At 38.3% G+C, this 66296-nt stretch overlaps 1 protein-coding gene and 1 long non-coding RNA gene across 3 annotated transcripts; one reads left to right on the top strand and one right to left on the bottom strand.

Annotated features, from left to right (window-relative positions):
- Positions 1-6181: 6181 nt before the first annotated feature.
- On the bottom strand, positions 6182-66093 carry LOC114535180 (von Willebrand factor D and EGF domain-containing protein-like). Of its 2 annotated transcripts, XM_028556560.1 has the most exons (7): positions 65640-66093; positions 65337-65393; positions 45107-45390; positions 43904-43987; positions 38266-38625; positions 7882-7955; positions 6182-6240 (listed from the first exon to the last, which is right to left on the bottom strand). In XM_028556560.1, exons 1-7 carry the CDS (start codon positions 66079-66081, stop codon positions 6210-6212), a joined length of 1332 nt encoding a protein of 443 aa, XP_028412361.1. In that variant the 5' UTR covers positions 66082-66093; the 3' UTR covers positions 6182-6209. The 2 variants fall into 2 exon arrangements, with proteins under 2 accessions (XP_028412361.1, XP_028412362.1); XM_028556561.1 differs by lacking the exons at positions 6182-6240; positions 7882-7955 and adding an exon at positions 38044-38149.
- On the top strand, positions 28531-29824 carry LOC114535181. The gene is made up of 2 exons (XR_003688209.1): positions 28531-28747; positions 28996-29824. It is a non-coding gene; the product is annotated as an uncharacterized LOC114535181 (long non-coding RNA).
- Positions 66094-66296: the final 203 nt, after the last annotated feature.

Here is a 66296-nt window from a genome sequence, read left to right as displayed (position 1 = left end):
AAGATTTTGTGTAATTGTAATTGTAATTGCGGCGTTTGAGGGCATTCTCATAAAATGATGTTGAGGAGTCGAAGGATGCTTGGTCAGATGACAGGGTGGATATTCAATTGTTCACTGATGTTGGGATTTGTTTGATAATTGATGGAGGGTGATTGGATCTGCTGTCGATGTAGAGGGGATCGTTGTTTGGTTTTCGGTACGGCGAGTATTTCTGGTCTTTCAGGTTTAGGGTGATGTCAAGAAAGGATCAAAAGATCACAAAGAAAACTTCAACTCGAACTTAAAATGCCGTCTCATTAATCCTGCAAAAAGCGACCTTGGGAAGGTCAGTAAAGTTATACTTGATAGCATCAACAACAAAATTCGACGCATTATTAACGTGAACCAATGGAAAAACTCACAATCCGTGATCGAGTAGTTTCAATCAATCGAGAATAAGCCCAACCATACCTTTCTCTCATTTGATATTGTCGAGTTTTACCCATCTATCACAGAAGACCTCCTCGACCGAGTCGTTACATGGGCAAGGTCCTCACTACAATCCCAAAAGAGCACATAGACATTATTAAACACGCACGAAAATCTTTACTCTTTAACGGCGAGAAAACCTGGGTGAAGCGGAGAAATGATTCCTTATTCAACGTCACAATGGGAAGTTATGATGGAGCCAAGATTTGCGAGCTCGTCGGGCTATTCATCTTGAGTCAACTAAAACGAAGGTTCGGCAACGGCGTTGGGTTGTATCGGGACGATGGTCTAGCATTATTGAAAGGTGTCAGTGGTCAATCAGCTGATAAAGCTCGAAAAGATCTACACGAAATCTTCCACCAACTCGATCTGGAAATAACCGCCGAAATCAACAACCAAACTTTAAACTTTCTCGACATCACCCTAAACCTGAAAGACCAGAAATACTCGCCGTACCGAAAACCAAACAACGATCCCCTCTACATCGACAGCAGATCCAATCACCCTCCATCAATTATCAAACAAATCCCAACATCAGTGAACAATCGAATATCCACCCTGTCATCTGACCAAGCATCCTTCGACTCTTCAACATCATTTTATGAGAATGCCCTCAAACGCCGCAATTACAACTTCAAAATGCATTACCAAACTGACCGCACCATCAACCCCTCGTCACCAGGAAGGGCGCGTCGAAGGAAAATCATTTGGTTCAATCCGCCATACAGCAAAAATGTCAGTACGAACGTTGCACGCAAGTTCCTACAGTTGTTAGACAAACATTTTCCGCAATCATCCCCATTACACAAAATCTTCAATAGGAACTCAATAAAAGTGAGCTACTCTTGTATGGGAAACATAAAAAGCGCAATCTCAAACCACAACCATCGACTACTAAACAACGCACGAAACACAGGAAGAACCGAAAACAACAACTGTAATTGCAGAATCAAAGACAGCTGCCCTCTTCAAGGAAATTGCTTGACGAAGAACATCGTGTATAAAGCCGAAATAATACTGACTAAGGACGAAAAGGAGACGAAAGAGTACATTGGAATGACGGCTACGACCTTCAAAGAACGCTACAGGAATCACAAGAGATCTATCAACAACGAACGCTACGCTACAGACACAGAACTGTCGAAATATGTCTGGAAACTTAAGACGAGTGGGAAACCATTCAAGATCAACTGGTCAATTTTGAAACGCGCCACCCCCCGCACTGCTGGTAAAAAGTGCTGCAACTTATGCCTTTCAGAAAAACTATGCATAATACAAGCAGACCATAATAAATCTTTGAACAAAAGAAGCGAACTGTTCTCGAAGTGCTGCCACCGGAACAAGTTCAATGCGGGGCGGTTTAAACGCACGCAGAATGGGGCGCGAACATCTAAGCGCGCGCTCGTCAGCAGACCGTTGAAGATGCGTCGCAAGCAAACATTGAACCATGATTGAACTCAATCCTGAATTTGTCGCCTGAAGATCGTCTGACTGTAAAAGGTCAGGCGTGAAACACCGTGTAGCGAGGACAATATATATATATATATATATATATATATATATATATATATATATATATATATATATATATATATATATATATATAGAGCAAAAAGTACAAATATATCAACATTTGCAGAAGTAACTGCATAACGACACGTAAGGACGAAACTCCGTAATGTCAATAACAACTTAAGTAACAGTCGTTCCCAACTTGGCCTTGTAGCTCAGACGTTAGAGCATCGTTCCAGAAATGCGAAGGTCGCGGGTTCGATTCCCACCGTGGTCAAGTAGAATTTTCTGCTTTCCCGGTTGGTTATACTTGTGTAGAAAGAACATATAAAACACAGATCACATATAACCCCACAAGTGAACACATGGCTCAATTAAGAGCAAAAAGTACAAAAAGTACAAATATATATGCATACATATAAGAAGACGAAAGACGAACGAAAGAAGACGATCAACTGTTTCAGAGGAAAATATATTTGACAAAATCACAAAGATATATTCAAATTTCAACGATTTCAACAACAACAGAATACAATTGTAGAGAACATCTTTGTTTTATCGAAAGATAAGTATAATTATCCGTTTAAATAAGAATATCAAGTGATTTTTCACTGATTTTTGAATAAAATTTACTTTGTTAATTGAAATTTTTCACTAGGTTTGCCTTCTTGTATAACGGACTCGGAATGATGTTTGCCGTACGTGAAAAGACGAAGCGTAAAATATCGATCGGCCGTGTATTTAATCATAGCTTCACTCTATGTTGTCATGAATGCCATTTAATCCGGGTTTGTGATCAGCGAAGACAGTTGGTCGACATCATTCATCTGCCATGAAGTGATGGCAGACGGTAATTTTTCGTTCGAACTGATTTGTTTCTCATCCTTGCTGACAATCGCTTTAAAAACATGTTCCGCGTAAAACATGTTCCGCGGCAAAGACCGATTTTGATGGATTGGTCAAACCACCCCGGTTTACAAACTATGTGATGGCTGAGGCAGGTGGATCACAAGGATTTCTTGCTGATTTTGAGCCACAGTAATCATGTTCTAGTGTTGGGATGCTGAAACTGGATGTGAGGCTGCTTATACAAGCTGTGCAGGTAACGGACTTCAAGATTTTCTTAACGACAAACCCACCAATGTAAAACAAAATTTTTTCAATAAACTCAGAATGCCCTCCCTGGTCCAACTGCTTTAACTGCATTTGTTTTGATGGGATGAAATTGTTTCCATCTTTGACTTCAGTCACTTGACGCGTCTTGCTGCCACTTTCTTCTCATCTGCTTTAGGATTTTAAGACGCTAATGAACCAAATTTACTTGTGTTATGGTTTCTTACATACATTCCCTTCTCTTTCTAGAACTCACGCTTTCGTTCTGCCTGCATGTGGGGAAAATACTGGATCCGTAACAAGTTCTGCTTCCTCTTTAATGAACTTCACTAGGTATTCAAACATCACAGGTCTATATTTATCCTTTTTAATGTCAACGACGCCTTATTGTACCGGAATAGATAGGCAATTTTCAAGAGCTTAACTTCAACGTCTCGCTAGCATTTAAATCCTCCATGTATCTCATTTCCTTCATAATTTTCGCACAACTGTCGAATTTCTGAAGGAAAGAACCAAGGAAGAATATGAATTGAGAAAAGCTGAACTTGAAGCAAAGAAGCAAAGAAATGTAGCCAGGAATAAGCAAATTGAGCAGCAACACCAATTGCAGACAACTGCACAACAGCAACAAGATAGTGCATGACAACAATTAGAACAGCAAAGCAGCGAATGATGTTAATGATGCAATAGCAACAGCAAATAAATAGAGAGAAATACATAACAAAGTTACACTTGTATAAAAGGTAAAAACGTAATTGCATCATAACCTCCTGTTGGGTTGTTTCTTAAAATTTCATATTTAATTGACGCTTATTGTTTTATAGACTAACTAACAAAGTCCAGAAATAACAATGAATGATACAGTTAATGACGAGGGAGAGGTAAACATTATTTATTTGCTTACATTATGTCCTTGGCTGATTTACTTTCTTAATGCTAAAATTTACTTTTACCATTCAACTAATAGGGGGTTGCAAATATGAACATTAATGTTAAAAATATTTTCCCATCTATACTGTCACACTATGAAGAAGCAAGTTGCTATGTAGGGACAATCCCCAAAACTCATATGGTTTTTACTGGACATGTTTATAGATTTATAGAAATTGTTGAAGTGTGGGTGGATTAAGCTGAAGAAAGTAGAATGCATGTGTGTGCATTTTGCAGTAGTGCACATGTCACATGCATTTTACCTACACTGCTAAGGCCTATTTTTAAGTTCTTTTTGAAAACCAAAAATTTGAAATAATTTAATTTATCTCCAAATAACCATTCAACAGCGACTCTTGTTGGTATAACTCATCATGGTATTAAAGACTCTCGTTTGTTGGGTTGGTCGTGTAATGCGGTAATGCGCTTGGAGACGAACCCCAAGAGGGTAAGCTGGTTCCGAATAGAGACCCTTTTGTCTGTTACTCGTTGAGTGCGCATTCAATGGACCTTTAGCACAATAGACCAACTTATGATCTAGCTAGGTAACAAGAAGGAAATAAATCACCACAACTAAAAAGAGCATACCACAATTAGTTTCAGTTAATGAGTTCACAGCAACCAGGTATAATTATAATCCATCGTAATTATCGCTACTCTGGTTTTAATAAATGAAAGTAATCACCACACAAAGATTAACTTTCACGACCAAACGTTTCGACACTCCGGTCTAGTGTCTTCATCAGGGGTGATCTGATGTTGAAACTCAGTTCCTTATATATATATATATATGGCAAATAGCTTCCGTCATCCCTATTTAGGGCACAAAGACTCGCATCAATATGCCAGGCTTCCAAGCAACGCCTTTGTCCCATAACGATCATTAGTGATAATCACTTTTGAATCATTCCACGCAATGTTATGGTTAGTTTGACATACGTGTTCCGCCAGGGCTGATTTTGAACTGCGAAATAAGTCGTATTGAGACAAAAGGATAAAAAATCGATTTTATCATCCACAGGTAAAGATGTTCTTTGTGATAAAAAACGGTTTGACCGGACTTGAGGCTAAAGCTCTTTGCTCGACATCCTCCATTACTAAGTTAGCAATTACTGCCGAGACCGGGAATACTATCGCTGACGTCATTTAAGAGTATATAAGGAACTGAGTTTCAACATCAGATCACCCCTGATGAAGACACTAGACCGGCGTGTCGAAACGTTGGGTCGTGAAAGTCAATCTTTGTGTGGTGATTACTTTCATTTATTAAAACCAGAGTAGCGATAATTACCATGGACAATTAGTATAATTGCCAAGTTTGGCTGCAAAATGTCAAGTAGGATGGAAAATATAGCCATGCGAAGTTGGCAATTTTGTATACTTTTACTTCGGTCGGATTTAGTTTACGCTTCTGGCTGTAGTAAAAAAGTATACAAAATAGCCAACTTCGCATGGCTATATTTTCCGTCCTTTACAATATTTGGCAGCGAAACTTGGTGATTTTACTTAATTTAGAGTATGCTCTTTTCGGAAATTCCCATTTTGTTGCCGAAATCAAAAGTCGTCTATTATGCCAAAGGTTTCATTCCAATTGATTCTGCTAACATTCCTGAATCCATTCTTCCTTGCGTATAAATGTGAAAAAATGTGGGTAAATCAGTAATGCAATAGCATTTTAATTCAGACAAATATAATTATACTCTTACTTACTGGCCCATACATACATGCATGTTGGCAATAAGCCCATGTGACCATGCAATTACAACTGACTTGAATTTTAAAGCATGGACACGTTTGTGTCCATTGTAAACGTCACGGTTCCATCTACGAAACCAAAGCAATTTGGTAATGGAGCACCTTTATTATGAATTTCTTGAGCGTGCAGTTCAAGTGCTTGAGGATGGAGCATAGTATGCTTCGACTGTTTGATTCGATGGTCACGAGTTTTTTAAGATAGTTTATGACCTGACTTGTGTTCATACATACTCAATACTGAACTGGGTGAGAAAATCGAGAGATTATGTCCCTGTAACGACATGGGTATGCCACTCTCTTTAACAACATACACAACCCTTCTAAGCCACTCGTCTAAGCCATTCCACTTCTTTGCTGCGTAATGAAATAAGCCGGGATTCTCAACGCTTCAGCTGGAAGTCGAATATGCTCTTTTTCAAATCGAAATTCTGCTAAGCATTCACATTCATCCATATCGTCAAGCTTAAAAGGCACATACTCTTGATATAAAAAATCTGGATTGCAGGATTTATTTAGCATTCATCATGTAAAACACAAAATTCTTCTGCAGAAAAGTTACCTAAGCCAAAACACAAAGTAGCGAGCTCTCGGGTTTCCCTGGACTACATGTTAACTCCGCTGTTTATTATTCAAAATTTGCGCGATATTTTATATCAGCATTTTTCATTGTACGTTGTCCACATTGACTTGTTTATTAACAAATTAGCTAGCAGCGATAACGCGACGATGTATAAGTAGTGCCACTCCCCTTTGTGTGTTATTTAGCGTCGTCGTCATCGCGTATATTTAAATTTCCTAATGAAGTGATTGCGCTATGCTGCATGTCTTTTTCCATACTTAATAATTATGTAATTCGCCAATCTGGATTTAAAATTGGGTGTGGAGCCAACCCCTTGCAAATAACAACAACACAGTGAGCAAGATAAACAACATTCTTCGAAGTACACGTAAAACCTTACAAATATTATACGACTAGTGGCCGTAGAACGAAAAGACACACTTTGGATCAGACAGTTTTTACAACAATCACATCTCTCAGCCGCATATGCGAAAAAACCTTCCACTGCATTTTTACTAGTTGTAGACCGTTTGTACGAAACCTTTTAAGGTGGCTCGATACAGTTTTCAAAAATTCCATCGTTCATCACTTTGACACGTTCAAACAACGCATTTTTATGATTTATTCCAGAGATATTGGGGTTTTTAAATATTTTGATGTCTCTACTTTTGAATCGTGCATTATTTTACTGCATTATTTTTCGTGCATTATTTTACTGGGAAGAAAAACTAACAATTAGCAAAATATCAAAAAATTCTATAATGGCAAAAAAAAATTATCGAAAAAAATGTCATTTTTACATTTTTCAAAAATTTTTTTTATATTTTGCCAATTGTTAGTTTTTCTTCCAAGTGAAATGATGGACGAAAAAAAATTGGGGGTCACCGTGCTTCTTTTCCAACTATCCGAAGCAATTGGCCATTTTGTAGTGCATTTTGTACACGTATGTCGCTATAGCAACGGACGATCTGTTACTAAAACTATTACGATTCAAAAGTAGAGACATCAAAATATATAAAAACCCGAATATCTCTAGAATAAATCACAAAGTTGCTAATGATATACCTCTCCGCTTATGAATTATTAATATCACCAATTACCAATATCAAGTTCTCTGGGATTGAATTTACTAATAAAACAACAAGATCTATACACGGCCTTGCGCTCACTCATACGTGCTTCATTCCGCGTCATATTTCCAACCTCCCTAAATATCTTGTGAACTCTCGCAATCCCTAATATTTGGGATTTAGGATGCGAGGAGAACTTTTGGCACCAATCTCCATAGTAAACTGTAGATGTGAATTAAATGTATTGAGATCTCGAATAAAAGCTCGAAGTTGTTCAACGGAGCCCATCAGTTTCTAGATGTAATCGTAAAAGAATGTTCCACGCCGTTTACGTGGAAATTTTTATCAACGCTCACGCGCTCACCGTCCCTGGTTTCTACCTAAACTAAATAAATTATAGCTACTATTGCAATATGTCACTGCCATCTATTTTAATATAGCTCTTATTTGATAAAAAGGAACAAAAAATAATACCTTCCGTCAAATGTTTCAATATTAGGATCCGTTAAAGATTTACAAAGCTTTGTCTTTCTTGAGGCCATTGTTACCTGAAATGAAAGTAAAAGCTTTCAGTTAGAGCCAGAAACCTTCAAACTTACACTTTCATAAGCCCTTTTGAAGTTAAACTGCAATGTGTGATTTTAGTTGTCAGTTATATCTTTGCAAAACGACATATAAAGCTCATATATACCAGGTACTTATGAGCGTTGTCTTTCGATGTCGAAGTGAACGCATGAGTAAAAGTCAATATAAAATAACATGTATATAACGGGTGTTCTGATTGGTCGAAGGCCGTGTTTGGATCAGGTCATCCAAACACGGAAATTTAAAGTTTTGAAGAATTTAAATTTAAATTCAGGCCTTGTCGTTTTTTCGCGCGCTTTTTTTAACTCTCGCAACATTCCCGCGTGTTTGGATCAGGCCATCCAAACACGGAAACCATTAAGTAATCGCATATTATTTTTTAACTGTGTAAATGAAGCAATCTGATTGGCTGAGAAGCGTTTCACAGCCCGCCGGAATTTTGCATCCTGTCCGCTGTGAAAAATGTATACAAAACGACAAAACCAAAGCAACGTACGGCTAAAATGTGTGAAAACCTTTCTAGTTAGTTTGGATTACGTCTTTGTTTGGATTCTTTACGCCTTTCTTCGCCTGTAGATACGTTGGTTTTTTTAATCGATTTGCCGTGATTTAGCTGCTATAATGCTATTTGGTGGTTCACGAGTAGTTTATCCTTAAAAGGAGTTGTAGACGTTTTAAAATTCTAAAATGGCTTACAGAATTTATAGTTTTCAAAATTTATTAATTAAATTCTTTTATTTTTGGTGTTTGATAAAGTCAATAAAGTGAAGGTTAAGAGCTCGTCGGGCACAGTTTTTTGCATCCGGTAGTATATCTATCGGAGAATCCACACTAAATATAGAAATCTACTTCATTATCCTAAATGTTTGTTATATTTAACAACTTAGTAGCAAAAAGTATTTGCCTATACTAGTATAGCTCATTTAATTTAGCCTCTTTAGTACTAATAGATTAATGCATAGTCGCAAAAAGCTCGGTTTCGTGTCTGAGTTTATTAGCATTAAAAGTGTTATGATATTATTGTAATTTTGCATATTCGTCGTATCAGAAACGCACCTAGATAAAAGCAAACGAACGCGAAAGAACGTTGTCAAAACCGAACAAAAACTCGATCAGTGCTGCATTATATTTTGCAAATCACAAGGCAATGCATATTAAAGGTTTTAAATATAAAAAACAAAAACTGTAACCGCAAATTATATGTGGTATGTGTTTTCTTAACATTACTGAAACAGCTATCGAAATACAAATACTAGAAATAAAGATGAAATAACGCTTTGAAAATCTTGAAATGTGAATTCATAAAACTATAACAGATTCAGAGGGCAAAGTACAAATTGTCAAAAAATCACTATACACGTGAACAAAAAAATCATGTGCACAAAAAAATCGCTTAAAAACCCACGACACGCGAAATATACCCGCGACAAAAACCCGCCACCCGCGAAAAAAACCCGCGACTCGCAACCCGCGACAAATCTCCCCACATAACTTGGTTTATTTGGTGGAGACATAATTACTAAACGTTAATCAGCTATCTGCAATGACCAGCATGCTGCCTCTGGTCGACTTTCCAACCAGAGGAAATGCAATTCTTAATAACTCTTTAACAAATAGCCCTGAACTTTTCAAGAAAGCATATTCATTGCATATTATACAAATTGGTATTAGTTAACACGCTTGTACTTGTGGTGGATATCATTCTCCTAACCAAGACCATCTTCTCCTGGAAACGAAATTTTTGCCAACAACTTTGAGGTATAGCGATGGGAAAGCGGTTAACACCACCTACCCTTTTCTGTCTTCCTCTACTACCGATATAATATTGACAACTGCACTACACCCGCAAACAATCCTGAAGAAGCAGCGTTTATCGAAGTAAGTTAATTTCCAAAGACCAAAACATGCTGCTTCACCGACAACATCGGCACGCTTCCTCGAGCTCTTTAGAGTCAGAGATGCCTCAGATAATCCTCCTCAACGCTTTCAATGATGCGCATTTAGCGCAAACTCAGGCCATCCTCGACAAATCGGCTGATCGGATCGCGACAACAGCCGCTAAAGCTGCTGTGGCATCCATGCAGAAGTCCGGTCCACAACAGCGTAGATGAGGTTATCGTTGATGATGCTCCTGAGCAATCCGTATCCGCGTATTTTGTAACTAACTCGGCTGTTCTTACCGCGACGTCACGTCAATTAAGTGGCATACAGCCATGGATTCTACAATGTTCCCGCAGAATACGTGAGACAAATTCAATCGGGTGAGTGTTTTGAAAACTCGGTAATTAAGGTTAAAAGTTTTTTTAAATTATTTTAGGCGACAAAAGTCGAACATTGTCTTCCTTTTGACAGCATACATTGCATATTTGGCCAGAACTATCAAGTGTACATCGATTATAACATATTTAACCGTCGTCTGCCACTTCCATGTTCGCCACTGTCTTACACTGAGTTTACAAAAAATGGTGCGGTTAAGACTAGTACTATTGGGTACAAAGCGATCGCAAGGGGATAAAATTCGAGTTCGCTTACCGATCACCATTCATTTAGCATCTGGGCAGCTATGACTCTGGCATTTTTTGGCTTTCTCAGTTTGGGGGAGCCAACCACAAATTCGAAATTTAGCTCCAGTATAGACCAATTGCGAAACTTAGTAACCGCGCCTTCGCGCAACATGGAAACGAGGCTTATTATGCAAATTAATATGCATATAATGTTTTTTTGCAGTACGGAGCTATTCGCTATTTTATATCCCGGTTTTCGCCTTTGGTTTACATATTTTTCGATACCTTTAAGCTTAGTTTTATCGTTGTTATACGTTGTTATCGTGGTGTTTTCATTAATCTTTTCGGCTGCTCTCGTCTGGGAAATATGGAAAAGGCCGACTCAGGTAAAAATTCATTTTTTCTAAACTATTTCGTCTCAAGTTTTGAAAATTTCTTTCATTTTTCTTCTTCTTATTTGTGCAAAATTTGGCGATATATTTTTGGCGTAAAATCTTTGATAAAAGTATTGAAAAGTCATAGTCGAACAACCACCATGTTCACATTTTTCATTTAAAATTTTTTATACCAATTTTATCGATCGATAAGCTGTAATTTAGCACCAAATTTACAGCTCAGGAAAAAAATTAGCAGAAAACTGTTGACAGAAACTATAAGAGATAAAATATGCAACAGAGTTTTTTTATTTATTTTCCCTGTTTATATAGACTACAGTACATGTGATGTTATGCCGACTCAAAAGCAAAACAACTCTTCAACTTGGCACACATTCATGACATGGATAGTAAAATGTTCATAACGAAGACATGATATCATTCTCTATTTTGAATTTCCATTTAATATTCTTTTCCCACAATATTATACTATAAAGGTAGCCACAATGCGAGCAGCGGCGTTTTCTTTTGCATGGCAATAGATAGAAAAAACAGTGTTTTGTATTGACACAAAATATAGAGAACGTCAGACGCATTCGAATTCGATTTTTAAATAAAATTCGGCCTTCAGGTCGGCATGCATAAAGTCTGTACTTTATTAAAACGAAATAAACAAAAACATTTCAGTCAGTTACTTTTAACAATTTTTACAGTATTACTGTGGTATAAAGATAAAAAATACATTGATATTTGTGAATAAATCTAAATTAACGAAACCATTTCAGTCATCAGGTGCATGTGAATATTATATATAATCTGACTGTAACTTTTCCATAATTTTTGTCACATAAACATAAATTTTGCAGCAAATATATATCGCCAAATTTTGCACAAATAAGAGGAAGAAAAATGAAATACATTTTAAAAACTTAGACGAACTAGTTTGGAAAAAACTAAATTTTTACCTTGAGTTTGTGTCGGCCTTTTCCATATTTCACGGAAGAAAGCTGCTGAAAAGATTAATGAAAACACCACAAAAACGTCTCAATCCACCTTTCCAGTCAAACAGTTGTCAAAAAAAGTGATCAAATTACCAAAATTCGGACAAAACACATTGTCGGACATGCTATAGTTTATATGGAGTGTCAGGATCACATTGCGTTTTAAAGCTCTTTATATGTCTCAAAATGTAGAGGAAATACGATTTCGGCCGTTTCTTACCTTACAATAGTGTTGTCTAACGCTCGCGATTCGAAAATGGTCAGCAAAATGACATTGAAGGAGCTAAAAACATACCTTCGCGAGCGCGGTGTTTATAGCGTCACCTTAAAACCTAAATATTGCAACTGCTGTTGAAAAGATGATGCTGCAATTCGATCCAAATTTTGTGAAGAAAAAGAGTTCTCAAGATAACCATAAATTAATTACTCATGATATGGAAATAGCTGATCCATTAACTTTCTCGTACAACTTGGTAAATAACTTTGGTGATTCTCCTCCTTTTGGATTGTATGATATTTTTAATTACCTGATAAACCATTTTACAAAACAGGGTCTCGCCGCCTACAAGTCGTTTGACGAGTATCGCGCATGTTATTTTAAATAGTGGGTCATAAATTTGCATAACCTTCTTTTTCCAGCTCAACCGTTTTTCCAATAAAATGCAAACTACATAATATGTAACTATCCTTCTTACAAACCTGCGAAGCCGTCATCGGCTCAGCGCGACAACATGCCCGTATCCAAGCTTCCCTTCGCTCCTTATGCTTTTTCTCCGACGGAAAATGGTGACTGTTACGTGTATACCTTCTGTCTTTCTAAACAAACGTTCTGGTTATCTGGAATCAGATTTGCATGTGCCCCATTCGCATCTTTTTACCATTTTATTGTTGCGTCTCTATATAAACTATAGTATGTCCGACCATGTGTTTGTCCGAATTTTTGTAATTTGATCACGTGTTTTTGACATGTGTTTGACCGTCGGAAAGGTGGATTGAAGGGCAAAACTCCCTCGCCTGAAAACTATGATAACAACGATGAAACGAAGCTTAAAGGTGTCGAAAAACAAAGGCGAAAACCGAGATATAACTCGGCGAATAGCTTTGTACTACAAAAATACAAAAAATATTATTTTTGCATAATAAGCCTCGTGTCCATGTTGCGCGAAGGTGCGGTTACCAACTTTCGCAATCTATACACCTCACAACAGGCAATATCGCATTTCCCCAGGTGCAGCAATAGTCCAGCATAATTATATAACTGTTCACCTTAAAGAATCCAAAACGGACCCCTTTCTCGTAGGTCACACACTAACTGTCGGAGTCACAGGGACCGCGCTTTGCCCTGTTTCGGCCATGAAGCCGTATTTGACATGCACCGGAGGACGTATGCGACGTTATATCCAGTTATGTAAATGTCCAAACATACAAGTTCTTCATTGTGATTGGCTAAATGTATAATGATTGCAAATGAGACGAAATATGCGCTTTGGATGCTCGTTGAAAAAAAATAAGTCGAGCAAAGATTTATTTTCTATATATTTATGGTATTTTTCGTTAGGTTTTCAGGATGGGACTGCGGACAACACACCCCCTATACTTGAACCTAACTGTCGCGTTCCCTACCGACCACGAGAGGGTTGCTGGCGGTAAAGTTGGCTAGCTTAACCGTTAAGTTGTACAACTACTCTAGTCTCCAAATGATATACTTTATCAAATGCACATAAACACAAACGATAAAAACTAAAAATAATACAAAGTAACCATTACCATTTACAAACATGCTATAAAGTACCAGAAGATATTAGAATTACGCAAAAATACACTACTTACTTCTGATTACTACGATAAACGGCCTGCACTTAAAAACGTCAAAAAAATATGACAAATAGCTTCGTGCTTCTACTGATATACTAAACCCAGAAAAACGTATCATTTACGTACGCGTTTTGCAAAAAGGGTCAGCGGTCAAAACTATCAGTATACTTTAACTAAAAATTAATGAGAACGTCACACTCCTCGTCCACGAGTACCCCTTTGCGATTTCTTCAGTGATTACTTCTTTGCATTTTCTCGTATGTGCAATTGCAGCTGTCCACTGCAATTGTCGCAGCTCCCCATTGAACTTCTGCCGTTGCGAATCACGAACTATTATAGCCATCACCCGTGCCAACACTTCTGTACTAGGTTGTTGTAGTGTGTCTTACCCTACTTTGGCTCCAGTGATTTGATTTCTTCGACGCTTGAATTTTCTCACTGTGATGTTGAGAGTTGCAATCGCATGCTGTAGTGATGCGAGACTTAAAAATCGTCCAAACCTTTTCGCTCCCAGTCCCGTCTGCGTTGACATTGGTTGTCATATTGACGATTTCTTTCTCTACTTCGGGATCACTCGCACTGAGAGTATCGGTCTCAATCGGTGCGAACTCTGCTTGCCACGTATACGTAAAAACGCTTGCTCTCGTTCCTAATGTAGCCTAGTACAACTTTAATTCAAATCTGTGTAATAGGTGACTTGAGCGATTTCAGTGTCAATCTTCATCAACACCTTCTGTACTGCTTCGACTATTAAGACTGCTCCAGACAGCTCCAGACAGCTCCAGACAGCTCCAGACAGCTCCAGACAGCTCCAGACAGCTCCAGACAGCTCCAGACAGCTCCAGACAGCTCCAGACAGCTCCAGACGAGGTATACTGACAGAGTGCATCGGGGCCAATCTTTCCTTCCCATAGACGAACGACACAGACACTTTGTCCTTCCATTCAATAATTTTAGGTAGACCGCTGCTCCGATACCGTCCTGGCTTGCGTCTGAGAAACCGTGTAGCTCTGCCCTTGCTGTTGTGTCGAATTCTTTGGGACGGTAGCATCTAGGAACGGAGACGTGTTCCAGGTCTTGAAAAGAATCTTTCCAACATTGCCATCGGTTCTTGATCTTTTTAGGGAGAGGGTTGTCCCATCCGAGAGGAGTTTTTCTGCCCATTCCTTTGTCTGTGGCTATCAGCCGTTGAAGAGGCTTCTTCCTTCCAACATGGCCGGTACTGCCATTCCGAGAGGATCATACACGCTTTTAATCACCGAGAAGACTCCTCTGCGAGTGAACGGTTTATTGGGAAGGGAAACGTGGAATGTGAACGTATCATTGACGAGATCCCAGTAAACTCCAAGCGACCGCTGGGCAGAAAGAGGATCCCGACGGAGATTAAATTTACGTATGCTGGTCACTCTGTCTTCTGTTGAAAAGGATTCCATGAAATTCACGCAATTGAAAATGACTTTGTGTAAGCTTAGATTCGACGTGGCTAGGACGGTTTGGTTTGTGGTGATGAGTTTGACAGCTTCTTCGTTGGTAGAAAGGGATGCAAGGCCATCGTCGACGTAAAAGTTACGGTACACAAAGTCCTTAAACTTCTCGCCATGCTTCTCCTGATTCTCTATAGCGATTTTTCTCAATCCAAATGTGGCCGCTGCTGGGCTCGGTCCGTTGCCAAACAGATGGATGTTCATGCGATATTCGAACAGATGCTTCTTGGGATCGCTATCTCACTACCAAGGAACCCTAGGTAGTCTCAATGCTCCTGACTGACATAGAAAGAATAAAAGATCAGCTCAATGTCGCACATTACTCCCACTCTTTCACTTCGGAATCTAATCAGCACACACAGAAGGCCGTTTATAAGATCTTGAGCAGGCAACAGAACTTTGTCCAATGATACGCCATCAAACTTGGCTGACGCATCAAATACGACACGTGGGTGGTAGACCCCAAAGTGTTGCAGGTACCAGACATGACCAATTTGTCCTGTTTTTCTTCTTTTCGGACGAGCGTCACATGTCCTTTAATCATCATCTTTTCCATGAATTCTAGGTAGTCTCTCCATTTGAGGTTTTCGCCTTAATGCTTTTAGCAGGCCATTTAAACGGTGAATTGCTTGAGAGCGAGTGTTCGGCAGGGCAACTTCTGCTTGGCGATATGACAGGGGCATTTCCCAGTGTTCGGTGCTGTTTTTGTGTGTCTGGTTCTTCATGATGTCAAGAAATTTTCGGTCTTCGATTGAAAGGCTGACTTCATTATCAAGAGGGGTTGAGTTAAACCACAGTTAATAGAATATACATGGTTTGGAGCCCATATAATACTACAATACAACTCATTAACTATGTTGAGGAACATTTATGCAAAAAATTGTTCCTTTCGCATCATATGTCTATTGTATTTTGCACAGATAAACCAATAGCAATTTTATAATTAACATATTTTTCAAGTTAAGGTTGATGAGCTTAGCAAGACGAATGCCATTGGTACGTTTGGCTAAAATGGAACCATTTTTTTTCTAAAAGGAACCATTTTTTCATAAACGTGGACAATAACATAGTTAATGAGTTGTATTGTACTTTTATTTAGTCTCCAAACCATGTACATTCAAATAACTGTGGCTAAACACATTACATCCGGTGACACCATCTATTACCTCCAATCGATTTGGACATGGGACTACGCAATATTCCGTTCCATCTACTCTGCGCCCAAACTTGATTTCCCTATGACTGCTGCAGGTTGACATGTAATATTTTTCTTTAGGACCACTAGCGCTTAGCTTGTCCGCTAGATCACTGCTAATGAGGGAACCTTACTTTGGTCGTCAGCAATCGCATATATACGCGGTAGGGTGAATTCGGTTCGTCAGGCTTAACAATGTCGACAAGCAAGACTTTACCACAAGAAACGCCGCCGTAGCTAACTCCGCATACTGCTGTGCATGCGTTATTTACTTGTTACATTTCAGTCATATGTACTCAATGCCTCAAAACCCATAAGGGAATTAAAAAGAAACATGCAGCCTCTGAAGTGGAGAAACTGTAAGTTTAAATTTTTTTCACTATTGTATTTGTAGTAAATGAAAATACATGAAAGTCAGCATTAACGTTTTGATTGATAATGTATGATGCTAGTATTGATTGTTCTCACAGAGTTGTTGCTCGGGAAGATGACAGCAATCAATTAAATACGCCTATTAGTGACAAAACGGATCCGATGTGGACTCCAGGATGTTGGAGAGGGCAAGACGACAGTAGTGATACGGAGGAAGAAGATACCGATAGTACCCAATCGGACGTCATCACTATGTACAATCAAGCCATGGCGTGTTTGTCCGCTGCTGCAGGTGTAGAAAACCCCACTCCATTAACCCATCAAATTATTAACTGGGAGACGGCATCAGAGTAGGAGAAGAATGTTTGCATTGAGAGAGCTTCTGAAGCTTGTAGGCTTGTAGCTTGTATTATTACTCCAAACAATGGAGAGGACTTGCTAAAATCTCTGCCGACGAAACTTGATCCCAAGCCAGTTCGACCATGAAGCGACCTCATTGCGCTGATGAATGCATTTTCGAAAGCCCGAACGAGGAATTTAAAAATACAGATTTTAAGCATTTATGCGTACGATTATCCTATTAAGACACTCCAAAGAATCCACGAACCCTACGCTACATTGAGTCAATGGCAAATAAAAAGAGCCCGGGCACATTCTCAGAAGTGTGGTCCTGGAGCCTTGTCGTAACTTGATGATTTAAATCGATGTAATTTTCTAGTAAAGTTTTATTTTATGTTTTTCTACTCCTCGCTTACAATACTAATGTTATTTTCCCAAGCCTTATCTTAATCATATGCATGCGCTGTTCACGTGTCCGTCATTTCTAAATATACTATACGACATCCCTCCCTTTTTTTGGAAAGTTTCACTATTCAAAAAAATATCAATTGTTAGATGTTAACGAGTGTAAACGCCACTGACTAAAGTGTTTTTCATTCGTTTACTCATGCTTGAAATAGTTTGGCGGTTTCCTCTGCCTGGTGGATCTTCTTAGAGGTGGGTCTGGTGGGTTTGGTGGTAAGGGTTGCGGTGGGGCTTCTTGCTCATCACCAGTTGAATTGTAGGGTGGTATGAGATCTTCTAAGTCTTCATCGTTGGGTTGTTCTGCGGTTGGCGCATTTGGTTGATTAAACTCTTTCACATGAGATGAATTTCGGCGATAGATTTGTCCGGTTTTGCTTCGCATAACAATCTGAGAGCCGTTGATGCTGATTATTGTGAGAGGGTCCGGGTTGAACGTTGTTGAAAATTTATTGATATGTGGTTGTTTTAATAGGACCAATTCGCCTTTCTTAAATTGATGGGGTTTGGCCCTTCTTTTCTTGTCAGCTAGCACTTTGGACTTCCGTTTCGAAACTGCATCAGTTTTCTTGATCTCACTGGCAAGTGGGTTGCTGGGTGGTTGTTGGATACTAGGTATCTTGGTTCGCAACTCTCGGTTCATTAGAAGTAATGCTGGTGTTTTCCCTGTTGTGCGATGGGGGGTTGTGCGATAGTTTCGAAGCATTATCGGAATGGATTCCTTCCAATTCTTTCCTTCAACCAAGGCGGTTTGGATAAACTTCAGAAGGATCTGGTTTGAATCGTTCCACTAATCCATTCGCCTGGGGCCAGTATTCAGTGACTGTACGTGGTTTGATTCCCCAATCCTTGAGGGTATTTCTGAATTCCACCGAGGTGAAGTAGGTTGCATTATCGGTTTGCAGTGTGATGGGATAACCGTGAGTGGCAAACACAGAATCTAACCATTTGAGGATTCTTGCTGATGTGGTGGTCGTAACAACTTCTACTTCGACCCATCGAGAGTAGTAATCGATCAAGACTAATGCATAGTCTCCGGTTGGAAATGGACCACAGATGTCGAGGGCTAGATATTCCCAGGGGCCACTCGGTAGTGGAGTTGAGTTGAGTGGGGTTGGTTTGGTTGGTTGGCCAGTTACTTGACAAGGGTGACAGCGTTTAACGAGTGTCTCTACGTCTTTATCCATACCAGGCCACCATAACTTTGATCTGAGTCGATGTTTGCAACGGGTATTCCTGCGTGATCCTCGTGAGCTGCTGTGATGGCTTTCGTGCGCAATTCGTTTGGAAGAACTATTCAGTTCCACGGAGAACGATGTCGTTTGCCACGCATAGCTCGCTAGCTACGCCTTTAAAACTACTGGGGAGTTTGTATGGGGTATTTTCAGTGATGCATTTTCGAACAAGCTGCAGTTCTGGGTCATGGATAGAAGCTGAGCGAATTTCTTCTGTGTCGATTGCTCGAGGTGACATGTGTTGGGCGATAAGGTTAACATATCTGTCGGCACTGTTGTCGCGCTTTGATGGTGGTTTTTTGGTGTCAATCTTGATAGGGAATCTGCTAGGTTTTGAGGACCTGGACGGTATACGATTTCGAAATCGTATTCTTGCAATCGAAGTTGCCATCTCTCGATGCGAGCTGGAGGTGGTTTACTTGATTTAGGCTGGAAGATATATTCAAGCGGTTTATGGTCAGTTTCAAGCTCAAATTTTCTGCCAAACAGGTACATGTGAAAATGTTCACATCCGAATACGAGTGCGAGAGCTTCCTTTTCGATGTGACCATACTTGACTTCCGTGGTGGTGAGTGAACGGCTTCCATAAGCGACTGGACGGTAGTTGGTGTCAGGTTGTTGTTGTAGGAGTATGGCGCCAACTGCCCAAGGAGAAGCATCAACTACCAGCTTGGTTGGTGCGTTCAGATCATAATGGGCTAAAACAGGTGCGGTGCTGATGATGGCTTTGAGTTGTTGGAATGCTCTTTCTTGTTCTTTGTTCCATTCAAAGGGAATATTCGATTTGGTGAGCTTTCGCAGCGGTTGGGTGATGGTGCTATAATCTGGAATATAGCGTGAGCAATAGTTCGTTAAGCCAATGAAAGAACGAACTTCAGATGCGCATTTCGGATGTGGAGCTTGTGCAATTGCCTCAATCTTTTTCGGGTCAGGTCGGATCCCTTTAGCAGACACAATGTGTCCAAAAACGTTGATCTCGGGCTGGGCAAAGGAGCACTTTGGAAACTTGAGTGTTAATCCGCTGGACTGTAGGGTGGTGAATAACCTTTCAAGGTGAGCCATGTGGGTTGACAGGTCCTTTGACCAAAGCCAGATGTTATCCGAGATGTTTTCGCAGTTAGGAATTCCTCTTATGAGCTCGTGAATCTTTTCGTGGAAGTACTCGCTAGATGGGCAAGCTCCCATGACGAGCCGGGTGAACTGGTGAGGACCGTCGTCAGGGGTTGGAAACGCTGTGATGAAAAGGGATTCAGGTGCGAGAGATAGTTGAAGGATTCCCTGTGATAGGTCGAGTTCTGTAAAAACTGTGGCTCCTTGCATCTTCTGTAGGATTTCATTTACGGTTGGAATTTGGATACGTCTTCGTTTGAGGGCTGTATTTGCTTTTCTCATGTCGACAACTAAACGAACATCACCACATTTCTTTGGAATGACAACAAGGGGTGATAACCATGGTGTTGCACCTTCGATCTTTTCTATTATGCCTTGTTGGCGCATTTCTTCTAGCTTCTTGTTCACAACTTGTTTCATGCTGTGTGGGATTCGTCGAGCTGACTGTGCAATAGGCGTGATTGTCTCATCGATTTCGAGCTTGATTTCACAGTTCTTTAGATGACCAGTTCCTGTGAATAATGGTTGGTGTTTCTGAATTAGTGCCTCGATTTCTGGTGGAATATCACCGTTTGTTGCCAGGTTGTTCACTTCGATTGTTAATATACCAAGTTCAGTGGATGTTTTGTAGCTGAGCAAATTCTGTGTTTCAGACTTGGTGACTTGAAATGTTGCGTTGGTTGTGTGCTGTTTACAGTGCACGGTGATATCAACTGCCCTTTCATTTCGATTGGTGAGGTGCTTCCATACGGGAAAACTTTGGTCTTTGATGGTGATAGCTTGATGCTTTTATTCTTAGCTTGCAATTGTTTAAAAGTGCTGTTGTTAATTAGATTCACAGATGAACCTGAGTCAACGATTAGTCGTACTGGGATATTTTCAATCTGAACTGTGACTGTGGGTGCTTTTTGTGAGTTTGTCATGTTAAAGATGAATTCTTCATCAGAATCTTCAGAAGATGACCTCGCTTCTGTTTGGAGCTGTCGAATTTTTGCTGGATCTTCTTTCGGGGTTGACAAACAATGCTTGGCGAAATGACCGATTTTCTGGCATTTGTGACAGGTTTTTCCGTGTGCGGGGCAATTTGTTTTGCCTCCTTCGTGTGGAAATTGTCCTCCACAATTCCGGCATTGTTTATTTGATGATTTTCGCGGGTTATATTCATACTGTTGTTTCTTGTGTTGACCTTGAGTGTGAGGATTATAATAACGGGGTCGTTGATGTCGTTGACGTTGTTTTTTTTGAAGGGAATATGCTTGATTCACCGTTGCTCCGGATTCGCTTCCTTGTGTGCGTTCGATCTTCTTGGAGTCAATATCCGTCTTTTCCAATGTGTTTCCGTACGTTAAAAGAGCTTGGAGTGTCATAGTTTCGCGTAGAGCTTTACGACGTAATCTTGAATCAGTTGTTTTATGAATAATGTGCGTCTTGATTTCGCGGTCTTCGTCATGAAACTCGCAGGATTTTGCTTTTTCTCTTAATCGAAGATAAAAGGCATTTAGGGTCTCTCCTTGTTCTTGCTTCATTTCGCGAAATTCAAAGATAGCCATGTCTGTGTTGCTTGTAGGTTCGAAATACTCGGTTAATTTGGACACGGCGGTTTCGTAATCGTCTCCGGTTTCAGGCAGTGTGTCGAAAATATCATTCGTTGTTTCGCCGACATAAGTGAGAAGTAAACCACGTTTTACTTTCGAATCGAATTCGCGTAAACTGATAAGTAAGTTTTCAAATCGTTTGATCCATTTTCTCCAGCGTTGTCCCACTGTAGAGCGGTCTTTATGGGGTCAAACGGTGCAAAAGGTGGTAAGCCGCTTCGAGGGGCTCCCGTGTTCAACGAACCAATTGCTTGCTGAATTGCCTGTAATTCTGGACTGCTTTCGCTTTGCTGAGACGTTGTAGCCTCTGTTGGTGGTTCAGGCGGTGGCATTCTTCTTTTCTCGTCGCCAAATGTCGTAACTTGATGATTTAAATCGATGTAATTTTCTAGTAAAGTTTTATTTTATGTTTTTCTACTCCTCGCTTACAATACTAATGTTATTTTCCCAAGCCTTATCTTAATCATATGCATGCGCTGTTCACGTGTCCGTCATTTCTAAATATACTATACGACAAGCCTCCGTCATAAAAAAGTGCAGCCATCGAATCAATTTATAGACATTACCAAAGTAGACCATTTCGTGGATTTCTTAAATCGACCTTATTTCCATCAAGATGTTGCCTATGGGATGAGAACTTTAAAATTAGACAACGGGGAAACTATTTCTATGCCTAATGTAGTTCGTATAGTAACCAGATCAACTATGGTTATGCAGTATAACCAGCACCGCGAAAACATCGGATACGAGCCTCTAAGTAGAAGGACTCTATACCGTATTTTAGAGGTAAGAGAGGCCAGTCAACGAAAATCACTACAGGGATTAGACAATACTGCTGCCGAAGGATCTACAGCATTTGGAACTTTGAAGACTATTGTTCAGCAACTGGAGCTATTTGGAGTGGACAAAAGTTGGTGCCAAGCAATGAACACAAAATTGGACAAACGTAAACAATATTTAAAGACTGACTATCGGGTTGACTGTCAAGATAAAACTAGCAGATGCGCAGACCATTGTCGGGTCTTTGCTCTAAGCGATCCAGCCGATGACCTTTTCAAATCCTGTTGCGATCATGAACATCTGCTTGTTTGTGAACAGTGCAAAGCTTTAGATTTGCTTCTCGCAGAGCTGAATGAGAAAATAGCTTATTTTAAGAGTAGCAAGTACAATCAAAAACAGCGAGAAGATCACCTTTATGATTTCAAGCAAGCCCAGAGTTGCATATACCAATGGAAGGCCCATATTTTCAGATCAGTCAATCAGGAAGAAGCAAAGCAAGAAGTAATCCACACCCTGGACGAAACATCTATTCTAGTAGTCATGGATTGGGAAATGAAATATGTACAACCCAAACACAAAGAGAAACAATCAGACTGGTTTGGAAAGAGAAGACTCAGTTGGCACATTAGTACTATTGTTTCAAAGGGCGCCAATAAGAAGCACATCAACGTACTATCCTTTGCACATCTTTTCGACTCCTGTACTCAAGATTGCTTCGCCGTGGCTTCCATTGCCGAGGATCTTCTTGGCAACATCAAGTCTATTTATCCTTCTGTGAAAACTGTGTATTTCCGGTCGGACGAGGCGGGCTGCTACCACAATAGCGAGTTAATCGCTGCCTTAAGAGATGTGGGAGACCGTAAAGGGATTGCCGTCACACAATACGACTACTCAGAGCCTCAACAAGGAAAGGACATCTGCGATCGGATACTTTGTCCTCTAAAGTTTTCTATCCATACATATTGCAATAAAGGAAATGACATCATTAGTGCATCTGATATGCATGCTTCACGTACAGCTCATCCTGTGAAAGGCACCTCGTCCTCGGTGAACCAAATCAATCAATGCGTGAGTCAACTTAAAGTTAAGAAATTGACACACTTTAGTGCATTTCATAACTTTAGATATGAGGATGATGGCATAAGAGTATGGCAAGCACATGGTATCGGTAAAGGAAAGAAATTCAAATACACTGAAATTTTTACTACCCACCAGGAACACACAAGTCTTCTTGTTGAAAAGAAGTTTACTGTCAGGCAACCATCAACGCAGCTTGTAAAAACAAGTGAAAATGAAGATCCGGAAAAAGAAAGTGGATTATTTTACTGTCCCGAAGCAAGGTGCAACTACGTCTGCTCCTCGCTTGATGATTTAGACTTACACCAGAGTTTCGGGGAAAACACTGCAGGTTTTTAAAGAACGAGGGCCTTTATGATACCTTAGGAAGAGAGTGGGCGGCCTCTTACTCGACGGTGACCCAGACACAAACAACAGTTGATTTTAGCGACAGTTTGAGAAGATTAACCATCCAAGAAAAATCGGTGCAGCTGCAAATGGGTTGGGCTCTAAGCAAGCAAAGAACAGGCGGGACGCGGTTTCCCCAAAAGATGCGTGATTACCTTATTACTAAGTTTAACTTGGGAGAAGCTACAGGAAATAAAGCAGACCCGCGCCAAGTCTCCCTAGATATGAGATCGGCAAGAGAACACGATGGCGAGAGACGTTTTAAAAAGGACGAATGGCTGACCAAGACATCAGTAAAATCCAAGGGTTTTTTTCGCGACTTGCATAAGCCAGACGCAAAGGAATGGCGCTACCAATGGAAGCAATCGAGGATTTTCCGATGGATGACGACGAAGAAGAAGCCTATATCAACGAGAATATTCTTCAAGATATCCAGAAAGCAATTAATGTTGTCCATCCTATTGCTTATGACGTCTACAATCTGTGTGAACTGTACAGTGAAAGCAAACTAAACGTATTCAAAGTTACCATTCTGAAAGAGTTGTGCGAGCACTTTGATATCAAATTTAAGTCGAGGGACAAGAAAAGGACTTAGTTCAGAAAATCACGAGCATGGTAGAAAGATGCGCTTGTAACCATTGACCTTACTGGTATTGTAAGGGGTATTATACACGAGTCATCGCTACTATCCCACAACGTCATTTGAACGAAGTGTTTTATGAAAACGAATTAAGCGGACAAAATGAATTAGTTGAAATATAAATTTAAATATTTCGGATGTGGCTTCCTTTTAAGTCTATGGTAACCAATTTTACTAAATTTATATATTAATTAATTGAATTTGTTACCTGTTGAATATTTTAACTAAACAATCTTTTTATATTGTTTTAATCTCCATTGGAAACTAAGATCAACGTAAAAGCTTCTAAAAACAACACCGGATGCATATTGCGCACAATCAACAATGTACAATGTTGTCATCTGGCAATCCCTATATTACGCAAATTTGACTTTTTTTGCAAGTAGTGCATTGTAAAGCCGAGCGCACGTGATGTTGTAGAGAGCCAACTGCAACGCTTCCGGTAAAACTCGGGCAAAATAGCGGATCAAAACAATCTGATCTTATCCAACTACTATAAACTAAGAAAAATCACTAAAGATGACTAGAATATATAAGGTATTGTTAGATAATAGTGCCATAGTTTACGTTTACGGACTAAAATCGTCCTTGTGTGCATCCGACTTAACCACCTACTCCAAAAATGCATTGCAGAAAATGTTCTTATTTAACCTCGCCTGTACTCAGTGCTCTATTTAAAAAAAACCACCTAGTTCAAAATGCGCAGATTGCTAATTTCAGTGTATGATAGGATGCTAAAAGTATACCTGTGTTTGAATGTTTGCATGAATTAACTGGTTGTAGAGTATCTCATAATCGAAATATAAAGCTTGTGTTGGGTTCTCCCCGGGCGACATTTTTTGCGAGTGTTTATCATGATTCAATTTTATATGTTTAATATCATCTATTTAAGTATTTTGTAACATAAACAGCGAAATATAATTTAGTACTATGACAATATCGATTAGTTTTGAGAGAAGAGCAATGAGGAAATTTATTTAGCAAGGGACATAAACTCATACGTCTGACGTCGGCAATATTTAATGTAAACAAAGGCAATAAATAGTATCAAATTTCAAATGCTCTCAAAAGTTCAAATCGCGTTTGCAGACGAGTTTTATTACGGAATGTAGTACTTCAAAGTGTCGGTTTTCCAACTATACTAGTCACTGTATGCAATTAGGTCCCACTTTTAAGAAATTCAGCGTCGAACTTAGTAGGATTTGACAGCTATTCAGAGTTCTTGCTGAAGGGCGTTTCGAAGTTGGTTGATGGTCCAAGCTTGAGTTTTGTGGCTCCGTGCTAGGTTTCTTCGTATGTCATCTGGGAGCTTGCAAAGGATTACGTTTGCAATGACGGTTCAGCGTTTGTATGCAGTGGTGTAGCCAGCCTGGCGATTTTGTCACGCTATGTAAATTTCAAATTATTATAATTATTCATGCCTTTAGAAATCTGTTGTTTTCGCAGTCAGTGAACACTAAAATATTAGCATAGCGGGACAAATCGACAAGCTGACTACGCTATTGTTTGTTGTGTGTTCATGTGGGATAGATGGAATAGTTGGTGTATTCGAACGGTTATTTTCTTCGTTTGTAGTAGGTTGTTCGTTGGTATCGATTATAGTATTGATAATTTACCAACTTTAACATTTAACAACTTTATTAAAAACACACCCGGGTTTTATATCTACACAGCTCAATTAGCAATTCCAGCCAGACCTACAACTCCACAGGTACTTTCTCTCGGAGAACAATCCCACTTTGCTGAAATTAACATTTCCGTATTTCCTCCGACTTTCGGCACTGTTTTATCTAGAACCACTCTCCAGCATTTGATTTCTTCCATGTTAACATGCATGGGAACTTCCATATCGCCAATACGTAGAATGCTTCGCGGATAGTCAATTAAACAACCTTGTTTCTTTAGAAATTCCGCACCCAGGATACAGTCCTCTTTAATATCGGCAATCCAGATTTGCTCCTGCAAGCAAGTTTCTCCTAGCAAAAGATCCAACGTAGCCGTCCCAAACACGTCGATTTATTTTCCATCGAGACCTTTCACAGCACTTTTAGCTGTCCGTATTCCAAAGTCATCTCTTTGACTTACTTCTCTGTAAACTCCATGGCTCAAAATAGTTATATCAGCAGCGATATCAACCACAAATTGCACTGGTCGAAAGGCGATAAACCGCGCCACGTTAACAGTTCCGCCACAAGCCTTTACTTCTGCTACCTCGGGACTGGCCCAATTCCGTTTCCGGGCGATACTCGTCCCGATAGGTCGACCGCCTCTCGTTTCCCGAGAAACTGTTATTGGATTCTCGAAGATCATCTTTTTTCTCACAAAACTTGTTTCCTCCTTATCTTTTCCTTCCACTGCAATCTCTACCAAAATGACCGACCTCCCCACCATTCCAACATTTACAATCACCAAAGTGAGTGGGACTGCGTCCACTGAAGGCCAGCGAGAGTGGATAACGAGGGCGTTTAGGTTGTTTCCTTAATTTTTTTATCAATTCGTTGATTACCTCTTCCAACCTCTGTAACATGTCATCTTCACGGTTCTCTTGCTTTTTACTGGTTTTAGTTATTTCGGATATTATCGCGTCTTCTTCGATTAACCTAACGTGTCCGACTGAATCACGTAAAAGACAATTTCTATGGCGACGGGCTAATTGGAAGTATTCCAGCTCCAACGCTGTCTCCAATGCTTCTTGTAAAGACCAGGGTTTGCTTTGTCGAAATCTTAATCGTAAGTCGTCATCAGTTAACGCTTCAAAAAAATGATCTCTTCCCAATACATCCTGTAACGATGGTGACGCATCAGGGTAAGCTGTCCTAGTGAGTGTTATCTTTTCTTTCTCTCATCTTTTCTCTTTAGACGGTTCTTTAACTTTGCCCTCACTAATTCTGACTGATGACGCCAAATCTACTCGTCAATGCCGTAACCAATACTTCATAATTTCTACAATCACATTCCGATAGGTTTCTCAGCACTAAGGTGGCATTACCCACAAGGGATGTAGCCAGAAATCAAAGCGGCTTTGTCTTCGCTAGTCCAGCGATTCTTGCGTGCCGTTATTTCAAATTGTGCCTAAATTAAATGCCTCTTTAGAGGATTTTCCATCAAACTTCGGCGGTGTTTGTATTGGCTTCTTTCCCACATATTGTGCCTCGTCAATGCCGCCGCTGTCTCCCGTCACAGTTTGCGCTCTTCGTCTTCGTGTAACGATTCAGCTTCTCTTCGAAGACTACGATTGCCGATAGCCATATTATTGCAACACCAGAAGACAACTATTCCGTCAATAGTTAAGAGCAATTTACTGCTACCAAATGTCGCATGTCAGACGTCCACAGTCACTTACATCACCCGGGTTTTATATCGACACAGCTCAATTAGCAATTCATTTTATTTTAAGCTATTTACATATGTACATTATTTCAGCCATTGTATGGCACAATAATATGAATGTACTTACGAAAATGGTTGATTTTTTCTCCTAAGTTATAGCTCAGTTCTTCTATTGTGAATATCTCTGCTCTAGTTCTTCTATGCTTGTGATATTCGCTTTAATTTGTTAGTCTGAATCTCGTGTTAAGTCCTTTTTCTCACAAGTTTTTGAACAGATGTTTTCAAGCCACATAACTCGGCATCCTCTGGGGCTTCTTTTTGCCAAATTTCGCTTGGCATGTTTACTACTTTAGTCACATGCGCTTTCTGAGCATGTTGTGACGCTTGTAATCTTGCAAGTTAAAGGCGAACAATCCGAATACATGTTCAATTGATTACGTGATTACTAGAAATACATGCATGCAGCAACCCCTCGCCTCGGTTAAGCGAAATTAGTTAAGCGTATACGTAGGGATGGTAACATAATTGTTAGAAAATTTATGTGAGAAATAGAAATTGAGAAAAGTATGGAAATATTTTTCTGCACGTGGAAGCACTGTAGTCATAGCAACTTGCTACAACGGCCGTATATTTTTAAAGAATCAAAGTTTACCCCACTGAGCTATATAATAATTCCTGGAGGACCGGCTCGTCATTTTTCGGTAACTTCGCCGCCATCTTTTTGTCGAAAAAAACATGGCGGACTTCGCCCTTCTGCGCATGCGTAGAAGCTTTGCTGACGCCATATGGTCCCCTTTGCCCATGGTAATTACCACTGACCAGGCTCAAATATGAGCCCGCTACAAGAGAATGCTCCCCCCTGTTTTTTTTTTAAATTTTATCTGTGAAAAGTGTGCAAAGAATATATGCAATACGAATCTTTTGTACGCCTCCGCCACAAATACGGTGTTTTGAATTTACGAAGGAAAAAGATCTTTTTGAATCTGTCTGATATTTACACTTCTACAAGCCCGAGGAAAGCGAGAAGGAAAGTCAGAAGCCTTGAAGTGAAACAGGTATTAAGACACAACTTTTGTATAGACATCGATTATCGATTGACCATTCCTTTGTTTTTTAAGAATCTCAAGGGCCCGAAATAACGTCAAATATTATCATGAGATTGCTTTTTATCGACAAACAAGCAAGGAATACATTTATTTGCACTCACATATTTGGCATTATTTGCACGCGGTTAAAAACAAATTACAAATGAAAGTATTGATAAACATGGTATTGTGTAAACTATTTGTTCTTATTTCTACAGGCAAAAAAGCCCTGAAAACCAGATGACTAATTTGAATCCTTAGCTAACTGGTATTAACAGCTATAACAGGCCTATCATTTCGAAGCCAATAAACCAATGCATCATCGACTCTGTTGGCCTTATACAGGACTGTGACAAACTAATGAGGTGCATTTAATTTCATAAAATCAAATTGACTAAAATGATCAAAATTTTCAATCAATTTAACGTTTAAGATTCTGAAAGTTTTAATATTCCTCTGATAACTCATACACATGTCAAAGTTTAGTTATCCTTTCTCACAATGATGAATATGCTTTTTATTCTTCAAATGGTGTGTTGATGCTTTTCATGTGGTTATAATTTATTAAACCTATTTGAGAAAATTGAAAGTACCCCAAAAATGTCATTGTGAGAAAGGCTAATATAGAGATTTCATAGAATATATATTCATGATTTATTCAAGTTTCTAGTATAAGGTGGTTGGTTATTTAAAATAGTATTAATACAATTGTCAATAATTGATAAAGTCTCTGCTATAAGTAAACACAAAAGTTATAGTTGATTAATAACTAATTGGTAACATCATCATCATCATTGTCGTTGGACTTGGTAATTTCGGGTCTTTACACTGCAAAACAATGTTAAATAAACCATTCAAATATGTGCAGTACTGCCAACTGGTACTCTGTTCTGCTTATTTGTATTAATTAAACAAAAATGTCCATTAAAGGGATTTTTGCAAGTTTGTCAAATATTATAATTTTATCCTGCTAGTATTTTTTACCTTGTGTTAATAGTATACCTTGAAAGTAATAAAGAGGAATATAATTATATGCTTTAATTAACACATTAGATCTCAATTTTCAATTACCCATGACAGAAAGTGTAAATTAAGCCATGTAGTATAAACAGTAAATCATATATACATCTTTGCAATAATAATAATAAATTAATAATATACTATAATCACAATTTATATATATTGCCCAAAGTTTTTGGGGAAGAGAGAGGCTAGCGAAAACCTAGGTGGGCAGCAGTGTGACTCGAGACAAGATTTGTGCTAAACATTCTAGGAATGATTTTGTGACATTAATATGGACAACTTCAATAGGCCAGATCAGGTGTTTTGCATTATTTGGCATAACAATGATTCACTTCATTTTCCTAGGAGGGTTTTGCATCTCCAGCCCCCTTCCCAGCTACACCTCTGGTATTGCCTCGAAAAATATAAAGTATATAAAACAATTTGCTGTTACAAAAATATATATAAACAGAAAGGAATTTTTGTCCAATATAAACTATCAGTATCACAGTATAGCTATATTTTACAAATTTACACTGTCAATGTTTAACTGCCAAGCATATACACCATTCTCTCTGTGACACCCTGAACTCCATTCTCTCTGTGACACTCAATTCCTCCACAAGTGATGGTAAATTAAATTTTGATTATGTACAACCAGTGTCTTTCATTGGCATCAATCATGATACTTCAACAGCAAGAATATATATTGTTGACTAGCTGATTTTCTTGATTTTCCTTTCTCCATGATTTTGTTGATGTGTTTAACAAGATTTTCACATTATGTTGGTATCACTGGTTCATGTATAAACAGTATAATGAAATGGCATTGATCACAATACTTTGAGAACAACAATAATAGTTGACTGGACTGTTTCTCTTGATTGTGTTTTCTCCATGATTTTGTTCATAGAATGTGATATCACTGGCTGATGTATCATCAAATGGTGATGTGACAATAAATTTTTTGACCAGTCAATTGAGATCTGTATTTCAGCGCAACTCGATTGTCGTGATTGATGAGATTTTTTGTTCTTGTCCAGCATAAAGTCAGTTGTGATCATACCACAACATCTTCTTCAACAATTTTTGGTTACAATATTGAACAAAGAGTAAGACAAGTGAGGATTGAGGAATATCTTCCATCTGCAATGCAATACCTTAATTTTTTTGGACAACTCAGGAAGATGTCAAGAAAGATGGAATATCTACATGGCTAGCCAAACATTAACATATATTGCCCTTGTGTCTGTTTGGTCATATTCCTGTTTAACAAAAGTTTAATTTAGTTCATCTGATATCTATAAATATAATTTGTTCTTCTAATTCTAATAATAATAATAGTAAATTAAATAATTTCTTTTATGGTTGTAGTTAAATCTTTTCAGTTGCTCTTAGTCTAACAAAAAATAAAAAAAAAACAAAATTAATGACAGAACTGCATGAATGCAAACACATTGAAAAGATAAAGAACAAAAACAATATTTACCTATAGTGACATATCAATACATTTTATAATTTGTTCATCTGCCAAATATTAATTGACTGTTGTCAAACACCATACACACATTACTCTGTCAACCCCTAGACACATCTAAAATGTGCATGTTCCGTTGACCATGCATCTCAACAATGCACACTCTTCCTCGAAACACAAATTATTGTGCCAGGATACGCCCAACCTTCGAAAAATACAATGTCTATGACTGAAATATTGAGAAATGAGGTCTTTGGTCATTTCAATTTTCGTAAAGATGTAGAAAATTAATTGATATAAATAGAAAGGGATGAAATTTCAATTTCCATAAGTTCATAGTCAGTTACATTGACATTGCATTCCAAGGCATACAGGCAAACCTCGAAAGCACCACAAGAGTGCGCAGGTCATGTGTCAACTCTACTGGTGTTTGAACAACACAAGCTTTGAAAACTGCTTTCGTATTACCTTCTCATGCATACTTGCATTCCTTAACTTACATAAATGATGCATTCGAATCGTGACATAACTCTGAGAACAGCACTTTATCAGAGTGAACAGGTGGTTGTCCACAGCACTTGAGTCAAACATGTGTTGGTTCAACGTGCTGAAGACCCCGCTCTTCACACATGTTTCCAGCACCGTCTTGGCAATTGCTCCTGATAGTCCAGCGCTACGGGGTAGACCACCTTGGTTTGAATTCAACATTCTCATAATGCACTTCTCCGTTTCTTCACAAATCTTAATCAGTCCGTGTGACGGTAGTTGCAAACCCCCATTCGTCTTCCATGTTACGAACAAGTCCGGTATGTTCTCTTCCGTCGTCGTCAGAACCGTTGTACATTGGGTGCAATGGATCTTTTTCGTCACCATCTTCGAGACGTATCCAGCAATATACGATATTGCAGCCTCCTTGTACTCAGACAGTTCAATGGCATTAGACACATCACAGTAGTCATGATCGACGGGAGTTGGCTCTCTCAACTCCAGGTCGTTGCAATCGCCACGTCTGAGATCCCAGTCGGCGTTTCTTCAATTTCACACTGGTCTTTGACGCAGTCTAATATCTGAGTGTCATCTTGAGCAACGCAGTTTCCATGACCTCCTTTAATATTGTGCCTCATCAGCAGTTGCTTGTACGCCGCTACAAACTGCCGTTTGGTTGGATTGTTATTCCATCCTCCGCATGCTCGCACAGCACCGAAGAACAACTCCAAGTGATCTTGACTTATCTTGTACGTCAAGAGGTACTTTAGCACTGGTTTCTCCGCATAACCAGATCGTCGGCCAATCCCAAAACTGCTTTGATGCAAATAAGAAAACCAAGAAACCCGGTCTTTCTTTTTGTCTTGAGAATCGATCTTCCATCAGGACCCTTTAGATTTCGGATGTACTCACTCGCCTGGTCCAGAAACTTCTTCGTGTACTGATAATTCGATCTCCTGATTGGCGCTTTTTAATTCTTCGCCAGCCGGTTTCTGGAATTCAGAACATCAAATAAGCGATCAAAAACACGAATAAACTTCACAGTCGGACCACATCCCTGAAATTGTGGCAATTTCAGCTTACCTTCGCAGTATTCTAAAGCATCAGCGACACTCGAACTGAGCGCCTGTGCTGCAGGTTTACCTTCATCTTCTGTGGTTTCCATTTGATATGCCCTGCCCGGAGCTTATTAGCAAGATGTAAACCCTCTGATTCTTGCAACTGATGCAATTTCTCGATGAATTGCCACTGAATTGTGTTCCATCTTCATCCTTCAGAACTTGCCAGTCCGACATTGTGTTTCGCACCAACTTTATCATGTGGCAGGCATCCAGAAACACGTAGATCTTGGCCTCTGGGTCACACGGATGCGGAAAATACGCCTGCAGGCTATCAGGTGTAAGAATTGCGCCGAGCTCCTTTAACATCGCCTGGTGGGTCGATGGACCGTCGCATGTGAAAGAAATCACCTTCACCCCGACTTCATTCGTGCAATTTTCGAATGCATTCTTTCGTTAAGTTGCCTTCTCTTCACCAGTGAGTCCATTTACTAGAAAATATCCACAGGGTATTTTCCAACTTGAGTTTGCACATACAGCCATGTACACAAGAGCATCGGTTGCCTCAGGTAGAGAGTCGTCTTCAATGCCCGTTCCGAGGTCGACATACCCACGCATTCTTTGCCCATCCCACTCGACATGTTTCGTATGGACATCTCATCCAAGGTGAGAGCGCAAACAACTTCTTCACCTTTTCTTTTTGCAGCGAGGACCTTAGCTTTCAAAGCTGTCAAGGCATCTTTCGTGAAACCGGGTTCACCATCCATCGAAGTAACCACGATCGGATCACAGATACGTGTGGCAGCCCGAGCTGAAAACTCTTCCGAACATAATTATACGCCTTCGTGAATAAAACTTTAAGGTCAGAGCAAATGACCTTAGCTCGGGCGGATACGCCCCAGGATTTTTGCTTTTTTTTGCGACACTAACCTCTTCATCAGTTCCTTTGGAACTCCGGAAAAGGTTGTTTCCAAAATCGCAGCGCAATCACTATTTATAAGATTACTCTGCCTCAGTTCACTTACCACTGACTCCAAAGTGCTAACCTTTCTCTTTAGCCTTTTGTCTTTTGCTTTGATGCATTAACTTTTCTGCAATTTAGTCATTTTGTTTACAAGATTGTCTACATGTTTCTTCATTCTACGAGGGGATTTACTGATATGGTAGGTGTGATCATGATTCACATGACTCATGTGTATTCTTTTTGGAGTACTTACCCCATTAATAAGCATCTCATCAAAGTCTTCATCTGAAGGCTTTCTTTTTCTTCCATGTGCAATTACATCATCAGTAATAACCTCTTTTGTTATACCCTGTACACTTACATTACAAGAGCTTACCTTATCAGTGACACCCTGAACAACTACTTTACCAACACTCTCAGTTGTTGTATCTCCTGCACTGTCTTTGCTTACTATATGTTCAGCTACCTCTTCCATACTCACACAATCTCTGTCTGACATCCAACTTGCAATATCTTTCGATGCAACCTCTACACATTTCACACTTTGTGTTTCCTTGACAGAAATGTTAAATTTAATATGATAACACAATGAAAATCATCTATGCCACAAGACATACAAGACAAAATGGTACTCATGCACTATCAAGTTATACATTCCATAGTGACAACACTATATGCATTGCAGGTGACCAGAAAAAACTTATGTATGTTTGCAACTAAAAAGTGTGACAATTGTCATTGAGCTAAAATGTGTGACAATTTATTTTTAATGTTAATGAACTTTGCCTCACATAATGATCTTCACTATACAGTTGTTATTAACATGCAGCTCTTGGAGTGGAGTCTAATTAGAAAATTATAATCTTACTTGTTCACTAATTTAAAAGAGGTACAAACCTGAGACTTCTGAAATATTGTTGGGATAGCATATGGCAACAGCATTGTCCTTTGCCCAACTTTTTGCATCATGTCCACACTAAAATGTTCGGAACAGACACGACTTCCCTTATTTGGAGTAAACTCAACAGCAGCATTCTTGTTTATATTCTCCATCCATAAGGCATGTAACTCAGGACTCCTCTCAGCATCAGGAAAACTATATTTCAATGTTAAAGTAGTATGTTAATAAATACCTAGCACCATGCAATTAAAGGTTTTTTAATTCAAATTTTATAGTATGCATGTTATATATATTATTTATGTAGTATATCAAGTATGCATTTTGTACATGTTTTTGTAAATTTGATTTTAGAGCTATTGAATAAAAAATGATATCACACTGCATAATTTATTAAGCTTATATTGATAAATTAAATTCTTGCCGTCACGAAATACATTGAAAACGAAAAACAGTCAAAACACAATGATGTAATGCAAATTATCTCAAAAGTTAAAGAAATTCAACCCATAATTTATTACAGCTATTTCTGAGTGTACAAAAAATGACGCCATTGCCTTTTACGTGTGAAAAAATATCGTGTTTTTTTGCAATAAAAACTACAAAATAAAGAAATTGCATAAATATCTTACCGGTGGGAGGTAATATTCTCCTTTAAAGGAATTATGACAACCAAAAACGCAGCAAAACTTAGGCATTTTTTAAATTTAGTGAAAGGCGGGAAAGATGAATAAAAAAATATTCAAAAACTGATAACAGTCAAAAATCGGGAGGGTGATGGACACGTTTTTTACTTTGTATCGCGGTATGTCAGTGGTAATTACCATGGGCAAAGGGGACCATGTGGCGTCAGCAAAGCTCAAAATCCGCCATCTTTTCTGGTACGCTTTTTGGCAGCGAGCCGGTCCTCCAGGAATTATTATATAGCTCAGTGGTTTACCCTCATATTTTTGTGAAAAGATGGCAAAAATACGACAAGATTCTTACCTTTTTCTGGAAGTTAATATACTCATCTATAGTCAGTGTCATGGTAAATTATTTTAATTATTAAATACCATGAAATATAACATCAGACGTCTCATACAACGCTTCGACTGGTTTTTGTACGGGAATGTTTTGATTTTGTTTTCTTTTTGTCATTATGAAAACGGAGTTTATAAATAAAATTATATTGTCGTTTATCACATAACACATTCAGATTTATAGTGAAATACATTTGAGAATATTAAAGTTGTGTTTGCCACAAAAGAATTACTTTTTAAAGCTGTGCCGGATGAAATATCAAGTGTAAAATCTTCCGACTTCATTAATATACACGGTGAATTCGGTCGAAAATTTGGTCTTGTTATTTGTTAAACCGTGAAAAGTCACTGACCTCATTCGAGTTTCCCTCTAATTTAGTAAAAATACATATATTCCATATTTATAAAGATATAAATTTGTAAATTTCATCAAAATTTTGCTAAATGACCGTTACTCATTGACGTTTGAAAATACAAATTTTTGTCTCGACCAATCAAGAGCTTAGTAGTTCATATTGGCGCATGCGCATAACGTAGAAGACCGTCCATGGCGTGAGGTCCATTGCATAATGGCGGACGACTTTGATTTCGCATTTGCATATCGTGTGTGTAAATATCCGAGCGGAATTAGTATACCCTCGCACGGTGCTCCGCACCGGCTCGGGCACAGAGCATACAGAGGTTTGACTGCCGTTAATTTTGCGTACCCCTTGGCTTAGCCAGTGCGCTCAAGAGAGACCTTCTCCCCCCGGGAAATCATGCATATGGCGGCGGCTTGAATATAAACAGCCGAGACAGAACTATCTGGAGAAATCGTATTTTTGACAAAAACGTTGCTCAATTTTTTTCTCAAAACCAGATTTTGTTAGTTCTTATCCTTTAGAAGAGTATAGAAGTGGGAGCGATTGTTTAAATAAAGTGAAAATGTGGAATATATGGATATTTATAATGTTCGGGGGGGATAGGGTCTCTCTTTAGCGCACTGGCTAACAACATGGCCGCTAGGAACGCATAATTAATGCCAAGTCAAACCTCTGTATGCTCTGTGGCTCGGGGATAACAATCCTTGGTTCTTACACAGACTGATTTTTTCATTCTCCAATTTAGATGAATGCAAAACTGGGTTAAAGTCGTGCCCAAATTACTCGGATTGCATGGACACAGATTTAAATATGAATGGAACTGCAACATGCAGCTGTAAGAAGGGTTTTACAGGAAATGGAACAGTGTGTTACGGTACTACATGGCTATATGGGCATTCTTTCTGTATTTGGTTGATAGTTTAGGATATTAACCATTTTAATGCCGCCGAGTGATGTTCAATTGATTACGTGATTATTATAATGCCAATAGAAATATATATATTTTGGACTACTGCTTCGCGACAATATCTAAGGTTTTAAACAGGCTGTACCTAGGGCTTTATTTTCAAATTTTTCCATGATAACCGAACAAGAATTTTATTTTTACCTACTTAAATTTCTTGCAAATTCATAATAAATTCTCAGTTAGAATCAACTACATGGTGTTCTGTTAGACGAACGACAGGGTTTAAATTTCCGGCAAGATATTTAGCTGAATTAGAAGTCAGTGAACGTGGAGATGTCACTATAGGCTAAGAGGTACACCTGATTCATGTATTTTAGGTAAACCATGAAATGTATAGGACACACACTACAATAAAGTCTCAGTTCAGACAGTTTAGAGCATAATTTGCGTTCAATATAATGGTTGTGGGGTCCCGTGTTAGCTCTTAAATGGAGTCTCAAGAAGAGCACGAATTTCTCTTTCATATTCTGAACGATTTAGTAAAACCGTGGCGTTTTCCTTATCAACTTTAAAATATGTATAGACTTATCTGTCCTTAGCTCCTCACCGCATCCTTCTGCTCTTTGGAAAGATTATAGTTGTTCAAAGTTACACGTCGCAAAACCTCGGTTTACTTCAACGCGAATATTGAACGCGACATTATCTCTGGGACAAAGTACTCTCAATATTAATTGTATATCATTGTTTCGCGCTCTGATATTTTTCTTATTTTCTAATAAGCTGGGGCTTCTACTTTGAGACAGCAGTGATACGCTGTAAAGCAACGCCAACAATTAAATAATACTGATTGCATTTGCTTATATTGTAGATCACTATTTGACCAGTTCCAGGGGCGTACGAGGCACGATAAAGGGGGTAGGTGGGCACATATTCATATATTTATGTTGACAAACCTGTAAAGACAATCCATTTGAAAAGAAATTATTCTTCTCTTCCCCAAATTAATATATGAATATCTTTCATCTATACTTAAGAACGCGTGTGTGCATTAAAATGACCTTTATAAAATATGTGTAATATATATCCTGATTTTAGTTTTAAGCTGAAAGTGTGTAATATATCAGCACAATCTTCGTGAAGAAAGGTGTGCTGTCAATCTTCGAGCAGAAGGTGAACTCATTAACATCGTTAGTGACCTAGGTCAAATCGTTAGATAAATCATAAAAGTTCGCAATGTTTTCTCATTACCTAGCTAAGAGAATTTGTCATGTGTGCATCATACTCTAAGTGCAAAAAAATTGTATAAATTTACCTTTATTGGAAGGAAATCGTAATTGTACCAGAATAGGTTATTTGTCAAGTCTGCTTTCTGGTTATGAAATCTGACTTTCACTTCTTTAAGACTTTCTCCAGTTTCTATTGAAGGGCATACGGCAGTTATTCTGATCCACAGAGGATGATAGAAATTGTGCCTTTCTGTAAGTTCTGATAAGCATCTGTCGCTAGATATTCTTCCCCTTATGCATATTTTCGCTAAAGTGTTTTGGTGTTCTTCTTCGTATCCGATTTCGAATTTGTAGGATGTTTTACGGATAGGAAGAACAGGTCTTAAACTCACAAATATTTCTCTATTTGTCTCACATTCATCGAGATAAATTGTCCTGGGATGCACCTGTCGAAAAAAGGAAAATTAAACGAGGATTAGAGATTTCCAACAATTAATTAAAAAATCAATTTTTGTTTTGCATCGTGAGATATTAATGTTAGTTGAGCCTCAATTTTTTTCCTACAAAGTATATATCGCTCTCCAAGTTTAATTCAAACTCGACTATAAGCTTGACTTGAAGGTAGAGTACATTTTAAAAGTTAATCAGAGTGACTATGGAAAGATTATTGAATCCGAAATATAATAATGCAATCTTAATATAAACATTTTCTTTTCTATGTATACCAACGAAAGTTGTTTGCTAAAAACAATGAGAACATCGTATTGCGAAGACATGAAAAAATTTTTTAGTAGTAGCTACTTAGCGTTTTTGGCCGATATTTGCCTATTCACATTACAGCTGAAGCAAGTGCTATATCATTTTTCAAATGCGTTTAATTTATTAGGGGTAGAAGAAATTACATGATCTGCACCAGGCAATTGAAATAATCAGCGGCGTGACTAGAAGATCACTCGGCTCACAAATAGCAAGAAAATCTCATTATTAATCTGAACTTTTATTTTGAACTTATAAGCTGTAGGATTTTAAGTGAATTAGCTTGGTACAACACATAAGTATTGAATTCGTTCGGTTCGTTAACCTATATCCTCAGTGCAACTACTTGTAAATTTAAGCGTCACTTAAATATTGCCTTGTTCATGATTTGCGATTGTTTGCTCGCGCTATTAAGCGCAAAGTATACTATTATTACTATCATTAGTATATATGAACCCTTGAACTCTCTGTATATTATATATATATAAATATATATATATATATATATATATATATATATATATATATATATATATATCTATTTATCACATACTTGTGCCTTTATCAGGGCGATAACAGGGTGACATAAAAACGATATCGTCACTGATATCGCTTTTTGTCACTGATATCGCTTTTTGTCACTGATATCGCTTTTTGTCCCGCTGCATTTGCCGCTGTCAAAACAAAGATGGCTAACTCGAGCAATTCGAGGTTTGTTTCAGTCAATGTCGATTGCTTTATAGATCAAAAAGAAGTATGTGATAAACAGGTTATCACAATCGAGACGAGGTGATATCAGTTTTATCGCTTGAGGGACGATATCATAAATGTCCCTCGTTCGCTGCGCTCACTCGTGACATTTATGATATCGTCCCTCAAGCGATAAAACTGATATCACCTCGCCCCTCATGTGATAACCTATACATATATATATATATATATATATATATATATATATATATATATATATATATATATATATAATATAATATTATACATAATTATATATTACATATATATATATATATATATATATATATTATATATAATATATATATATATAAACAAATCAACAAAATATAATCATAAAATTGTATTTCATCGCTACACTGTGTTTCACGTACTAGTTTTAGTACGATCCTCAGGCGATAACTATTTACAACGGTTTACGCACACGCGCATTATGCGAGAGTTTTAACGTGCATGTTTGCGTGCGCTTAACATTACAAACCTTAAAACCATATCTATGCCGGCATTTACTAAACAGTTCTGTCCTTTTGTTCAACGACTTGTTTTTGTCTGATAGCATGATTAATCTTTTTTCCTCGGTGCATAAATTGCAAACTTTCATTTCTGGACATGCGGCGGGAACTTGCTTCATCACTGACCATTTTATCCCAAATGGTTTATCTTGCGACTTGAGCCCCCAAACATACTTCGAGAGCTCCGTTTCTCCAGAGTAGCGTTCGTGGTTAAAAGACTTTAAGTGGCTGCTGTATCTGAGTTTGAAGCTACCTGATGTCATACCAATATAATGCTTGACAACTTCTCCATTATCCGAGCTAACTTCCGCTTTGTACACAATACTTTTCACGAGACAATTACCGTTCATTGGGCATTCCTCCTTAACTCTGCAGTTGCATGATTTCAAAGAACATTGGGACTGAGTTGTTTTGATGTTTAAGGACTGTATGATTGTGGTTGGAGATTGAGGTTTTAACATTGTTCATACAAGAGTAACTCACTTTGACCGTGTTCCGGTTGAAAATTTTATGGAGAGGCGATGACTTTGGGAAATGCTTGTCAATTAAGCGAAGGAACCTTTGTGCTACATTCGTTTTCACATTCTTACTATAAGGTGGATTATACCAGATTATGTTTCTTGATCGCGTTCTTCGCTTGGGGTTGTAGTTGTTTTCATCTTGTTGGTAACTTAAGGTGGTGTTGAAATGACTGTGTTTTAGAAACTGGTTTTGTTGGACGAAAATGAGGATATACGTTTGTTGATCGATTTGGGAAGTTGTCTAATTATGGATGGTGGATGGTTAGACCTGCTGTCGATGTAAACTGGGTCATTATTAGGTTTTCGGTAAGGGGAGAACTGATTATCTTTCAGGTTTAAGGTGACATCAAGAAAGTTGACTGATTGATGGCAAATATCGACGGTGATTTTTAACCCGAACTGCTCAAAGATGCGGTGAAGTTCTTTTCTATAGCCGCGTCAGCTGATCTGCCCTTCTTTCCTTTGATCAACATCAAGCCATCATCCCGATATAGACCAACAATATTTTTACCAAATTGTGATGCAAATGTGTTTAATATGAACAATCCAATCAACTCGCAGACTTCGGCACCATCGAAACTACCCATAGCGACATCAAATAAAGAACCATTAACATCGTTAGTTTTGCTCCATGCTTTATCACTGTGAAAAAGAAACAATTTACGTGCGTGATTGATGATGGACTCTTCTTCATCTGTGATATTTATCATTGTCTTCGCCCAAGAAATTGCCCTTTTCAATAGTTCTTCTGAAATCGATGGGTAGAATTCATTGATGTCGAAGGATAGGAATGAATGATCGTGAAAAGTATTGTGTACAAAGCGGAAGTTAGCTCGGATAATGGAGAAGATGTCAAGCATTATATTGGTATGACATCAGGTAGCTTCAAACTCAGATACAGCAGCCACTTAAAGTCTTTTAACCACGAACGCTACTCAGGAGAAACGGAGCTCTCGAAGTATGTTTGGGGGCTCAAGTCGCAAGATAAACCATTTGGGATAAAATGGTCAGTGATGAAGCAAGTTCCCGCCGCATGTCCAGAAATGAAAGTTTGCAATTTATGCACCGAGGAAAAAAGATTAATCATGCTATCAGACAAAAACAAGTCGTTGAACAAAAGGACAGAACTGTTTAGTAAATGCCGGCATAGATATGGTTTTAAAGTTTGTAATGTTAAGCGCACGCAAACATGCACGTTAAAACTCTCGCGTAATGAATCAAAAACGCGTGTGCGTAAACCGTTGTAAATAGTTATCGCCTGAGGATCGTACTAAAACTAGTACGTGAAACACAGTGTAGCGATGAAATACAATTTTATGATTATATGTTGATTGTTTATATATATAAATATATATATATATATATATATATATATATATATATATATAATTATAATATATATAATATATATATTATATATATATATAATATATATATATATGTATATATAACCTCTTTTAAAAACGTAATGATATGTAGGGAAAAAGCAATTCTGCATATAATTCTTGGACGCAGTGTAGGTTATTTTGGTAGATGAGCGGAATGCTTCTATGAAATGCTCAGAAGCCTATATAATTTGACGCCCAGCATAGCAAATGATATTACATAAAAAGATTGTGCATACAGCATAAGACCACCGTCATTATATTTTGTAAACGAAACAAAGAGTGGGATATATGACATATTTGTAAATCTTTTTCTAACCGGAAAATAATGACATAATAGTACATCTTAACCACTATTGCAGTGTATATACATATTAATTAATCCAGCGTGAATTCTTGTAGTCATTGATAAGCTACCTGCAGCGAGGTGTACTGTATCATTGAAGTTTGTTTTTCTTATTAATTAATCGAAAATAAAGTTTCCATTATCTTTTCAATGTTTGTTAGCTAAATTTGTCTAGCAGTGAAACAAAAATTAAGTGAAACCATTAATTAATAGCTCAAACAAACAAATCACGACGAGCGTGATATTTAAGTGACGTCTAAATGTGTTTCAAGTAATTTCAATGATGAAGGTCTGGGTGAACGGACTGAAAGCTTTGCAGTATTAAATACTTACGTGGTGTACCTACAAGCTAATTTGCTTATTTGATGTCACCATGCAAAATGATAATACTATTATGTAAGTTTTTAATTTAGTTAATAGACCTAAAAAAATTCGTTCTAACTTGACCGCTGCAAGTTCTTTTGGAAGACAGAGAAAACCCTCAGAAACTGAAAGCCGCGTTATGGAGTGCAATAAACACAAAAGTTTAGTAATTTTCAAATCTACTTTCCTGAAAAATTTAATCGCATTGCAAGTGGGAGGAAAAATTGCACCTTGTATAACAGGGCCTTGACAAATGTTTGCATTTTTTTCAGTATACAGAGTGTATTGAAAAACAGTTTGCACTTGAAAAATCTAAAGTATAAAAATGTGTTTTATAAGTTGTTATAGTTGGCCTCAGACAATTTGGTACAGGCGTATAAGCGAGCATGCAAAGTTAAAAGGCTGGGTATTTTACGTTTTCATTTTTGAGCTTGTTAATTTCAGTTATAACTAATTTGCAGATATTATATAATTAATGATCTATTAACGTATGCAAATTAGTCGCAAGGAAATCTAATTTTAAAGTTAAGACGCAGAAAACCAAACTTAAACCTCGCGCGCTCGTTAACGGCTTCGCCAAATTGTCTGAAACCTGAATAATAACGTATAAAGCATATTCAATATTTTGAGCCCGTCAGGTTAAACAGTATTTTCATTCATCAATTTTGTGCCCAAACTGTTTAGATATTGATTGCGAAAAACACGATTTTTACTCCGAAAAAACTATTACTTACAAACCTTCTGTACAGAAAGTAACCGAAGGTCCCAAAAGACCTATACACATACGGAAAGATTCCTTTATAACGATACGTGCGCGTAAATTTAGCAAGTTTAAACTTACACGCTGTAGTTATTTTGTACTTAAATTTTAAATTGCCTGCTAGATTATATTATCTCACTATATTGATAAAATTCAAGCACTTTAATTGATGTTTGGGTGTGTAGCATATATACTTATGTTTAATTACCTTATAAGAAATCGGTTACAAAAGTTATCTACAGCAGGAGACGAATATATGTGTATTCGCTCCTGTCATCAGACAATTACCTGCGAGAATGGTATGCCATATTAATTAGGTCTAAAAACTCACCTCAATACCGGTAAAAATTGTTCCACTTGATTTCCATTGTGACCAACCTCCACCATGAAACCTCCCTCGAACTTTACAATATACCTATTGGAAAGTAAAGTATTATTATCTCGAGAAAAAGGTATTTAATTCAACATTTTAATGATTCGCGTATTGTTTCTAAAATTATATTATATCATGCAATAAAGTACTCATAGACTCAACAATAAACAGTGCGCTTTTCAATAATGGCAATGGGTTCTTCAAGAAATTTGCAGGGACGCTGCATGGAACTGTGAGGAGGGAGGGCAGCTGACCCTTGTCTTTTACCAGGACGAGTGAGGAGAGGCAAAGATCTAAAAAAAATTTGCCTCCCCTAGCCTCCTCATCGTTACCGCGGTCCAACAAATTTCTCTAAGAACACGCTAAAACTTCCTGGCAAACTCATCTGATAGTTTTGGTGGAAAACAGCAAGACCACGCAGAAGCCACCGTGTCCCATATTTATTTATTTTCAAAAAGAAACAATCCAATTCGCTGAGGAGCTCTTCGGTCTCATGTGAAATATTTGAATAAAAGGAAAAAATATACGTTTAATAATATATTTTAAAATATATATTTTAAAAAAAGGCTAAAGTAATGTGGAAAAACATGCTTAAAAACATCTCAATTTAGATTGTTTACATTTAAAAGTTGCCCGCCAATATATACGTAAATACCCAAATATCAATCACATTGTCTTTATACTTGCATGGGTTTCGTGGCGTTTTGCTTGGTTTTTGCGTGAAGCCGTCAACCTCTTAAAAATCCTAATAGCATACCTATTTGAAATATGTATTATATATGAGCGAATGATATATCGAAAATTTTATTCCCACTTTTAAATTGAGTTCGTACAATTTTTTTTAATTAACTCATTGTGAGATTTGTCACCATCAGGGGTGCAACTGAAACTGCATGTAATTGCGGGATGTTTATTCATATGTTCAGTTCTGCCGGCGGATTTCTATTGTAAGTTATTGGAATCACATAAAAAATCCGTCAGGCAGAACTGATGAGTATATAGATAAGCACACCTCCCCCCTCCCGAATTATCGTTCTAGTTACGCCACTAGTGACATCAAATATTCACGGAGCCTGGTTGCTCGAAACCAGAACAGCTGCTCAAATCTTTAAAAGTTCCTAAAGCGTTGCCGAGTACAGTCTGCAGAGGCCTAATACAAACCCTTTTGTTCCATTCATAACCACGTTCATCCCTTTCTATTTTCCCAGTCACTCTATTTACAAAAATTTGTTTTTCGTAAAGATTTTCGTGACACGTTTGATTTGCAGTCCCGTTAAACGTATGTTGCATTGCGTATGTGGTTTCGTTAGAGTCTTTGAACCACTTGACATGAAATTCAACATGAGAAGCATCATCAAAGTAGTCCCAGAAACATTGTAATGCCACATAAACTCTATCTTCATCTTTCGGGCGTACTTTTGGCCTCATTATACTAGGAACAACACCTGCATAGATAATTGAATGGTAAAGATAATTGAAAATTTCGTGCTGAAATCCTCAACATGCCCGTTGCACGTTTATTCGTTATCATGTGACCCCTTTGCGGGTAATGAAAATTCGTCTCTATGGAAATTTAAGAAATATCTCCGTGAATTTTCTTTAAATAAACAAATATAACGTATTAAAATCGAATTTGGTATTTCTTCGAACTAATTGAAGTGGTCTCATTTCGATAACTGTACTCAATAAGAAGCTATTTTGAATCCTACCGGAATCTTTTTTTGGGACACCCGGTATATATACAGTAGGGGGCAAAAGTTTGAGTCCAGTCGTTGTAGAATTTCAGTATTAAATCCTGGCAGCGCATTCGAATTAAGACATGCATGCTAGTGTTCCAGTACTGTAAACCTTATTAATTGCACACTGTTTTGGTCCTAATGATTTAAATTATAACAAAATAAAGCTCTCATTCCTTTACACTGCCCAAGATGGTGGGAAAAGGTGCAAAGTGATGGTGCACAAGGACAAATAGTTGCATTAAGTATTGAAGGATTCTTTCCTCGTAAGATCGCAGAAAAAATGAGAATTTGAAAAGGTGGTAAGAAACTACCTTTGCTACATTTAGATAGGTGTTCACTGACGGTTAAATGTCGATATTCTTCGTGTCATGCTGCTTATGCAAACCTTAGAAACAGAGTAACTTTGCATAAGCAGCATATTAGACACGAAGAATATCGACATTTAACCGTCAGTGAACACCTATCTAAATGTAGCAAAGGTAACTTTAACATTATGCCGATCTATAAGTGTATCAACGCTAATAGACTAATAAGAGAGACCAAAGAGAAACAAATAATTAGAACACTAGAACCTAATCTTAATGCATGCTAATTTTATCTTTGTAAATAACACAACTTTAACATAGTCACACTAAATAGGATGTATCATATTACACTATATGTAAGTAAACAAAATAAGGCATGTTGTAAAACATGGACTGAACTGGACTTGTAAACTATGGACTGGACTGGACTTGTAAAACATGGACTTGTAAAACATGGACTTGTAAAACATAGACTTGTAAAACATGGACTTGTAAAACATGGACTTGTAAAACATGGACTTGTAAAACATGGACTTGAACTTGTAAGACATGAACACTCTCTGCCGCCAATATTACGGAGTAAGTAATAGACAGCTCTGTATCTATTGTTTTATTTGTTTACTCTGTGTCATTATCAAGCGGACACGACAATTCAATTGAAAAATAAATTAAATGTAAAATGGCTACGCGCGCGCTAAGCGCATGCCGATTTATTATTGCATAACAAATCATAGGCTGCCCAGACTTTGACTTGCGCGAGTACATCACACGAGTATATTAAATTACTTATTTAATCTCTGTCAGTCTCCAACAATGTAAAGGTCTGTAAACCAAAATGTTCGGTAGTTTCAAGCTTCCCAAACTGACGAAAAAGCCAAACGATAAGCCTGTTTTACCAAAATTTGAATGGGCTAATATAATAAAGCAGAAAAAGCTCGGTTCTGGTAGCTTTAATTCCGTACACCTGGCAAAATATGTTCACGACGCTACCAGGCTACCAGCCAACAGGATGTCGTAGTAAAAAAAACTAAAGAATGTTTCCCTTGATTCCGCGGCTCGATTTGTTAAAGAAGCGACTATTTTGAATAGTATTAAGGGGCACAGAAACATCACAGAATTTCTGGGAAAGGCCAATTACCGCAATCTAACTATATATGATACAAATGTATGCCTGTAAATAGTAGACGTTTTCTATTTCGTTATCGTGGTCCAATTTCGACGGCAAATAAAGGTTGGGGCAGAGAGTGGCAAGATATTTTGTAATGTGTTTTTGTGTGTTTAATGAGCTGAAACCAACAAATTCGAAGATCGGTGTTCATGTTTCCCAAGTCCATGTTTTACAAGTCCATGTTTTACAAGTCCATGTTTTACAAGTCCATGTTTTACAAGTCCATGTTTTACAAGTCCAGTCCAGTCCATAGTTTAAAAGTCCAGTCCAGTCCATGTTTTACAACATGCCACAAAATAACCACTGTCATCATTTATCACCTGAAGAGCTAAAAGAGCAAAAACGTTTGTGAATAAAGTGATATTAAAAAATACAAAGCAGTGGTACTAGAAAGATATGATTCGAACATAACCACTGGTTTGTATTTTTTAATATCACTTTATTCACAAACGTTTTCGCTCTCTTAGCTCTTCAGGTGATAAATGATGACAGTGGTTATTTTGTTTACTTACATAATTATAGTGCATGTAATAATTTATGATACATCCTATTTAGTGTGACTATGTTAAAGTTGTGTTATTTACAAAGATAAAATTAGCATGCATTAAGATTAGGTTCTAGTCTTCTAATGATTTGTTTCTCTTTGGTCTCTTTTATTAGTCTATTAGCGTTGATACACTTATAGATCGGCATAATGTTAAAGTTGCCTTTGCTACATTTAGATAGGTATTCACTGACGGTTAAATGTCGATATTCTTTGTGTCTAATATGCTGCTTATATGCAAAGTTACTCTGTTTCTAAGGTTTTCAGTCGTTCCCACTTAGACTATTGACGTATTGTAATTTAGGCAACTTCATTTGGTACGTAATTGAGAAAATCGTGCTAAAGCCACTCTGCGCAAAAGTCCTTAGTTACATCCGCGATGACCTAGATTTTCTGAATCACGTACCAAATGAAGTAACCGATGAAACATTACTAGTGTCATTTGACGTCGTTAATCTTTACACAAATATCCCACATGAACTAGGTCTAGAAGCTATGGAATACTGGCTGGATAACTACACAGCACATCTTGCCCGCCCATTTTCGAAATAATTTACTCTAAATGCCGTATCCATCGTGCTAAATAAAAATACGTTCAAATTCGATGACCAACATTATCGACAGATTCAAGGAACCGCCATGAGCACAAAATGGTCCCAATATATGCAACATTGGTGATGGGTTTCCTAGAAAGAAAACTATATGAACTATTCGAGATACGTTATGGCACGGAACAACGAGAATAATTCATCGCCATACTTAAAATATACTTGGACGACTGCTTTCTATTTTGGGACAAAACACGGGAGGAACTTAATGAACTACACACACTTTTGAACGACCTTCATCCGAAACTCAGATTTGCAATGGAAGTGCATGAGTCACAACAACCTTTTCTAGATATCTTACTATGTAAAGACGGAAGAACAATCTACACAGACATCTACTACAAGAGAACAGACTCCCACCAGTACCTCAACTTCAACTTCTGCCATCCCAAACACTGTAAGAACAACATCCCCTACACATTAGCTAGACAAATTTGCACGATTATCGCCAACCATGAAATTCGTGAACAACGCTTGGAAGAACTTAGAATATTTCTCGTATACGTCGAAACTATCCAACAACGCTAATTAACTCAAGCTTCGAAAAAGCGAAAGTCAAACTACCGAGGAATTAAGAACACCAAAGGCGAAGGAACCCGAAGGCAGAATATTACCTCAAGTGGTAACACACAATCATGCAAATAACCTTATATAGCATTATTGGGAAAGTAAAGGACACAGTAAAAGTTTTAAATTTGTCAGATGAATTAAGGAGTACAATAGAGAAAAATAATCTTATTGTAACCAGACGACAACCGAAAAACTTAAAAGGAAGTTTAACGAAAGCGGAATTTTCAACGTCCAACGCCACGCCAACTGTGACAAAGTGCAATGAACCTCGTTGCAGCATATGCCCTCATATAATCACCGGAGACAAAATTGAACTGAAGAATGGAAAAAAGTGGACGGTAAAATATGACGTGAATTGTAAATCAAAAGGAGTTATTTACATCATAATATGCGCAAATTGCAATAGTTTCTACGTGGGAACGACTGAAAACCTTAGAAGCAGAGTAACTTTGCATAAGCAGCATATTAGATACGAAGAATATCGACATTTAACCGTCAGTGAACACCTATCTAAATGTAGCAAAGGCAACTTTAACATTATGCCGATCTATAAGTGTATTAACGCTAATAGACTAATAAGAGAGACCAAAGAGAAACAAATCATTAGAAGACTAGAACCTAATCTTAATGCATGCTAATTTTTATCTTTGTAAATAACACTACTTTAACATAGTCACACTAAATAGGATGTATCATATTACACTATATGTAAGTAAACAAAATAACCACTGTCATCATTTATCACCACTTATTCATACAGTCGGCAGTTCTGATGATGTGTTCACAAAGACTGGCTTCAGAAATTTGAAGAATGCTACCGGAGAAAAGGGAAAGCTAAGCAAACATGCTAACTCGCGGGTGCATACGCTTTTAACAGAACGCATTCATTCATTCAAATTAGCAACGCCAATCGATGTGCAATTGAACAGGGAAGCGGAAGCAGTAAGAAAAAGAAAGGAGCAGAAGAGAAAAGAAAACCGAGACATCGTTGAAACGATTTTCGACGTTGTTCGAGATTTGGCTGAACAGAACATGTCCTTTCGTGGTCATGACGAGTCGTGTGATTAAAAAAACAAAGGTAATTTCCTTGAAGAGCTTCAATTTCTTTCCAAATACCACGCCCCCTTGAGGAAATGGATGGATACGCATCCGGAGAATGTCTCTTATTTTTCCCATGTGAGTCAAAATGATATGATCAGTATTCGTAGCAACCTCATTACTGAAGTCGTCTGTAATGAAGTCCGAGCAGCAAAATATTTCTCCATCCAGTGTGACGAGGTTACATCTCACAAGAAGGCCTTCATGTCCATTATATTCCGATATGTAACGGATTTTAAGATAACTGTAAGGGTGTCCAGCTTAAAGGGACGTTCTTTAGCTAAGGTGATCGTAGACATTATGAAAGATCTCAGACTTTCATTAATAGATCTCATTGGTAAAGGCTTTGACGGTGCTGCAAATATGTCCGGCAAGGACGTGGGAGTGCAACGGCATTTGACGGAAGCTGGAGTTGAGTTTTCCATCTATTTTCATTGCTTTGCATGCCCATAAGCTTAATCTTATTCTTGAACAAAGCGTAGAAACGATTCTTTAGTCAAAGAAATATTTACAACAATCGGGGACATTTATCGCTATATGGAAGAGTCGCCTAAGAGTCACAAAAGATATGAAAACCATTTGAAAGCGAACGGCATTACTTCAGGCAAGATTACTCTGCACTCATTTTCCGTGATACCAGATGGACTGCGCGCACTGATAACTTGGAAGTGTGATGAATGTATATCCTGCAATTTTGTCTATGTTCAAGGAAGAGTCAGAGCGGAACAACGACAACAACGTTGCAACCGGATTACTTGTGCGCTTAATCCCCTTTCGATTTGTAGCTGCGTGCCAAATCTTAGTGAAGTGCTTTTCTCTTAGCACACACGGCTCAGAATATTTGCAGAGAGAAGACGTGGAGCCAACATCAGGAGTTACTGCTATTCAGGATCTGAAAGCAATGATTGCATCTTTTCGCACTGATGAACAGTTCGACGTGTTTATAAAAGAGGTCATGCAGTTCATTTGCAGAAAAATGGGGCAACGAAGACCTTGATGTTATATAGTTTTAGTGATGCAAGTCCAACAGCCCTGCAAATCAAACGCCGCCGAAGACTCCCTATCCACCTTGCTGATGGCCAATCTATTTTAGATATGTCTACTCTGCAAAACATCCGAACAGATGGCGAATCAGCGTTAGATTGTTTTAGAAGAGAACTGTATTTTCCTTTCTTGAAGAAGATACAAAGTGAGCTGAACAAACGCTTCTCTGAGACAGCGTGTGAAATGATTAGTCTTTCTGCAACCTTCCATCGACGAAACCTTACTGAAGAAAATGTCCCTAAAGTTGAGAAGATAGCTCAGTTCTATAGACGTAGCAGTCATCGTGTTCGTCAACAATTCCTACTATTTTCAAAATCGAAGCAGTGTGATGATTGGAAAAATGCATACAAAAACACAAGAACCAAGTTAAGGAAAGAAAAGAGAAAGGCCTCAATGAAAATTCTCCAGTTACACCTTGGGTCTGTTTGCCCTCATTGCTCGATTTTTTCATCGATGATGACCTACACCATCTTTATCCCGACTTAATTGTTCGAAGTCATCAAGATTGTGGCTACATTGCCAGTAACAGTGGCATCGTGTGAGCGCACACATAGCATAGTAATGATTATAAAGAATTATTTGCGAGCTGCCATGTGACCTTAGAGACTTGAGGATCTAGTCCAGATCAGCTATGAACGAGATGTGGCAGCAAATATATATATAGAGCTCAGCAATTAGTGGAAATATTTAAGCTCGCAAAGCCTCGAAAGCTTCCACTGTAGACATGGATACGACTATGCACTTATAACCTCTGTTTTTTAAATTGTTTATGTAGATCCTATCTTATTTACTTACATATAATGTGAATTCAATACAGTCTTGTGAAAGTTTTTATTCATTCTTGACTCTTTCTAGAAAGCTGGTCATCTTATTTTTAGGCTTAAGCGGTATAGGTTTTCAGAAAAAAAGACTTCCCAAAACGTAGAAAAATGCATTTAAGAGACTCTAGAATAAAAGTCCCTCTCATACTTAGACGGCTTAAGAGATTAAACAAGAGAGTTACAAACAAGAATAACAAGAATAAAAAGAATAAGAATAAAAATGATGAGAATAATAAGAATAATAATGTTTAGTATATCTTGGATGGTTTTTCGTCTGCAGGCTTTGATTTGTCCTAGGTGGTTCTACGAAGATCTTGCCGAGGGATACTGATTCCGAAGTTGTCAAAATTCTATGTCATGGACGGTCCGCGTTGGGTGATTTTATAAGTTATGTACATGCGCGAGTAACGACTGGTCACCAACAACGTTCTGATGGACTAAGACAGAAAGTTTGTATTTCAATGAAAGCGTCAGCAATTTAACTGTCATTTCGTAAACTTTTTTGCAAAAGCGTCTCATAAACTTTATCCAAAATAAAACGAGAAGAAACAAGATATATGAAGCATGACAGATAGCAAAGAGGAATTCATAATCTGCAAGCTTATAAGTGTTTTTAAAGCGTACTTGTTTATTTTGTTTATTTCCTATTTGTTTCGCGGTAAGGATGAGCTGTATTTTTAAGGTCGACACAGACCGGACGCGATGCGGCAACGCGACGCGAATTTTCAGTTTTCAGAAGGACATAAATTAATTTCTGGAAGCAAAATTTGGAATTTATTGACGCCAGGGCAGTCAAAATATATTATCGCCAAATAATCAATAAAAATATTATGATAGACCAATTGCGAAACTTAGTAACCGCGCCTTCGCTGAACATGGAAACGAGGCTTATTATGCAAAAAACAATATTTGTATTTTTTGCAGTACAAAGCTATTCGCCGAGTTATATGCCGTTTTTCGCCTTTGTTTTACATATTTTTCGATAACTTTCAGCTTGGTTTCATCGTTGTTATCATAGTTTTCAGGTTAGGAAGTTTTGCCTTTCAATTGAGGCGATTTGTGGTGTTTTCATTAATCTTTTCGACTGCTTTCGTCGGGGAAGTATGGAAAAGGCCGACACAAACTCAGGTAAAAATTTAGTTTTTCCAAAATATTTCGTCTCAAGTTTTGAAAATGTATTTCATTTTTCTCCCTCTTATTTGTGCAAAATTTGGCGATATATATTTGGTGCAAAATCTATGTTTTTATGTCAAAAATTATTGAAAAGTCACGATCGAACAAACCGCCATGTTCACATTTCTCATCTAAAATTTTTTTATACCAATTTTATCAATCGATAAGATGTAATTTGACAGCAATTTTACAGCTCAGCAAAAAATAGTAGAAATCTGTTGACAAAAACTATAAAAGATAAAATAAGCAACGGAGTTTTATGTTTATTTTCTTTGTGTATATAAACTACAGTACATGTGATGTGATGCCGACTGAAAAGCAAAACAACTCTTCAACTTGGCACACATGCATGACATGGATAGTAAAATACTTATAACCAAGAATATCATTGTCTATTTTGAATTGCCATTTGAATATTCCTTTTCCCGCAATAACATACTATAAAGGTAGCCACAATGCGAGCTGCAGCGTTTTTTAAGATACACCTTTACATGATGGCAAAGCCGAAAGTGAAAAATATTTAAACCGGAGTTCGGAAATGTTTTTCCGTTTACGATGGTGAACGGAATCGTTTCCTTTCAAGTATTCCTGGTTAACCCTTATTAAACCCTTAACCCTTATTGCATGGTAGTAGATAGAAAGAATAGTGTTTTGTACTTACAAAAATGCAGAATTCAGATGCAAACTCAGATGCATTCGAATTCGACTTTTATAAAATTCGACCTTCCGAGGCCGGCATGCAAGCTATGCATCGTCTGTACTTTATTAAAACGAAAATAAACAAAAACATTTCAGTCAGTTACTTTTGACCATTTTAACAGTATTACTGTGGTATAAAAAAAAATTCAGTGATATTTGTGAATAAATTTGAATAAATGAACCCATTTCAGTCATCAGGTTTGAAAATTATATAATCTGACTGTCACTTTTCAATAATTTTTGACATAAAAAAACATAGATTTTGCACCAAATATATATCGCCAAATTTTGCACAAATAAGAGGAAGAAAAATGAAATACATTTTCAAAACTTGAGACGAAATAGTTGGGAAAAACTAAATTTTTACCTGAGTTTGTGTCGGCCTTTTCCATACTTCCCCGACGAAAGCAGCCGAAAAGATTCATTGAAAACACCACAAAAATGCCTCAATTGAAAGCAAAACTTCCTAACCTGAAAACTATGATAACAACGATGAAACCAAGCTGAAAGTTATCGAAAAATATGTAAAACAAAGGCGAAAAACGGCATATAACTCGGCGAATAGCTTTGTACTGCAAAAAATACAAATATTTTTTTTTGCATAATAAGCCTCGTTTCCATGTTGAGCGAAGGCGCGGTTACTAAGTTTCGCAATTGGTCTATAGGTTAAAATTTATTTGCTTTTGGAAAATTAAAAATTTTGAAAAATCGCGCCGCGTTGCCAAATCACGTCCGGTCTGTGTGGGCCTTTATAGTTTTCAGCTTTATATGCCGTTTGTTAGTTTAATTTTCAGCTTTTTATAATTTTCAGCTTTTTATGCAAACGCATAAATCTGTGAAAGGCTATTTACACCTTTGCTTTAACTTCAAAAAGTGTTTGTGAAAGTTTAATTTGAATTTTATATAAAAAAAAAACGCCGTAAGTACAAAACTTTTTGCCGTCGACTGACATCACAGAATAAAATAATATTTGAGGTTTTTTCTTCGTCTTTCTTTTAATAAATACTATCTTATGTAATCCATATACCGGACATGGCTACTATATCAATTATATATAAATATAAATTTATTGTTTTTAAAGACAGAAGAGTGCTGAATACTATAAGTTGTTAGTAGAGCGAATCAAATGATCAAATAGTTAAAAATTATATTTCAAAATGAATTTATTTTATCGAAGTAACGAAGAAAACGAAGCAACAATTTATTGTTTGATGTAACCATGATCAGTTATGATGGTCCGATGTTGAGATTTGTGAGCTGATTGGTCTATGATTTGTTCTAAACAGACTTGCAGACAAATTTGGCTAAGAATATGTTGGCCTATATAATCGTTTGGAATTTCGATTTTAAACCATTACTTAACTGCTGGCAAGGTATAATGCAGCAAGACTGAATGGGCAATGTTCACACTTTATGATTTACATAGCTATAATGTACAATTAACAAAAGGCGAAATTTGCCCCGGGATGAAGAAAATAAAAAATTGTTTAGACAACTATCAGCAGTAGCTATTGCTTTTTATTATGCTGTTGTTGATTTGAAACTTTTTAGTAAGGAAATAGCCAAATTTCGTTGCCACTTTGAAACGATATTTTTAACGTGTTAATTTTATTCCCTTTTTTGAAACTTGGAAACCATAGCTTTCCTGGCGCGGCACCGCGGGTACATGTGCCAATTTGATCCGAAAGGCCGAGAATGGATAAAAACTGGATATCAAGTACTGATGCCAATTTTATCCTTGCTGTGACAATAAATTATATACTGTAAACGGGGCTACAGGTGCGATACAATAAGATAAAATAGGAGTAACATTTTATTTTTGAAGTTGTGGTGACGCTTAACCACAGATTTCAAATTTCTCCAAGCCTTTTTATGAAGGCTGGAACGACATCTAGTCTTGCGTCTTTAAAGGGTCACTAAAGATCAGTGAAACCCTGCGAAGGTAAACAGCATCAAATATGCATTCTACGTAATGTAATGAGCGAGGAATTTATTGTTTTATTGAGCTACAATAGGTTTGCTTTGGCGAACACATGTAGTGATGTAACCGAATAATTTTCCCGCCACTGGAAATTTAGTCGTCATTTGTTATCATTTTGTTCAATTTAAACACTTTTGTGTCATTGAATATAACTAAGAGCTTTTGGGGTAGTGGACAAGTCTTGCCTCCCCATGCGGGACACACGGTTCGACACACATGTGGAGAGCAACAGAGCTAGGCACTGGGGACAAGGATGGTATGTGACCGTATTTAACTACGTCCCAGTCTCAGCCTCGTTCCCAGGTGCTTTAAATACAATAAAATATAGGAACACTACAGGCTTTTTACATAGATCAGTGGTTAAGCAGAGCGAGCACGCAAGGAAAATCCCAAAATTCCTTGCGTGCTCGCTCTGCTTAGCCACTGATCTATGTAAAAAGCCTGTAGTGTTCCTATATTTTATTTTATTTAAAGCACCTGGGAACGAGGCTGCCGTCGCGTCCTCCCCAAAATTCCTTGCGTGCTCGCTCTGCTAAGCCACTGATCTATGTAAAAAGCCTGTAATGTTCCTATATTTTATCTTATTTAAAGTGCCTGGGAACGAGGCTGTCCCAGTCTTATCTCCCAAGAGTTGTGGTGCACAGCTTTGGCTAATTTTCCGATGCGCGATTCGATTTCGCTCGCATGATACGGCAATTCTTCCAAGAGGAACAAATAAACCGTTCTTTTGATGCTGTTAGATTAAGTTTGGATTGAGTTGGGGTAAGAATATATTTAATACGTATAGATTCTGGTCCTATTTTAATAATATCGCTGCTATTTCGCCAATTAACAAGATGATGTGGTCGTGTATGGGCGCGTTGACACGTCGTAGTTTGCACGGGATTGAAGATTTAATATATGAGCGCGAATTCCAAAGGCAAAGTGTAAGACAAAGCGAATGTATCATGCGGTTTATTTACATTTTTGAACAATTGAACTTCTATACTCAGTTAAAGTACGATGTGCTTCTGAATTTAGCGATCGAACATTTAGGTTCGCAAGGCATCTAAATGCGAATAGGAGTTATTTGCGGTAGCGAATAATAAGTTTATTGCTTGCGTGTATTATTTCTTAGTTTATTGACTTTATTTGTGGTTTGTGGATGACGTCATTACCAGAAATGTGGGTCAAAATGGTGGATATTGCAACAAATTGAACAATAAAATGGCGTCTAATAATGGTAGAATTAGTATAGGAATACAAAACTTTCCTAAATATTGCATCAATAGGCCGTAAATCATGTTTCCTCTGCATCATTTCATATTCATTTCTGGTTCAGGAATCCATTAATTCTAAAGATGATTTATAAAGTAAAAACCATTTAGTTCCCGAGCTTGATATTTACGCAGTATTTACCGGCATAGAAATTGTATACATTGTATGCGAATCTGACAATATATGCAACAAACCTTGCCTATTGTGCTGAAATACATCAATCGAAATCTTCTCCTCGGCATCGAAATTGCTTCATTAACGTTCAAAGTTTATATATTTGCCAAAAAAACCAACTGTATTCTCCAAGAAACCGGTTCCATAATCCTTTAAACTATAGCGATTTTATCATGCTACAATACCTTTTTGTTCCGTTTGCATGCAACCACCCGTTCAGCTTGGTAAACTCCAATAGTTTTAACTTTTCTTTTTTTCGGGGCATCATAAAAGATGTCTGCCGTACTTAAATTGTTTAAAATAACATATGGAACACGATCTCTCTTAATTCTCTTTACCGAATGAGTCGCCATATATTTGTTTATATTTTTGATGAGTCAGCACTTATGCATAAAACCGCTGGTTTGCGATTGCGGACGCAAAATGTCCCACATTTCTGGTAATGTTATAGCTATATGTGGTAACGCACGCGTAGAGCAATGGAGGGAAACTCTTTTGTAAACTGGCCTATCTATAGATTTGAGTACAGGGAAACTTTGTTACGTTTTGGAAAACGTGCTCTCTTGATTTATTCCTAGCGGAATGAAAAAGTTCAAGGCTATTCGCACTTTGTTACAGTTAAGTAATATTCCCCTCACGTGCATGGAGCATGTTTCACGTGCACAGTCAGCATACCTATATAAAGAGATTCGAAAGGTTCATGGTCATTCTATATTTGATTTCGCCGAAGCAATTTCGGAAGTTTTCATCGGAGGTTTTCACTGAGATTTTGTTCATTTTTCAAGGTATTGTACTATTTAATTTGTATTTTTATTTTATTCGTACTAACATGAGTAGTACTGTTCCACATATACTGATTTTCGGCCATTCGTTTGTTCGCCGTTTACGGGACGATTTGGATAGCAATTTTGATCCCCGCGCTAAACAAAATTTTAATTTGGCATCGTCAGGTCATGTTAATTTGCACGGAATTGGCGGGCGAACGGTAGATAAGGTCTTTCAATACGATTTACCTTTCCTTAAAAGTCAACGTCCGGACATAGTGGTCCTAGAAATGGGGACAAATGATCTATCTGCGTTGTCTCCCGAGGCGCGGGCTCTCGTTTGGAAGAACTTGTTGTGTTTTTAAAGAACGACTTGCATGTTGATACGGTCGCCGTGTGTCAGGTGATTGAAAGGAATATCCGTCATTCGCAAATCCCTGATGCTGAGTTTAATAAAAGAGGGGCGCTTTTACGTCAGTATTTGTCAGTTGTGCTTGACAATATGCCTGGTGTTTTCCTTTGGGAACATCGCGCATTTCACAAAGCTGGCCACAATTTGTTGTCCTGTGATGGAGTTCACTGTAATCCGCAAGGACAGTTCATTTTGTATAAAAGCTATCGGGGAGCAATCTTGAAAGCTCTCTCCTTTTTACATTCATGATGCAGGCCGTGGTTTATAGTGGCCAGCTCTTTCCTTATCAAAATTTATAATATCATTGTTTTTATATAGGTGTTGTATTGTTTTTGGGTTCAATAAACTTTTTGCCAACCTTGGTCAGTTTTCCAAGTTGGCTTTTCGGTTCCCATGGGTTCCATGGGAATGTATTTTTTGGGCTGTACAGACAGTTATGGCAATTGCGGAATGAGAATTGAGAATTCAGCAATTATTAGTTGCCGCGAAGTAACCTGAAGTCATGGGATTAGTGGCTTGTACTATATCGCGTATTGTCTTGTGTATTGTCTTGCTTCGTACTTGTGTGTCCTGTTCAGATCTGTGTGACAGAGCAAAATTTAGGCCACGGTTAATTCGACGGGTAAAAATATATGTCTAGATGGGACAAGATCGTTTATTAGCTGTTTTCAACACACAGTGGGTTGGCCAGCGTGTTTTATGTACTTTTGCCCATTTATGTCGGCTACTTTTGTTGTATGCCATTCACTAAAAACTGTATTGTCTTTATTACTTTCAGATAGAATTATAGTTATTAATCATTATCTGTCTACATCATTTCCATCGCATTAGCGTTTTACTCGCGCTGGTAGCTGCCTGTCGAGTTTCTTCCTAGATCATCAATCAACAATCATGCCTGTCACCCGACCGAGCACTAGAATTCAACGCCGTGCCCGAACGACACCTTGGCCTCGAAGTCAACGGCATCAAGTTCAAAATCAAGCTCCTTCTCATAATACAACATCAGCCTCACCCAGGAACGACACTGTGGTTTCTTCGCCTTTTGTTTCTGGCTTGAACGACGACAACATCGCGCGAATTGCAACTGCCGTGGCCCAAGCTGTGGTGGAGTCAATGGCAGTACGGACGCAGCACCAGCCTTCCTCGTCAACGTCGCCGTCGGAAAGAAGGGAAGTACCAGTTAGTTATAATAGTTCGCAGGTTGATGCCCAAGTGCAGGGGCCGGTGGCATCAGCCTTGGAACATTTAGCAGGTGAGCCAAACATAAGTCTGGCAGTGGAACGTCCACGTCCTTTATGCGCTGACTTTAATTCAATTGCCATCCCTATTGATGCTCAAGTTAGCGCAGAGCTAAAAGCAAAAATTTGGGCCAATGAATTCGTTGAATTGGGTTCCCTACTGAGTCCAAAAGGGGGCGATAGCCGTTATCAGTTATCTGTTAGTCAGCATGAAGGCTCAGTTCCCACACTGTCTTTGGAACCCACTAGTAGAGTTAAACCTATAAACACCATTGAGACATGGACGTCCGCTTTCCAGATTTTTGTTGGAGTATATACCAGCAAATTCCCCCAGGAGGCACCTGCATTAATGAAGTATTCTGAGGTTGTTCGAGATTTAGCTGCCCGCGGCGCCAACTGGCGATTTTACGATACGCAGTTTCGATACTTACGCCAAACAAAATTACAAGATATGCTGTGAGGGACCACTCATTTTGAATTGTGGATTCGGGCTCAAAATTTTAATCGCAGCACGACGAATCGTTCTGCCCCTGGACCCGCACAATCTCAGTCCGCCTCGTCGGGGATATTTGTCCCTCTGGGTTTCTGTCGTGTCTTTCATAGAGGGTTTAAATGTACGGGTTGTTCTTTTAAGCACGCTTGTTTTAAATGTGGATCTCCACATCCGGCCAAAGCATGTAATTTTCGTCCCTCAGGCCAGTTATTTAAACTTTCTGCGAGATCAGGCCCAGCCGCTACCGGAAATACTCCCAACTCCCGTAAAAATTAACTGTTTAATGCCTTTGTTGCAAGGATATGATGCTGCAATTGTTTTAAAATTATTTGAAGGTTTTAATTACGGGTTTCCCCTTCATTTTGAGGGCGTTCCCCACTCGTTTTGTTCTAACAATTAAGCTTCGGCGAATCAGAATCCTGAGGTGGTTAGTGCTAAACTGGGTAAAGAAATTGCGGCAGGTAGAATTGCAGGGCCATTTGACCGCATCCCATTTCCCAATTTTCATTTTTCACCATTAAGGGTTGTACCTAAAAAAGTTCCGGGTGACTTTCGGCTAATTCACCATTTATCCTTTCCAAAAGGGTCATCCATCAATGATGGTATTTCCTCGGAAAATACTTCGGTTTCTTATAGTCGAGTAGATGATGCCATTGCCATTATTAAACGTTTGGGGCGAGATTGTTTTTTGGCTAAGACTGATATTAAGCGCGCATTCCGGATTATTCCCATACGTCCTAGCGATTACCCCTTATTGGTGATTTTATGGCAAGGCAACTATTATTTTGACCGCGCTATGCCGATGGGTTGTGCATCTTCCAGCCGCACTTTTGAAATGTTTAGCACCGCCCTTGAATGGGTAGCTAAGACGCGTTTAAACATACAGCATCTTATTCATATCCTTGATGACTACCTCATCGGAGGCGTATCGTACGACCAATGTTGCGTTGCTTTACAAAATTTTATAGCTCTGTGTAACTATTTAGGGGTGCCAAATGCCCATGAGAAAACAGCCGGCCCTTCGAATATCCTGACTTTTGCCGGTATCGAGCTTGACACAAAAGCGATGGAAGCTCGTTTAACCAATGATAAAATCGTCAAAACGGGATCTATTCTTACCGAAATGCTTAAAGGGAGAAAGGTTACTTTAAGAGAGGTTCAATCTTTAATTGGCTTGTTAAATTTTGCTTGTACTGTAGTAGCACCAAGACGGGCTTTTTTGCGTCGCTTGATTGACATCACTAAGGGGATCGCTCTGCCTCATTATTCTATCCGATTAACAATGTCCGTTAAAGCCGATTTAAATCTTTGGAATTCTTTTATTGACGATTTCAATGGCCGCTCGTTTTTTCGTTCTGACAATTGGCTCCCATCCGAGGTTTTGAATTTATACACTTACGCAGCGGCTGGATTTGGCTTTGGGGCCATATTTGGAAATCACTGGTGTTTCGGTGCTTGGCCCGAGGATTGGAAAAAGTTAAACATTGTTATTTTAGAATTTTATCCAATCGTCCTAAGTGTACTTTTATGGGGTCACCTTAGGGCGGATTTCCACTTACAGCGAAATCGTTCGCTAGCGAAATATTTGCATATTTTCTTTTGAATTTTAACAGAATAAATAAATTAGTTCCACTTGACTGTTTCGAATTCAAAAGAAAATATGCAAATATTTCGCTAGCGAACGATTTCGCTGTAAGTGGAAATCCGCCTTTATGCAAAACCAACGCATACTATTTTACACAGACAACGCAGCATTGGTCGAGATTATCAATAAGATCACCTCTTGGGATCCCACCGTGATGATATTTGTTCGCCGTTTGGTGCTGGCTTGTTTAAAATTCAATATTTTATTCCGTGCCAAACATGTTCCAGGTGTAAAAAACATTCGGGCTGACGCCTTGTCACGTTTACAGGTTTCAAAATTCCGATCGCTAGCATCCGCGAGCGTCCATTCGTCACCAACGGTGGTTCCCTTCCAGCTTCTACCACGCAATTGGCAGCTATAACTTCCACTCTCCTCCAATCAAGTTTGAAGCCGTCGTCAGTTCCAACTTATCGTCGTGCTTGGCGTTTGTACCAACAATTTTCGCACGAGGTTTTTCACTCAGCGTCAGTGTCGATTCCTATTTCACCATCAGACTTGAGTTTATTTATTGCTTTTATGTTCCAGCATAGGTATGCCTCTTAGACAGCGCTTAGCGCCTGGCCGGTTACTCTGACCCTACCAAAGTTTGCTGGCCGGGATTATAGAGCTTTTGAAAGGCTATAAAAAAACAGGCAGTAGGATGGATTCTCGCTTACCAATTACCTTGCCGATACTCCGCAATGTTTTGCTACATATATCCTCTCTTAGCTCGACCGCCTATGACGCTAAGCTGTTTAGAGCCATGTGCACCACTGCCTTTTTCGCCTTTTTGAGAGTAGGTGAGATTACTACCTGCTCTAGGTCGTCATCCGTGCTCCATATCAACCAGCTAGTTAAGATTGTTGACGCCACGAATGCCGTAGTCGGGTTTAAGACTACGTTTCTGGAATTTAAGCATTCTTACAACCAAAGCCCAGTCGACATAACGTTGTCGCGTCGTGCGGATCTATGTCCGGTTCAAGGATTACTTGATTATTTAGCTGTCCGCGGTTTTTCCAACGGGCCTTTGTTTCGACTGAGTTCGGGTTCCGCCGTTCCTCGTTCTTTATTTACCAACGTCTTATCATTAGTTTTTCGGTCCAGTGGCCTAGATCCCTCCAGGTACAAAGGACACAGTTTTCGTATCGGGGCGGCCACTTTCGCGGCGGAACGGGGTTTTTCTGATACCCATATACGTGCTATGGGGCGCTGGCGATCGGATGCATTTCGCAAATACATTAGAGCTCCTAGTTTAACTTCTTCGTTTCTGTAACTATGTGGAACTGACGGGGGCTGCCTTCTGTGTTTAGCGAGGCAAACGGCTATGCGCTATATTGTCGTAGTTGAAATGCGTAATTGTGTCTGTCGTAAAGCTGATGCAGGGGCTAGGCTAGCGACTGCATGATGAGTAGATGATAGGTGTCAAGGTAGCAATTGCCTAGAAGAAGTCGCTCCGTGTTCTAATGCAGTGGCTAGGTTCAGGATCGGCTTCAGCGCAATCGCGTCTTCCGGGGTACCATTACGTTTGAAACATGATGATGCAAACAAAGTGCAGGGTAGTTACTCTACTATAGATTTGCGAATATATATTGCGTAACTTTTCCCGTTTGTCTTGCTTTTCTATTTTTCTTCTTTTCTAATAATCTAGTTTTGCCAGCGTTTCCCAAGCCTGATGGGGTGGGGCGCCCTCCTTAGCTCAGTCGTCTGGTGGCGTTTTTTATCACCCCACATTTTCTGTGCTGTACTAAAATACGAACATTGTAACAATTAGCTATAATTTGTTACTTTTGGTTGAATTAAATCGGCATGTGCTCTGGCACAATGCCATTATTCTATTCAAAAAGTGTCATTGTTTATTGCAGTTGCATGCCTTTAATTTGCCCAGAAAACAGAGCTCAGCAGTCTCGGAAACCGCCGGCACTTCCTATAGGGTTCGTAGTTGAAACGGAAGCGATAAATGAACTGTATTGTTTATGTTCAGAAGCTCTATATTAAAGACTGGCACGTGCGCCGGAGTTAACGCCAGAACAGGCGTTTTGTTAATTTTAAAACGATTCAAAACGCCCTTAAGTTCGTTCAAAATAAGAAGGTGCATGTTCCAGTCTAATTTGAAACGTCTACGTAGCTACCTTCTTTAATGTCCCGTCCTTTTTTCAACAAAAGAACGGTAATGTAATGTTTTACGTATATCAGCCAATTCCAATATTATCCTATTATAGTTTTAAAATATTGAACGCAACAACACACTCTTCTGCAGTGACGAGAAGATAAATTATTTTCATGCAGAGTACCGAAGGGAGATCTTTGTTTATTATTTTGTGGTTTGTGTTGCGTTTTCGCCATTCCCTCGCGCTCTAATTTTACCGGCTTGATCTTTGATTATAAAAATTATCTATTCATATTTGATTATTCTACTGACTGTCGAAAAATTGTTGCAAACGTTCTTTGTGCAGTAAGTTTCATTTTGTTTCTTGCTTCGGGATAACTTTTTCCAGAACCTTGGCAAGTTTCACTTTAGACTACGAAATCTCAGCTTCTCTCAAACGTTTTCGAGTAAATATCCCCGAAAAAGTTTTATGGCAACTTCTGTTGCTTCTTTTTATTTTCGATTGAGAGTATTTTTCATCCTATAGTCCACTGCCAGATCGCTCTCCTTCAGTGCGACAAAGCGACCCATTTTAACGACAAAACGATTAACGATATGTGTTATTTCAGCTGACGAATCATTTTTAAAGTGCCATGCTGAGAAACGTATTTGCATGCAGTTATTTGCCGCTAATCGATATTTGCACGCAGTTCTTTGCAGGTAACTTAACCAATCAGATTTCAGAATACTATAAAGTGAATGATATAATTGGTGTTATCCTACACCATTTTGGTGTTGGCGTAACACTGCGAGATTTACAGTGTAGACTTTTGTTAAGTGTCATACACAATGTCAATGATAACCCAACCCCACGCAGGGCTGAAACTAATTGAACGGTAATTGAATATTCAAAATTATGTTCTGCCTGACGGATTTCTTTTGAAAACGCGTATACGTACAAAAGAAATCCGTCGGAGAGAACGAGAATATGAATAAAATTATGCACCCCCTTTTTATCGCATCTAGCTTCGGCTATGACAAAAATTAAGCACTTTCATTTCAAGAAACTAAGCGTAAGCACAGCAGAGAATTCCTGCTCTGTACGACTGCAGTCTACTACACAGGTAACTCATGTAGCCACCCAAGTTTTAGCATTATGTACCATACGTTTTAAAACGATTATCATTAGATCATGTTCAACAATGAATGCGAACAAGTCGAGATAAGCGTCTCGCAATCAATTGATTGCAAGTCTTGCAATCAATTATTTTTTATCTTATGTTAATTATGTAGAATGTGAACAAAATCTGTTCGAAAAATAATCTAAAAGCTTAAGTTGAATCGATAAAACATGCTTGAAACATGCTTTGAAAAATTCTTAGACAACAACACTTTACTTCCTGGTTGCTCAGCGTCTGTATTGCAAGCAAACTTATTGTTCTAACCTGCTCTGACACAGGTTAATTTTATGGTGTTTCGCGAGGAAGTTTACATTAGACAAATGCCTACAAGATTTAAATTTAGCAACGCAACCACTCTTTTGTATTTATAGCTAAAATCTATGAGAATATGTACATATAATGTGCATCTTACCAGAGCAAACAGGAATTGACGAACCGTCGATAGAACAACCTTTTCCCAGCTTTGTACCTGAAAAATAATCCTAACTTTCAATGCCAAATTTTGATCTAAAAATCGCCATTTCTCACAATTATATGTCTGCAAACAAACCACGCATAAAGCGTGTTCACAAAACTGGTATTTAACCTGTGTAGGCTGTGTATTTTGCATGGAAAATTACGGAACTAAATTTATTGCAGTTGAGTCTCACTCAATCGCTACACTATAAAAATACAACTGACAGGCATTCCCTGTCCGTGCTTCAGTTTGACGTACCTGCACAGTAAGCAATGTTACAAGTTGAAGGTTCCTTTAGTTGATACAAAAAGAAACGTCCGCAGTTTATCACTTTAATATCATATTTGAGGCCACAGTCGAATGGATAGGCATGTGGAAGTGGCGCACACGCCATCCTGTCAACCTCGACGCCAACTGTAGATGGATGATTTCCTTTCAGCCAAATGGGGACGAATGTTCCGCAACTCTTAATCCCTGGATTAAACTCGGGCATTTTGTCACCGGCGTCACTCTGAAATCGGTACCACGATCCATCTTTGATAAAACCACGATCACACAATCCAGCCGTAGCATTGTACGCTGTACTGCGACGAATGTTATTGATCGTGGTATAGTTTATATGATCGCAAGCACTATACCCCTCTAGCACACCAAAGCAAAACAGAAGAAATAAGCAGTAATACACAGCAATTGATGCCATTGCTATGTTTCAACGCGACTAAGAAATGGATTGTTAATACTGACAGTGCTGAATTAAATAGGACATAAATGCTCAAGCGTCATCCATCTCTGTGTGCGGTATATATGAGTTTACCCATTGGCTAGTGATTGCTGCCCACGCAAAAATGGTAATAACAGAATAAATTTATCATATACCACTTGTGAAAGTTTACTGTTCGCAGCGTTTCATTGGTC

This window comes from Dendronephthya gigantea, unplaced genomic scaffold (assembly GCF_004324835.1).
Source record: "Dendronephthya gigantea isolate DGI-Jeju-01 unplaced genomic scaffold, DenGig_1.0 000112F, whole genome shotgun sequence".
Lineage (NCBI taxonomy): Eukaryota > Metazoa > Cnidaria > Anthozoa > Malacalcyonacea > Nephtheidae > Dendronephthya > Dendronephthya gigantea.
Note: the sequence above shows the minus strand (reverse complement) of the source record. Positions and strands in the feature narration are given on the sequence as shown.

What these genes read in the sequence shown, in the direction of transcription:
- LOC114535180 (XM_028556560.1), bottom strand. Translation starts at nt 66,081, where the DNA reads ATGGCATCAATTGCTGTGTATTACTGCTTATTTCTTCTGTTTTGCTTT. An exon ending in GTCAATTCCTGTTTGCTCTG is followed by an intron (nt 45,391 to 65,336) that starts GTAAGATGCACA and finishes TTATCTATGCAG; the next exon opens with GTGTTGTTCCTAGTATAATG. An exon ending in ATTGAAACATTTGACGGAAG is followed by an intron (nt 6,241 to 7,881) that starts GTATTATTTTTT and finishes GTGCCTTTTAAG; the next exon opens with CTTGACGATATGGATGAATG.